The 71,775-nt window shown below is 41.5% G+C and overlaps 4 protein-coding genes across 4 annotated transcripts; 1 reads left to right on the top strand and 3 right to left on the bottom strand.

Moving 5' to 3' along the window:
• Nucleotides 1–20,031: 20,031 nt before the first annotated feature.
• LOC139287994 (granzyme B(G,H)-like) lies at nt 20,032–22,074 on the bottom strand. The gene is made up of 5 exons (XM_070909223.1): nt 22,010–22,074; nt 21,645–21,804; nt 21,277–21,409; nt 20,897–21,124; nt 20,032–20,789 (listed from the first exon to the last, which is right to left on the bottom strand). Exons 1-5 carry the CDS (start codon nt 22,065–22,067, stop codon nt 20,625–20,627), a joined length of 744 nt encoding a protein of 247 aa, XP_070765324.1. The 5' UTR covers nt 22,068–22,074; the 3' UTR covers nt 20,032–20,624.
• Nucleotides 22,075–24,054: 1,980 nt separating this feature from the next.
• LOC139287988 (granzyme B(G,H)-like) lies at nt 24,055–26,288 on the bottom strand. Its single transcript, XM_070909217.1, has 5 exons — nt 26,213–26,288; nt 25,764–25,923; nt 25,405–25,537; nt 24,942–25,169; nt 24,055–24,834 (listed from the first exon to the last, which is right to left on the bottom strand). Exons 1-5 carry the CDS (start codon nt 26,268–26,270, stop codon nt 24,670–24,672), a joined length of 744 nt encoding a protein of 247 aa, XP_070765318.1. The 5' UTR covers nt 26,271–26,288; the 3' UTR covers nt 24,055–24,669.
• An 18,771-nt stretch (nt 26,289–45,059) lies between these two features.
• On the top strand, nt 45,060–46,508 carry LOC139287725 (Rieske domain-containing protein). Its single transcript, XM_070908891.1, has 3 exons — nt 45,060–45,249; nt 45,572–45,687; nt 46,410–46,508. The coding sequence occupies exons 1-3, from the start codon at nt 45,060–45,062 to the stop codon at nt 46,506–46,508; spliced, it is 405 nt and encodes a 134-aa protein (XP_070764992.1).
• A 6,065-nt stretch (nt 46,509–52,573) lies between these two features.
• Nucleotides 52,574–68,500, bottom strand: cilp2 (cartilage intermediate layer protein 2). The gene is made up of 9 exons (XM_070909344.1): nt 68,437–68,500; nt 61,524–61,601; nt 60,116–60,385; nt 59,674–59,856; nt 58,869–59,024; nt 58,464–58,781; nt 57,816–57,924; nt 56,988–57,145; nt 52,574–54,987 (listed from the first exon to the last, which is right to left on the bottom strand). Exons 1-9 carry the CDS (start codon nt 68,498–68,500, stop codon nt 52,574–52,576), a joined length of 3,750 nt encoding a protein of 1,249 aa, XP_070765445.1.
• Between the last annotated feature and the right edge of the window lie 3,275 nt (nt 68,501–71,775).

Genomic DNA, 71,775 nt, shown 5'->3' with positions numbered 1-71,775 from the left:
TTACTTACAATTAATACTTATACTCATCTTATAAATCCCTTTGATTGTTGATCATAACAACCCAATGCCGTGCTTATACAGGCATTGTAAATAGTGACCTAGAGAATATTCTACTCTGCAACCAAATATATTTTCAACATTTGAAAGGATTTATTCTTTTAATTCTAAATCAACATTTAAAAAAATATGTATTTTCAATGTAGTATTAATAGTATTTTTATTATTAAAGAAAGAAAAAAGGTCTTTGGGAAAATATTAGAAAAGCTCTTGCTTGTGTCAGCCAGCTGGAGGGGCGTGTCTGTGTTTGATTGACAGCAGCTGGCAGGTTGCCACAGGACAGAGGCAGAGAGACAAAGTAAACAAACTTGCGCTGTAGCCTACATGTCATGGACAGACGTTGTTAGTGGTATTGAAGAGTAAGAACCACACCAGCATCTAACTGGACCAATGTGACATTTGTAGGTACATTTATTTGCTGTTTAATGTACTTTCAACCAAAGTTAACACGAAGGTGTCACCTAAGCTAACTCCATTGTCGTTGAAAGCTCAGAATCATTAGTAAGTGGACCTTTGAGCGTGATGCTCTTCAACATAGAATATGCATGATTTGTTTAGATGAGAAAGTATGCAGCACATTGCATATAAAAATATTTGATATTTAGTAGATGCATATGTATTTGTTTCACCTTTTTTTTAAATAAACTTTGTGACATTTCTCCGTTTGTTTAAAACCATGATACAGCATTTCAAGGATTCTTCAAATGTTTGTACAGCACTGCCTAGTTCAAAATCTAAAATCTAAATACTCAAAACTTTTAAATAGCAAATAATTCACTGTGGCGATCACGTAAAATGTGAGCTATGGTGCATGATATTTTTTGCATTTGCTATAGTTTCTATAAAGACGGGGACAGGCTGTATACAAAATGACACTGTGGCTTGAAAGTAGACACTGTAACATCATCCGTGTTATTGTTGCTAATTGAACATGTTTGAAGTTACTTGTTGTACATGTGAGAATGCAGTGACCATCTTAGCTGTAAGAGTGTGTGTGTGTTAGTTATACTTTTCATATCTGTGTGTACAATCTGCTGTGCTTTGGCTCACGGTTGTGACAGACAGAAGTGCTTAAAGTTCCTGGCTCGGAGACACTATAATCAAACCAACACCCAAAGCCCACACGAAGCAGAGGGGCCAGCCGCCCACACACACGCATACACTCACGCACACATGATTGCACACATCTTCACCCTGAAACTCATGCAAACACTCTTTCCCTCTTGCTCATACAGGCACACCTACGATCTCACATAGCTCCAAGCACTTACCTACAGCTTTTAATTGTACTTCCTGTGTTCTTATTCCACAAAACTCCAGACTCCCACAGCCCCTCTGCTGCCTACCTTGTTGATAATCCCTTTTTTTCTCCTTTAAGACGCCATGCAGCCGCTTTTTCCTATGACTACGCCTGTGAGTCAACTCATTACATCCGCTTTTGTCTTGGTTTAATTATCTCAATACACAGCGCCCAATCTCCAGCCTGTTTACACTGTATATGGTCAGTTCCATATGGGCGGTCAGGCTAGGATGTGATCCAAGCATTTCTGTATGATTAATACGGGATGACTCATTCGCCACAGCTTTCCGTCATGCACGCACACACACATAGGTGTGCATGCACAGAACATGCACATCATTAAATACATAAAAGGAATATATGTATGTATTCATTCTGAACACCCACACACATTTCAGTACTCATAGAGTTCTTGCCAAATGTCAAATGCTTTTTGTGCATTTAACATGCAAGCTGTGGCTGTTGATGTTCTTATTCAAAGTGACTACACTTGGACTCTGCAGTTGACATTCAGTCCATTCAAAGGCTAGCATCGGGCGCTGAAGCTCCATCACAAGAGTGTCTCCTTTCACAGAGCCTACTCGTATTTTACGGTTTTCTGTCATTTTGGGTGGTTCGGAGCCAGTACAGTAATTCCATATGTGTCAGCAAAGAAGGAATCCAGTGTGGGTGATTGTAAAACATAATTGCTTGAGCATAAAACCTCAACTTTCCCTGAATGTGAATAGTGTGTTAGTGGATGATCTGAAACGTGACGTGCCCCTCCCTTCTCCCCCTCATGTCAATGAGACATAGTTCGGATGGATAGGCATCTGTTTGGATCATTTCGATCTCGTACAGAAGCCAAGTTATGGTTTAAGACACACCCAGACTGTTTTTTTTCTTGGAGGCACAAATGTAATACTAATATTGATATATAGGTCTTGTAGATCTTGATGTAGATCAAGAAAGCACTGATAACATACACATTGCATATTAACAATAGACACTGTTTCCCTTGCGAGGGAGAACATCTGTTAATATTAATATGTATGATCCTGCACGTTTTCAGCTGTTAATAAAAGCATTTGCCTTTGAATATTACCAACCTGTGTGAACATGTACTGTGGGCCAGTGAGGGCCACTTAAAGTATTCTGCCCTGTTGTGTGTGTTTCTCTGCCTCCAGTCCCCTGCACTTTGTCACCAACAGCTCCTCTGGTTACGACCTGGCCCCTCATGGGGGCCTCCGGGGGCCCGCTGCCTAAATGAGTTTCAGCAGAGACCAGGAACCGGAGTGGCAGGCCTCTAACCTCTCTTTGGATTACAGAACTCTAACCCCCCTCTCTGTCAAGGCCTCCCAAGGCCTTTGAAGTTGCTCATGGCTTTTACTTCCTCACGCCACCGACTCCAAATTAATGATCTACACCCACCTCTGCCCTTCATCGACCCTCCCTCGCACTCTAACCCTTTTTTTCTTCTATCTCACCACTCCTCCTCCTCGTCCCTCTCTCCATCTCTGCCCGCAGGGTGAGGCCCCCCTCCTGTTTTTCTCTTTCCCTCGACTTCCTGCACTCCTCTGGCCTCTATGCCTCTTACTTTGGTCCTCATCCCTCCTTTCTTTGTCTCTCCACCCCTAGAGGCTCCTCTCCTGTCATCTCTTGATCCTCCTCATGTCTCCATCTCCATCTTTTTGTCCCATTTCTTCTTCTCCTTTAGCATTTTCACATCCTCCTCTTTTCTCCTCAAAATCTGTTTCCTCTCCCACTCTTTTTCTCAACTTCTCACGTCGTCTTGTGTTTCCTTCTTCTACTCGTCTTCACCTAATTTTCTCTTTACCCACTCTCTTGTTCTCTGTTCCATTTTCCTCCCCCTTCCTTCCTTTCTTCACCCCTCCCTTCCTCCTTTGGACTTTGTCCCCAGGGTTTTTTGTGTGCCTCACACATTCCTTTGCGCTGACTGACTGTGTTTACATTGACATCCTCTATTCTGTGTGTGGACCGCAAACCCAACAGCACAGAAGCACAAACAGATGCACAAAAAACAAGTTCATTAACCATCTTCTCTCTCTCTCTCTCTCTCTCTCTCTCTCTCTCTCTCTCTCTCTCCAAAGAAAATAAATGAAAGTAAGAGTAAATAACATAATGAAAAAAATAGAAAGTTTACAAATGGAAAGTAATGCTTCATTATAACTAACATGCAACACAAATGTGTCATGGTTTATGTCTTTACATCCTAGGACCCCTTGACTTTTCCACCACTAATTACACTTGCACATGGTAGCGTGCTCTCTAAAGGTGGACATTTTTCATCAACATGCTAGGGACGGCAGGATAGTTGGAAGTTCAAATGGAACTCAAACACATTAGAGTACATTATGCCAGCAGAGGTTACGGAGTAAAGTCAAGAGCTGCCAAACTGTAATAGCGCCCTTAATCATATACCACCTGATCCTGCAAAGTGAGAGCAGGGGAGGCTCAGCCCAGATTCATTGAAAAATAAATGCAGCCAAGTGGATCTTTTTATAGCTCCAGCAGCCAGAGGACAGTAGGTAGCCATGTGTTTATTTTATTAAACAGAGTAAGAGAGAGAGAACAAGGTAGCATGGGCGGGAAGGGTGGGGGGGGGTTAGAACAAGACAAAGGACAGCGACAGGGCTGGGGAGTGAGGAAGAGGTAAAGGGGGGAGAGGCCAGGAGGGAGCATTAACAGCTGATCTATCATAAGGTCATCTTTTTCCGCCGCATACACGTCACCTGTGCGTTGCCTACCACAAGGGCAGTCAGCACATTCAAATGTCACTGTCTACTGCGTGTATTGTGTAATGCCACGCTCACACAACCACACACACGCGTGCTTGTGTGTCGTGTAAAAACAGAAATGTAGCGTGAACCTTCCCAGCCCTACCCCAGTCCCTTCCAGGTACTGTGTTGTGCAAGACGCTCCCACCCCATCCTCCTCTTCTCCCGAGCCCATCCATATTAGGATGTTATTTTTCCTCCATGACATACTCTACTGTATGTGTGTCACCGTTTCCTGTCCTGCGCTATGCCTGTATTCACCTGTCAATCCGGCTTAATGAGTCTTATTATTCACCAAAATAATGCTCTATTGTGGACAGGCCTTGGATATTCAATGGGATGACACAGTAACAGTTGGCTTTATCACTAATCTGCTATTGTTTTTAATGCTCATATAGCCAACAATCATGATTTAGCGTAGCTCGACTAAACCCAGTGTTTATGGGTTAAACACAGGCGTGACCAATCCAGGGCTCCTCCTCAGTCTTCCCTGTTTCATCTTGTGTTGCTCCTTCGCTCACTGATAGATCCTGTACTGTATATGTGTGTGCGTGTGTGCTGACACGTCCGTCATGCCAGGTCAAAGTTAATTGCCAGGTGGATTATATGGTGTTGCAAATGGATAAAAACGTTTGTGCTGGAGTGATTCATTTCGACTTTACCAGCACACACGCCTCGACTTCCAGTAAGGATCCATAGCAGCGCGCCCGCCTCTTCCCCAAGCTTCCATGAAAACCGGCACCAGTGCCAATGGCTCTGGAACTGCCCAACAAGGAGTTAACACCTCAGATGGAGAGACATAATGGAGGGGGGAGTGGGAGGAGAAGGAAGAGGATGGTGTGAAGGAGAAAAGGAGTGGCTGGCGGCAGGCGCAAAGGTGGTGAGCTCAGGGCTGTGGAATCAGGAACTGCTCTATGCTCTGTACTCTGCTACACCCCTGCACCACCGCCACCGCAACACCCACACCTCCACCCATGCTCTCTACCAGTACGACCTCTGCTCCGCTCTGGTCTAGCTGGAATGCTGACTTTCACCCACACCCACCCCCTCTACATTTCTCACCCCTCCTTCTCTTACAAAATATGGAGAAATAAAGGGGAAGCAGCAAGCCCTGTTACAAGCTGCAGCTTTGTGTGACCAGAAGACTGCCTGCTAATGTGAATCACGCTTGTATTAAAAGTCGCAGGGAAAACAAAGAAAAAAATGTAAAAATCAGAGAAATTTGCCTCCTGTGCTGTCTTGGTGTACTTGAGCAGAAGTGCCACTGTCTGACTAAAAATATCTCTCTGAGCAGCAGAAGGAAAGTCTGATTCCACACGAGGCTCTATTAAAACCCACAGATTCAGCAGTGCAGACCTCAGTCTGATTCTAGTGAGGATCATTCCTGCCTCTAGAGCTGGAGTTTGTACTGACTGAGACCAGGAAAATATTCACACACAGTCCCATTTGAAGCGGATTCCAGTAAAAGCAATTTGTGTAAATTTGTGTCCAGGGAAAATGGCTTCAGAGTGGGCGTGCTGATCTAAAAACTATTATTTTTTTTGCCTCAAATGAACAAGAGAAGTTATGTCTCTTACATGACAGTCAGTTTGTTGTGATATCTCTGAGTCATACAGGAGGTATCCTCTTTTTGGTTCAGGAAAAAATTATATGCATCTTTTATCTGTCTCCTTTTAGTACCTCAGCCTCTTCCATTAGCCAGGTCAAGTTAACCGTCCCTCTGAGTTTAGACACTTCAGGCATGGCTGGCATGAAGGACTCACCAACGTATTTGTCACTATCTATCTTTGGTGGTAACGGACCATAGACGCTGTCTGTCTCCTGTTCCACAATATGACTCACCACACCATACTGTATGAAAAACAGCCTTGTGTTTCTTGATAGCGGAACAATTCCAGTTGGCTTTTTAAAATGTTAGGTGGCCAATGTTTCTGATAAAGATGTTTATCTGATGGAGCAGCTTATAAAACCATTTCCTTTTAAACATGTTCAAGGCTGTTTGCTGTAGCTAGGTCAACAGCAAGGATAGGGGCTTTAGAGGGAGAAAGAAAGAAAGAAATAGGGCGGTAGCTGGCACATCTGTCATCTATTTGGGGTGGGAAAGGAAGGGATGGCTTTCTGCTTACCTGTGCACCGTCAGCCCGGGAGGGGCGGCGAGGACATTTGTCAAGGAGCCGGGGAGTAAATAGTGAGGAAACAAACCGCCATCTGTCTGGGCCCATTGATTTTCACATGAAAAGCAAATACATCCATTCTGTTTGCGCTGCCTCCCAGCCCTGTCTGCCTGTTGGGCGGGCGCAGAGTTGAAGTTTACCTTTCGACATCATGTTCCTTTGATAATCCTTATATATGACTGAACCTCCAGCCTGATGACTCCCTTTTGTGGGGTGCCACCGGCTGAAAAGAGGAGCAAACATGGAGTGCTTGAGCCCTAGTGTGAGTCACGGTAGGTTACAGAGAGTCGGTGTTGCCACGATGGTGCCAGGTTGGTGAGGTAAGCAGATAGCATGTCTGTTCCTTATAACAATGAACAATACCCAGAGGTAGTGACGTGTATGTGGCTGACCTGAACAGAGGGCAATGACAAAGAAGGTCAGCAATCCAGCCGTGATCCAGCCTCTCACATCCTACACCTTTGTGGCACCTTTGAAAATGCAACATTTTCCTTCACATCTCCTCCAGCCTACACCTCAAAGCGAAGCTGTCCATTTACATCTGCGATATGTCACAAAGGTCTGTGTGTGTGTGTGTGTGTGTTTGTGCGTGTGTGTGTGTGTGTGTGTGTGTGGAGGTAGGCACGGGAAGAAAAGACAGAAAGAGCAAGATGCAGAGACTGATCCCGAGAATAAGAGAGAGGGCTTTAATGTCTTGTGTCACCACCACCTGCCTCCTCTTATGAAATCTCTTCATGTTCCACCCACTGAGTTTCCAATCCTCCTTTCTGCCCTTGAACAGACACTAATTCAACCACCGAATCTAATCCCTAATGTAAAGACCTGATAAATTCCTTTCACTGCCACCATGTAAATGTTTATCATTAAATGGGGGGTATTCACAGAATTATCACTGAGGGGCGTAATGACTTTTTATGAGGTCTGACTAAGGTTTGTGGGTAGATAACCTAACAAAGAGCGCCTAGGTGCTCTCTGTGTGTATCATCCTCCCTATTTGGCTTTGATCGTTCTGGCATTTTGCTGCAGACACTTTAGATATACAGCTGATGCAACCAAAATGTCATCCCTCTTTTTGTACAACCGCTGGAGAGAGGGCCTTTTCATTTAGGGAGAGAATTTGAAACAGCTCTAACCTTTCATCAACAATGCTGCCACTTTACGCTGTGGAATTCCTAATTCAATGAGAGGCGTACCAAGGCACCTGCTTTCATCAGTGCTAAGGTCCTCTGAGAAAGTCTGCGGAAAGAGAGGAAAGGGATGGAGAGAGGCATTCGCAACTTGTTGACAAGACTCCGGCGGCCAAAACAAAACGAAACAAGCACCCAAGGGCTTGTGATGTCATGTGGCACAAACAGGTTTTTACTGTTGGGACCATAACAAAACACATCACACATACACACACACACACTATATTATCTGGATTGTAGTATTGACAGAGACACTGACACGCCACGCCACGTCATTAGATAATTATACATGTTTGTGTGTTTTCACGTGTATGTGCGTGTGTCCATGTGTGTCATTGTTTTGTTCCCATGCCCTCTCTTGTCCATGTCAATCCTCACCTGTTCTGTAAAAGACAGAGCGGAAAACCCTCAACCATGCAGCCCCCACCCCCCTGAAACGGCCTCCTCTGCATCGTGGACCCGCACAATGTGTCATCGCCTGCTTTGTCATTGCATTCCTGCCCCGGCTCTCACATCATCTAATTACCGCACAAACAGTCTGATGAGAAGACCCTGAGTATTATCATGAGGGCCATTTATTATCACTGCATTTCAAAATGTGTTGTACTTTGTGTTCTGTTGTCTTTCCTCATCTTTTCACTTCTTTCTTCATTCGGCTCCCCGTCCCTCCCCTCTCTTTATATCCCCCATCTCTGCCTCTTACAGCCCCCTCTTCCCCTCCCTCTCTCTGCATTCCTTGGTGAGTGGGTGGAAAGTTCAATGGGGATGTGGGATCCCAGAAGGGCAGGGGGTTTGCCTCTTACCAGAGCACACTATGTGTGCAAACCAGGGGCTTCTTATCGGCCGGTCCAATCTGTCAACAGTGGCGGGTGACTTCTTGGGGGTGTGGGGTCCCTCGAGAGGGGTGAAAGGTCCAAAAGGTGTCCTGAATAGTCATATTTAAAAGACTTTGATTCCCAAAATTTAAGAAGAAACTTTGTATGCTGCGATCATGTAAGCCTGTTACATTGTTACAGCTGAAATACTGGACTCCCTGGATTGCTGTGGTTCACCTTCATCACCTATTCACTGCTGTTCCACACGTCAAGATAAGGACAGGCACTAACAACACTTAATGAGAGAAGGACCTCTGCTGGATGTGTCTTGACACTGCAACCCTGCTTGTTATCTTTAAAGAGGAATGCATGTCAGCTTTGTTGTTTGACTAAACTCTCAGTTTGACAGTAAAACAAGGGTACAGTTTTATGTTTATGAATGATAATATTGGACTTTGATCTTGTGACGATAGGATGGTGTTGACAGACAGCTCATCATGAGAAGAACAATCTGTTATCTGCTGTTGCTTTTGTCATTGTAACACTTTACTTTGCTTTACTTGGCAAGAAGAAAATGAAAGGGTTGGGCAGTGTGGGCAAGTAATTTCCAGCAACTTGCATAACCTTCCCGTAGTGACAAACCCATTACTATTTTGTTAGTGGCATTCCTCACCCTTTTGTCGCTGTGTTTACCTTCTGTCTTATCTGTGTCGCACTGCAAGCAAACAAACTGGTTTTAGAAGCAGCTCTGGTCCGTGGGCTGCGAGTGTAGGAGACACACAGGAAGTGGTGGGCGACCAGCAAACTGTATTTCCCCTTCCTGTCTATGTCCTCCCTCCCTGCCTGCCTGCCCTTTGGCTATTAATGTAACTCTGAGCTACCCACCGCACACCCACATGGCCACTGGGAGCTGGTGTGCACTAGAAATCACAGGCGCGCACATGTGCACGGACACACACAAACATGCACAAACATGCATGCAGTCCCAGCAGCAGATGCCAAGTGATATCAGTGTAAATAATTAGTAGCTAAACAAGCAGGCAGCATATTAGGTTGCACAAAGAGCCACGCAAAGTGTCCAGTACAGTATGTGTCCTGGCTTTCATATCAGTCCATTAGCTCTTGCCTCTCCCTCCTACCTTGCTGGTACATAGACAACAGACAGCAGGGTGCAATTAAATAGGTGTCCATCACTCAATCACGATGTCTATCGCAGCCAATGAGAAGGTCATGTACAGTATGCATGCACAGCAGGAATATACCAGCAGCGTGATAACAAGGTTCCCTATTTTTTAAGTAGCTGCACCTGCCCTGCACACAAACAGGCACGTGACCAACACACACACACACACCCTCACAGCCGCAAGCGTTACAGATGTACCATTGCAGTTAATTGTGAAGGAAATTATTGTTCACTTCTGTGTGCTATTTTTTTCCTTCCTCCTTCAAGCAGGCCTGATTTTTCTGAAAGTGGGCTCAAAAGTGGGCTGACAAATTTAGCACTTCAGCTGGGCACTTTCAGTCTCTCCATCTCTCTCTCTCTTTGTTCAATTTACCACTTACACACGTGGCACAGCCTACACACACACACACACACACACACACACACACATAGCCATGATCCATGTTCCCATTGCAGTCCTTATCTTCTCCCCCCGGTCATCCAGCTCATCTGTGAGAACAGAGAGAACACACACAGGCATGAATCACAGTGAATCATGCAGCCCAAATAGCACCCAAAGAGAGGTGTTGCATTTAACCAGGACACGGACTATTTATAATGGCCTGGGCGTGCACATTCTCATTATAGGCCACGGAGGATGCTGACAATGGACAGGCAGATGAGGGGGTAGTGACTCCTTTTAAATGTCACCAGCAATGTATCTTCTTATCTACAGGCTGTTGCGGTGGCAGCCTGAATGCAATATTCAGAGCAGGGTGAATGAACTGGAATGGAGGTGGAGAAAAGATCTTTTATAAGTCACAAAGATTTTGCAGATGAGAGGGCACTTCACCGCCACAAAAGAGTATTGATTTTTCAGATTTAGTCAGTCCTGTAGTAAAGGGTGCAGAATGTTTCACCTGCAAGTCGGCTAATTTGATTAAGATCAACTATACTGAAATAAACACTGACTATAGATTGCTTATCACAGGTGATTGCATTTTGATAAGAAAGAAAACATTCCAGCAACATAGACATGACAACAAAGTGTCTCTCCCATGCAGACCTCTGCCTAATAAGCTTGTTAAAGTCTAATTAGTGTAACAAGTAGCTGGAAAATAAATAAACATAATTATCATATCAAATACATTAGCTGTTTGGGGGATGATAGACCAATTTGTCAAACACTTTGTTCTTCTGTTTTCTTTTGGCGTGTTTTCTCTCCCCACATGCCAATCATGCTCAATGCATCACATCAGGACAGAGTTGGGATGTGCAGGCTCATCAATCCTTGGCAAGCTAACGTTCAAATTACACTGTGTCTGATCCTGAACGCAACAATGCACTGAACCCAACCCCCTAAAATTGCCAACTAGGAGGGTAGAAACCAGGTGAAACAGCTTCGAGAAGCAATCAGCGCCTGAACAATTACCTCTTGTGAATTGATTACATATTGATTGAAGGTAGCCAGACACCTGACCAGAATCTGCAGATCCTCAACACCCACATTATCAACATAGGCCTGTACAACCCAACAACAAAATCCTGAAAACACGGTATGATGGTAGTGAGTGTAGAGGAAACAAAACACTGGAACACTGTGACAGTTAGCCTGTCTGTCTTCTGTTCCAGTGGAAGAGCGAGAGGAGAAGAAAGGAGGGGCGATTTCATTATCAGCCAACATGTAGGCTCATGTCGCACGGCTTTACCCAACCAACCGTTGTCATGGTAGCAACTTGTCATGTCATCTGCGCCTCACCTTGAATGAATGGAGACCTGCGGGACATGAGCCCTCCCCTGGGAGCATGCACGGGGGGCTTTGTGGAAGTGCGTCAGCCCTATGAGAAGCTGGGGACACACCCACGGTAACCTGCATTACTGTTTGTGTGCATGTGTGTGTGTTAATATGTATGCGTCTGCTTTCCTTGGAGTAGACAAGCAAAGCTGGCTTCCTCGGGACCACGTTGTCACCAAAGGGACGACAACAACAGCAACAAAAACAACAACAGCGGCAGCAGCAGCAGGAGCAGTCAACCAGCTGCTCCTCCATCTAAAAACTGCACTTAACTTGGCGGCCTGCTAAGGAGGGTCACTCATGTTTGTCCTCCGATCAAGGATCCATGTCAGTGTTTGGTTAAATGCAGTCATAAGCCTTGGCCTAAAGGGTATCACCACTGAGTTTCAGTTTTTTAAGGTGTATTGATTAGTAGCTGGTATTAGTATATACAGCATCTGAGTGATATGTATTGTGAGATGTTCATCATGAAGAAATGGCTGTCCCATACCGTGACAGAAATGTATGTTTCCATGGGAAAAACCTACCAGTATCTGGCGGCTAAAGACTTCTGTGGCAGCGTTACTGTGCAATGACATCGATCATGTCTCTAGTTTTTGAAAGCATTTAGTTTCTGGCCTGGCAACAACAACAAACAGGCCAAAATCATCTTTATTTGAGCTGGATGTGTTCCATTCAAAAAAGAAAAGTTATCTTGCTTTCCTCATCTACACATCGGCAAATATCAGAAACAACAATCAACAATCTTGATTTGAGCAGTATTCCACATACATTGTATAGGCTTCGTTGTAGAGGTTTGCACTCTTTATCATTTTTGTATCTCCCAGTGTTTCTCTGCATCCTCACTCAGTCTGTCCTCATAAGAGTTGGACATCTTTTTTCGTCGTCTCCTGAGTTTTCATAGAATGGATGTGAAATAGCTTTGTGTGTATGCGTGTGTGTGAACGCACGTGTGTCTACAAGTTTGAGTGTGCTGAGGGGGTGATGAGGGGAGAGGAGGAAAGGCACAGCAGGTTTCCATGACAACAACTTTTTATTTGCGCTTCCTCAATGGCATTGGTGGAGGAGACAGAGATAGATAGACAGATAGATAGATAGATAGATAGATAGATAGATAGATAGATAGATAGATAGATAGATAGATAGATAGACAGAGAGTCTGGCAGAGTTATTAGGATGAGACAGGCTAGTGGGCTGGGATGCATGGGCAGGCGGGGGTGGAAGAAGGCAGCGGAGTTGTATGCCTGCTTGCTTTGTCTAGAACAGAATGTCCTCTTTGTATACACCCCTCTCTTGATGGATGACAAGTAACAAACAACTTGTTTGCAGTCATCCAGAAAGACCTTATGAATATAGTGAGATCTGTGTCTGTGCTGTCTGATAGGAAGCAAGCATGCCTCTCAAAAGCTACTGGAACAATGAGAAACTTGCGTGTGCCTAAACATTTACTGTGGATGGGTGTTTGTGTGCTGACGCGTTTGTGTGTGTTTTCTGCCACTTTATCCACGACTCTCGAAAAAGAGGTCTCAACCTCGAGAGACTATCCTGGCGAGATGGAGTGGAAATAAAAATATGACACACACACACACACACACACGTGGCGTCTAACCAAATGATCTCGTTTCCAGATCAGGAGAACGTCAAAGGCCCTGCTACTGAAACTGTTGACTGCCCTCATTTAGTCTGATGCCGAGACCACATGCATCACTGTGCATCTGCAACATAAACAAATCAACCAGTGACACGCACACAGTTTTGCACACACGATTGATGTAAAGTGTGCAAATATACAATATGACTGAATGCTTAAGAATGAAATGTGTTGCCAGTTTGGCCAGGCCTCTTTCAGTAAAGAGATTCACAGTATTTTCGGTTTGAAAATAGAGGTCACACACGCACGCAATAACTTAACAGAGAACATCAAATAATTCTTTTAGTCTACTGAAACTCCTGTTTGCCCTTGTTTTGTTTAATGCTGAGCCGCGTGAATCTTACGCCCACCTTGGGAATTGGAGTCAGCTGGCCTAAAGACAATAGATACAGTCACTATTCATCTGCAGAATACACAGATTAACCAGAGATACCCACTGTAATCTGCACACAAAATCAAAAACACACAGAGATGCACAATGTATACAGTGGCAATTCATTCTTCATCACTCTATTGCTCGCAGCACTATTTTATTCTCTCGACAACAATTTGGGCAACATACACACGCGCACATGCACACGCACACACACTGATAGACTGTCTATCTGTGTGGGGAATGACTCACCTCCTCCACCTGGAGTAGAGCCAAGCCTTTCTCGCCTCCTCCCCCTTCATCGGTGTGAGCCCTTCACTTCACTCACTCCAGCTCCACTATGGAAGCATTTCAATCATTCAAATTAGCTGTAATCACAGCCAAAGGCATAGAGTGGGAATGGCAGCACGTCACTCTGCATATTCGAGAACACTTAATACATTGATTTTATATTGAGCATGCTGCGTTTCAAAAAGGGGAGCTGGGGAGGAAATAAATAAGCTATCCAGGCCAAGCCTTTTCTGCCACGCATGCTTCCAAGACAAAGGATGGAAGCAGGGATGAGAGGCTGGGTTTATAATGAGCAGTGCAAAGACTCCTTTCAGTCTTCAGACCTGACATGTGAGAAGCAGTGCATCAGTGGCACCAGCTGCAGTCTTCACATAATGACACAAATTATTGGTTCGTTAATGGGCAGCTTAGCCTTGAGTGTTCAGCCCGCAACACCATTCTGGAGAACAGGGGAGACACAGGATCAATCTCTGCCTCCTTGGACGTGCTGTAAAACACAGGATGCATCCAAAGGACATCTCATCCACATCGCGGTGTGTCTCTCGCTCTCTCTCTCTCTCCCTCTCTTTCCAATCCATACTGATCCCTGGAGACTCATATTAGGAGACTCCTACACACACCCCTCCCACACCTTCTCTCTCCCCCCACACACACCACCCTCAGAACCACTATCTGTCCACCTCCACAGTCGGCCTGTGGACAAACCCAGAATAACAATGTGATCTTGCTTCTTAAAGGCACACAGGCAGCTTTCCGAATCATTATCTCTCAGTTCAGGACTGTGTTACTACATTTATGTGATCCTCATAATGCCGATGTTGGGTAGAATGAATTAATAACAGTCCTTCTCATGTGGATATAATGGTTATCTCTGGAAATATATCTGTTGGTATTCAAATCAGTAAAATAAATAATCATCTGAAATAAACAAAGAAGGCATCACAGTCACATTGGACCACAGAGGCATCAAAACATTTCCATGTCTCTGCAAAGCTGCGGCTCAGGAATAGCAATCAGCATCAAACAGGGAGTCAAGTGCAGGACACAGCTCTTGTAGGCTGCAGTCAATGAACCTCTCAGAGGAGGTACTGGTCCACACTCTAACTTGCATGAGCAGGCCTGCAATAGGTTTGCTTAGAGTGCCCCCTTCTGTCATATCAATTAAAGTTACATAAATGACATAGCAAAATCAGAAAAAATAAAAACATTCACAGTTTGGGACACTGAAACAAGAAACAGAGCCTCACAGAACATTATTATTCTGTAACTAATTATCTGATTACTTCATTGACTGATGTCAATTTCGTAGGAAATGGGAATGCTTGATGGGAAAAATCTGACACATTAAATCAACAGATGTGCACCAGAATAACAATTAAAGGCACTACTTTTTCCTCACTTTGCATAAACACAGTTCTTCAATATGTATATATTCTCTTTAAATATCTCAGCAGGCCGGTTTGCAAGTTCTCACCTGACTGAAGTTGTCAGTGAAGCTTGATAGGCCTAAGCCTACCACAATGGAAAACTGTGGTGTTGCACAGGAAGCCATGAGGTGCACTTGTGTGTAGGAGGTGCCGAGGTAGAAAAATGGTAGTTCAGAAGTTAGAGTGCTTACTGGAGCAGTATCTACTTCTATTTTTAACCTGACTGTGGTCATAACTTTCTAATCTCAATTGCTTACACCAAGCGCATTTAGTTTAGATCAAAGTCTCAAAACAGCTTATTGCAAGTATCTCTGATTGTATTTCTGCTCAGCAGCCTGCAGTGTTACTGCGGTCAACAATATATCTGCATCATCTTCCTACTTTACCTTTTTCTTTTCAGTAGCTTCAACCTCTTGACAGTGATGATTATAGCTTGTTTGTCATCCTATTTATTTACACATTTTCCTGCTCTGCCATATTCCCTACTGAACGTCATTGATAGGATAATCTTTGCTGCTCCTGGTTTAGCGCCACTAAATAGGTGAAGTGACTGAACTGTGGAGCAAATTGCATCCAACAGCAAAGGGTACTTTGAGGAAGTTTGTCAAGATTCAGTGCCACCACCTAGTGGAGTGAGCTAGAATAGCATCAGTTTGTTCAAGCCTCTTGATTTACAGTCACCCTTTTTTCCATGGCCTTGAAGATACAGATCTTTGGCAGAGGCCATTTTAGCAGCATTCTTATGCCCACACCAAACCTCAAGTAGACTGGAAAGAAAATGTTCCCTCTCTATTGGGGAATGCCAAAGTATAGTGGACCTACATGCTTTTTGCAGATATTTAAAAACAGTTAACTTACATGGTGCTTAACCAACCACTTAAATATGTGGTGGGTAAAAGCAGCAATACTTCTGTATAAAAAGTCCATTTCATTGCAAAGCCCTGCATTTAAAATATTGCTTTAGCAAAAGTAAATAAGAATTAGCAGACAAATATGTATAGTATCAAAAGTAAAAGTACTCATTATGCAAAATGGCCCCATTCAGAGTGAGTGTGGCAAAATATTAGAAACAGCTTTTTATGTTGTAATGCAGCAGCACTACAAAATACAGCCTCCAAAATGGCCATAAAGTGGAATTGTTCATTCGCACTGACACAGTGTCAACAAATAGGAACATTTAAAGTTTCAAGAGGTCAGTTTAATTTAAGGCAGGTATTGGATTGCATTACATTGTACAGGTGTGGCTAATTGAGAGTAATTTTGTTTATAGCCTGCACAATCAATTTCCCTTGCTTTTAAGTGCATATACAGTATACAGCATCTTAAGAGGCTTATATATCTCTAATATTACTTATTTTAAAAAACTTGCCACGTTTTTCACCTTTCTGTGCCTGCCTTCTTTCATAGGTGCAGCAGATGTGGTGAAAGGTGAGTTCAGAGGGGATAGAGATATGTCGCCAGTGAATAAAGCAGCTTCAAGAGAGGATACAGGAGTGCTGGTGAATAATCTCGAAAAGGTCAATACAGCGATAGCAGGTGAGAACAATATCAGCAGACAGTCCTCTGGTTATACATGATGCTCATGATGCATCCTGTTATGAGGAAGCACACAGGAAGCAATCTTTAGTAATATTTTCAATAAAACTGTCTGTTTTCACTGTCTATTGTTCCTGGTTTCTCCTACATTTCAAGAGTCAGAGATAATATGGAGATCCACTACAGAGCCAGCTAGCGACTGTAGCTATGGTGAGTATCACAGTGATGTAACTAAAGTAGGTTGTTATGTAGTGTTTCCACTGTTAATGTGCAGCTATGCTGAAATATGAAAAGTCCTCATCATGCCTTGTTACGACTGTTTCTGAAAACTCTAAAAGCACTTAACCTCATTTATTAGTATGATAAATGTTCAACATCCCCTTTAATATGTCCATCTACCCATTACAAAATAAAGTAGGATGAGGATTTTGCAGTGTTCATTTTAATTTAGTGGTACAAGATCTAAAATCACCCTTAATAGAGTCAGCAGCATGCTTATATTGCCCTTCAACATAACACTCTATCACTCAAATGAGGAGAAAGATTTGATACAGCTGTGGTATGAAACATTTTGCTTTAAGCTCAAGTGTCTTTTTATACTCAAGTATCAGTATCTTTACTGATATACCAAAGTATATTGTAACGGTGGACCACCTCACGATTATTGCAACTTGAAGCAATATCCTCTCTTTTGCAACCAAGAGTTTGAATTGTTATTTCTGGTAATTCAGAAAGTTGTATCAAACATTTAGATACAACTGTTCTGTTCTTGTTTCAAAACGAAGGCTTAGATGAGGATGACTCTCCCAAGGTTTCTTCAAAGGCACTGATACATTTATAGTACATCCAGCGTCAGACTAGGACAGTCTGCACTCTATGAATCAGGTCATTGTACTAGAGTAGCAACACCGAATACACTCCTGAGTGAAACGCATGAGACAAACAACTACTCTATGAGGATGCAGCACAGCTAGAAATGTTAGGGGCCCTGTCAACAGCTTAACAACAGCTCTGAGGCAATATATCATCCCTATGTCCAGCCCTAGGCCACTGAATTATTCATGGCAGAAATCAGTGGAGCATCTAGTGGCCATTAGAAGAGCTACATCTCAAGATGATTGTAAATTGGCTTCAACATTGAGTCATAGTGGTTGCCTCCTCATTTGAATACATGTATAATTTTAAAATGGCTTTTGAGTATGAGTTATTATGTGTGTAAATATATAAATATATGTATATATATACAGTATGCATGTACATACTGCCTGTACGTGTGTTTAATAATGCAGTGTAGTAAACAGAAACTGCCTGGTGGTGGTGCTAAAGGCAAGCAACAATTCAAAAAGCTTTTTCCTCTCCGAAGGCACAATGCTACTTAAACCGTCATTATTTGAGATATGCTGGTCACAGACAAACAAATGGGCAAATGGGCAGAATTAGCATGGCTTGGTGGACCTATTGTCCTGGCAACAGCCACCTGTCCCATCTGATCCGCACCACTCAGCATTGACAGCAGAGGATTCTTTCTTTAGTGTTTGAGTGTTTTGAGTGTTTGAATTTTGATGTATCACTGGTACAGATGACTAACATCACTAATGACCAACAACAGGCTGATCCTGCCCTTGCATTTGTCTCAGCACAAGTATTACAGTACAGCATGATTTCTGATTTGTTTCTTTATAGCGTTGTTTTAGATTTGTATGGTTTAAGCATGCTCTAATAAAGAACAGTGATTTACTGCCTAAACTTATTGAATGCCAAAACAATCTCAAAAATGGAAACAAAATGTGATTGTGTAATTAGAAAGTGACAGCAGACAGCGTCCACCCTGAGCATTGACCTCTCTGTTTACTAAAAATGTAATCACAGGGTCTGTTAAACATCAGGCAGAGACTTGGTCAGGTTTAGAGCTTCTGTAGATGAGAGGAAAGTTTCAGCTCTGACTTCAAGAAGTGAATAGTGAACATCTTCTTGCTGCATCAATACACTTTCTTCACAAGGAGGCAGTGTTGTCTTTTTAATAGTTTAGTTAATACACACTCCAACAGAGGAGTCAACAGAGGTACTGAGAGAGCGCTGAGTCGCTGAATCGGTGGTTTGATGTCAGTAAAGTCAAAAGCAAATTCTACTGGTTTGTGTTCCCTGGAACGTGCATGTGAAAGGTTCCTGACACCTCACACATAGTTCATCTTGTTTCTCATTTAAGAGAAATATAGATTGATATCATTAACCACATCCTCTGCCTGAGTTGTGAAACTGCTGACTATCAACCTTGGTTATCTCTCTCGTTCTTTGTTTTTTTTTTATGACACATGTTTAGCAGCCAGAATCACTGGATCCCATTCCCCACAGTTTCTTATGAAAGTAATGAATTTGACAATCACTGAACCTTTGGCCCTCTATATCTTTAACTGGAAAGACAGTCAGCACCTTGTTAAGTGGAGCACTGTGGCTCTTGCTCCTAGCTCTCACTCAAAGAAAAGTCAGGATAACATGGAGGATTCCCTGGACAATACACAGCTTATTTCAGCCAGGTAACTCCTGCCCTGACCAGTAAGTGCAAGTTAATATAATTGCAGCATCTGAAGTTAAATGTATGAACCTATGGAAGACAAGACGTGTCTAAAGTTGGGACAGATATTGTGGTAAGTGTGGTAAAATGCAAAACTGCAACTCCTCACTGTCTTTTTGCAATAAAAATGGGACCATTTGAACAAATCATTCACAGTGACTTTCATCTGATGTCATGTGGAAAAAATGATTATATTCGTAGTGTATTTAGACAGTTGTGCATTTGGCATATGAAGCAGGTTTGATTGTGAGATATGAACTTACATCTGATTCACAAGCCACTGTTTCTGTCACGGTAAGGGGCAACACCAGTAACCAATTGAAGTGACATAATGAATAGTTATATTTTTATTTTACTGAGAATCAACAAGTCTGTTCCTTTAAAAGTGGGTGTGGAGCTCCAGAAAGCAAACATTTGAGGGTGCTCACATGCAGCACAAATACCAAATTTGTATCACAAAAAGTGGGAGATACCCCCATTTTAAAATCAAGGCAGAACTACCAAACAAACAAAACGGGCAAGTGCCCTGAGGTCCCTGACCTCCAGGGGCCAACAGAAGCTGTAGATTTACTGTGTGTCTGTTGGTGGTCATTTGAAACCAAGTGACCATGCAAACAGTTATCCTGTTAGAAAAGTTGAGTGTGAGAAACCACTTAACAGCTGTGTGTCAAAGCTGTGAAGCCAGCATTGTAACTATAGGAACCTAAGTGAACCAAAGTGAACTAAAACATTTGTTCACAGTGGTTGCTTCCTCTTCTGGATAGTAATGCAAATTTGATATTTTTGATTTGCAAAGGTTTAGAGCTTCTATAGATGAGAGGAAAGTTTAAGCTCTGACTTCAAGAAGTGAATAGTGAACATCTTCTTGCTGCATCAATACAATTTCTTCACAAGGAGGCAGTGTTGTCTTTTTATTGAGTTAATTCACACTCCAATGGTGGAGTGAACAGAGGTACTGAGAGCAACAGTTGAGAGCAACAGTTTATTGTTTAGAAAGATGGTAAAAAACAAACTTAGAGGATCCTGCGTTCTCATTTGATCGAGTCAAAAAGAAGATGCACAAAGCAGTCATGTATATAATGTCGTATTTAAGAGCAGGATGACATACTGTATCTAATATTACATATAGCACATCTATTAAACAGCATTGGGCCACACTTTTATGATTTTAATCATGATTAGCTTGTTACAGTCTAGTCCCACATGTGCTTGGTTTAAATTTTTATTTTTCTTGGAATAAAAGTTTGTTAACAAAGAAATAGTTTCCCCCTGCAGCCAAAAACAAAACAGCTTTACCATAAAAAGCCAAAGCATGTCACTTAAAAGAACCAAATCACATTCATATATGTTGAGTCTTTTGACTAAACACACCAAACAAAAACTTCATTTGTTTCATTTGAAAACATTAAAGCGTATTTTGATTAAATCTGTCTGCAGCAAGCAAGTCAGACATGGAGCCAACTGTCTCAATTATTATCTCTCCAGTGTCAACCAAGTGTTGGATCTATTAGAGCTTTCCATGATGCTTCATAATTGAATCAATCCAGCTTCTGTAGTCAGGAATCTTAGTATAACAACACATTAACTTGCCACCTGAGCTTGGTATGAAGCCGGCGGACACCACTCCGTAGGCCTTCTCATCTTCACAGATCAATGGACCACCAGAGTCTCCCTGGAGGTACATGCACAGTATGCTGTGATTGCTTCAACAACAGTGGATTCATTATTATAGTTGACCAAAGTTTGTTTGTTCATGTTATGTAAGAGAAATGTACGCACCTTCCCCGGACCAGTCTCTCCCTCAGAGCAGTACAAGTTTTGGTTAGGACACAGCACACTGTCAACGAGTGTTACATTGGCTTCCATGAGTACGTTAGACAAAAGGTCTATGTTCCTGTCTGTTGCTCCCCAGCCGGAGACTATACATGATTTTGGGAGAGAGGCATCATCTGGGCCTGCGAGAGCAACGGGTCTCACATTTTTGCTCAATTTTGCCTTGGAGCTCAACTTGAGGAACAGGGAGAGATAAGAAATATATTTAAAAGAAGTAAACATCAATCTGTACAGTATTTCAGTGCTCCTCTTGATAAATGCATTCAAAAGTGCAAAACCAGCTGTTAAGTGCAAGGATTTTAAATACAATTCTTTATTTCTGTTACCTTAAGAAGCATTATGTCATTTTTGAAATCAGTTGCACTGTAGTCATCATGTGGAAATGTTTGCTCCACACATATTTTCTGTATTTCATTGCTGTTATGGGCATTGTGAACTCCAAGTAAGACTGTGTAGGAACTGAAATGACAAAAAAATGTTTTTCGGTCAGAGTATTATATTCATAAAGTATTAAAATACTTGAATTTACTTTACAATTCATGAAGCCATAATGAAACATATTAGCCAAATAGATATAATTCATTGATGCATTTTAAATTGAAGTTTCAATGCACCAGTCTAGGTTGTTGTTGGGATAAAACTCTATCAGGGGCCCAGAATTCCCAGTAGCTAAACATAAAGGGTGTTAACTGACCTGGCTTGGCAGTGGGCTGCAGTCATCACAAAATCCTGATTCAGAAGGAAACCACCGCAGCATTCTGTCTTACCATTCTGCATGTGCAGCTTCAAAATAACCATATACGGCCTGCTATGTGGTTTAGCCTTGTGGCCTCCAACGATTTCCCCTGCATGAACTGGGGAAAAATATACATGTATATATATCAAATCTAAAGTGACAAAAGAAAAGGATTAAATAAGTTGATCTATCTTCGTGCGCTGTATGTCTCACAATACTGAGAGTGGAATCTTATTCGTCATTTAAAACATTAAACCACATGCTATAATACCCTTTGAGAAACAGCACAAAATATACAGTAGTGCTACAAAAACTAAACTTACCTTGGCCATCAAGAGTCAGCACAAGTATGAGCAGTACCAGTTTACGGTGGATAAACATGGTGAGATTACAGTCCAGCCGAGCTACTGAAAAGCAGTGGCACACATCACTGACTATTCCAGTCTTTAAACGCCTCCTTATATCAGAGAGAGATGAAGTGTTTGTGGTGGTTTGCATATGCAAAAGATGTGGCTTTGAACCACATTGATGAGGAGGACGCCTCGATCACCTCCAGAGCATGACAACAGTTAGATTTTCATAGTACAAATTTTAAGTTTTTAGACAATGTGTAATTATGTAGATATGGCGTATGTGTGTTACATACTTTTTATTGATGCCTCGGTGGTAACACACACAGCCTTGGCGATCTCTATTGGCATTTTGTTCTCAATGCTGTGGGTCTCTCAGAGGTCACACAGCCCCAAAGGAAACATTATTCTAATTGTAAGAAAGTCCCTCATTATAAATGCACATATGTCAAGGCTGCTGAACCTCAGCCCTGTAACACAGTCCTCTGATTTCAAGGCTCTGATGCAGTTACATGATGCATGTGAAATTCAGATCAGGAGCCTGGAGTCACTGAGTAGCACAGACACTTAGGGAAATCTGCTGTACCCAATACTGCTGCAGATGATTCCAGGTGATATGGCTGTTGACTACAGCCAACAGATGAGAGAATACGATGAATGAAAAGCACTTTACCAATGACAAGGTGCTACACACAGAAAGAAAGCCAGTCTATTCGCAAGCCATGTAAGTCACATTCCTCCAGGGAATTCAAATTAAAGAAGCCAAACGAGGTATCTGCAGCCACACTATCCTCAGCTAGCCAGAGGACACAAACTGTTTATTTTGTGAGAGTGCTGCACACAAGCCTAAGAGATTTCCAGACTACAAGTGTGTTGTGACAGTGTATTCATTAATTTGCTTACATATTTTGTGACAAATGACTCTACACTAACTAACCTGAGGGTCCTGTCTTGCCCCACAGTGTTTATTTTTTGCTTTATGATAGATTTATCTATTTATTTATTGTAATTCTTAACGTGTCCCCTTTCTTTGGCCCGCATAAGCCTTAAGCCCTCCATTTTTGGTACTATTTACTCAAAGTCTCTTCCATTTTAATTCCTTGTAAATTAAATCTTTATTTTTGGTACAGCAGTCTCTAATGTCAGTTTTCTCTCTGTCTTGTGCATCTGGGCCACATCCGTTTGAAATTCTCTTGCACCGTTTATCTTGTTTGTAATTGACAGGAAGTACAGATTAATATCATAAACCATTTCCTCTGGCTGAGTTGTGAAACAGCCGTATATGACCCCCTTGTTATCTCTCATTCCTTGAGGTCTTATTTTCAATTATATACATGACCGGGGGTCAGAGTGGATCCCATGCCTGTCACTATTGAAATGGCAAGTAAGGCAGAGATGAATGAATTATGCATGATGAATGAATAAGCATGCTTTAGCTTGCATGTTTAAAATATAATGACTTTGCAAATGTTCGTGCCAGTTTTTGTTCATACACCTCATGTAGTGTGTCATTCTTTACCCGCAATATTATTCTAAGCTATAAAACAACATTTCAGTTACAGCACAGTGTCACTCTTGTCCCTCCGTAAGGTACGACTTTGAAGTTTTTCTAGTCTTGTAGTTAGTTATTAGGATATCAAATGACATGTAACATAAAGCAGCTGCCTGGTCATTTGGGGAGGTAATAAAGACAGGTGGCCTTATTTAATGCCTAAACTATCTCAAAATTCTCATTTTACAGTTTGGAAACAGAATGTGATGTATAATTGGAGAGTGATGGCAGACGCTGTCGGTGTCCACCCTGAGCATCGACCTCTCCGTCTGATATTGCTAAACATCAGGCAGAGACTTGGTCAGGTTTAGAGCTTCTATAGATGAGAGGGAAGTTTAAGCTCTGACTTCAAGAAGTGAATAGTGAACCTCTTCTTGCTGCATCAATACTCTTTCTTCACAAGGAGGCAGTGTTGTGTTTTTATTGAGTTAATTCACACTCCAAAGGTAGGTACTGAGAGAACATGGTGAGAGCAACAGTTTATTGTTTAGAAAGATGGAACAAAACAAACTTAGAGGATCCTGTGTTCTCATTTGATCGAGTCAAAAAGAAGATGCACAAAGCAGTCATGTATTTAATCTATATAATGTCATATTTATGAGCAGGATGACATACTGTATCTAATATTACATATAGCACATCTATTAAACAGCATTGAGCCACACTTTTATAATTTTAAGCCATACTTCATTTGTGTGCCATGATTAGCTTGTTCCAGTCTAGTCCCACATGTGCTTGGTTTGAATTTTTATTTTGCTTGGAATATTCGGTTTCGGTTGTTTGTTTGTTAACAAAGAAATAGTTTCCCCCTGCAGCCAAAAAAAAACAGCTTTACCATAAAAAGCCAAAGCATGTCACTTAAAAGAACCAAATCACATTCATATATGTTGAGTCTTTTGACTAAACACACCAAACAAAAACTTCATTTGTTCCGTTTGAAAACATTTAAGCGTATTTTGATTAAATCTGTCTGCAGCAAGCAAGTCAGACATGGAGCCAACTGTCTCAATTATTATCTCTCCAGTGTCGTATAAACAGTAAATTATTGTGATTTGATCAATTCAATCAAGTGTTGGATCTATTAGAGCTTTCCATGATGCTTCATCATCAAATCAATCCAGCTTCTGTCGTCAGGAATCTTAGTATATGCATGGATTAACTTGCCACCTGAGCTTGGTGTGTAGGTGAAGGACACCACTCCGTAGGCCTTCTCATCTTCACAGATCAATGGACCACCAGAGTCTCCCTGGAGGTACATACACAGTATGCTGTGATTGCTTCAACAACAGTGGATTCATTATTATAGTTGACCAAAGTTTGTTTGTCCATGTTATGTTAGAAAAATGTACGCACCTTCCCTGGACCAGTCTCTCCCTCAGAGCAGTACAAGTTATCATTACGACACCACACATTGTCAATGAGTGTTACATTGGCTTCCATGAGTACGCGAGACATATAATTGTTGATCCTGTCTGTTGCTCCCCAGCCGGAGAGTATACAGGATTTTGGGAGAGAGGCATCATCTTTGCCTGCGAGAGCAACAGGTCTCACATTTTTGCCGAATTTTGCCTTGGAGCTCAACTTGAGGAACAGGGAGAGATAAAAATACAAATATGAAGCTGAGATATCAAGTCAAATTACTCCAGTGCTCACATCTGCCTGTTGTCTAATACATTTCCTGCTTGATTATTGTTCAGTGATATGCATGCTTGCAGTATTTCAGGACTCCTTTTGATTAATGTAATCAATAGAGCATTAGCAAATAACATAATAAGAAATGACAAAAATATTTTTTTTTCCGCAAGGATCCTCTTACCTTAAGTAGCATTATGTCATTTTTCAAAGTATTTGCTTTGTAGTCTTTATGAGGAAATGTTTGTTTCACAGCTAGATCCTGTCTTTCACTCCTGTTTTTGACATCGTGAACTCCCAGTAAGACTGTGAAAGACCTGAAAGACAAAATTAAATGCAAAAAAACCTATCTAATTATAAAATTATTTGTTTTTCTGTGAAAGCATTGTATATATAAAATAGATACAATTTATTGGTGCATTTTGAATTGAAGTCTCAATGCATGAGTCTAGGTTGTTGTTGGGATGAGAAATTCTATCAGGGGCCCCAGAACTCATAGCACCATCCCCGTCCATAGGTTAACATAAAAGGTGTTAAACTGACCTGGCTTGGCAGTGGGCTGCCGTCATCACAAACTCCTCATTCAGAAGGAAGCCATCGCAGAACAGTTTTTTACCATTCTGCATGTGCCGCTCCAAAATGACCATATATGGCCTGCTATGTGGTTTAGCCTCGTGGCCTCCATTGATTTTCCCTGTATGAACTGGGGAAAAATGTATATATATATATATATATATACATAGATATATAGATATATGAACTCACAAAACTAAACTGACCATCGATGACCATTGATTAATGCCCTTAATAGATGTGCCTAAAATGAACAAAGACTAAATAAACATGTTCCCCATGTGCTGTAGTCTAAAGCACATTTCACAACAACCTGGATGCAAAAGTATATAAAGAGCCATAAAACGTAAACCACATGCTATAATACCCTTTGTGAAACAATACAGAATATACAGTGGTGCTACAAAAACTTAACTTACCTTGGCCATAAAGAGTCAGCACAAGTATGAGCAGTACCAGTTTACAGTGGATAAACATGGTGAGATCACAGTCCAGCTGAGCTACTGAAGGGCAGTGGCAATTTCAGTCTTTAAACGCTTCCTTATATCAGGGAGGGAAGGAGGTGTTTGTGTAGTTTGCATTATGCAAAAGATGTGGCTTTGAACCACATTGATGAGGAGGACACCTCGATCACCTCCAGCATGACAACAGTTAGAAGTCTAAAGTTTTTAGACAATGTGTAATTAAGACGATATGATGTATGTGTGCTAGATACACAATATGTAATGTAACATTATATTTGAGCTGGGATGAAAATATGAGGTATGAAAATACTGTGGTAAGGATGTTCAGCCACTTATATTTTGCTGATTTTTCAAGTCAAGGCTGAGGTCACCAGGTAAGTAATCCTCTTCAGTGAAGACTCTGTTTTCACAAATATCTGGCCTGAATTCCAATTTCCATAAATTTACATCTCATGAAAAGCCACCGCTTAATTATGTCTGTGACCATAAGTTAACTTGAAATTGAAAACTTGCGCATAAATCAGACCATTGTAGTGATCTGTGATATGATTGGTCGTAATTTCTCCACTGATGCCTCTGTGGTAACACTCACAACCTTGAAGATCTCTACTGGCATTTCATGTTCAAAGCCATGGCTTTCTCAGAGGAGCCTTTATGTCTGTCACACAGCCCCAAAGGTAACATTAGTCTGATGTTATCACGTCATAAGACAGAGCATAAAAATAGTATTTGTTGGAAAGTGTGGTTCGTGAAACTTAAAGTGAAATGTGACCCCCGAGCTACCAGAGGAATGAAGAAGCCATTAGGATTGTGTTGGAGGGAAAAGGAGATCAGTCAGCAGACTGTATTTCTATAAACTAGCATTATAATAAAATAATATTTCAGTCAGTCTTTTTCTTTTAAGCAAGGAGACACTATAATAATTTCTTTACAGGAAAAATGTATGTTTAACATAAATCAAATACAATTTATAATGTCTGTTCGTAGCTTGTGGGCTCTGCAGACCTATTTGTTTCAGGTCGGCAAAAATAAAGGAAAATACACTTGTGAGTTACTGACTGCTGTATTGCAGGCTATGGCTGTATTTCAGAACAATGACTATGGATCAAACATGAATGGAGCTCTGCAAAAAAAACAAAGAAAAGATAAGAAGAGATTTGCAACCCCGAAAATAGTGGTGGCTGTAACCTGTTCCCTTTTTTTTCACAGTGTAGTCGAGCCCAAAAGTATGCAGCTTACTGACCACAGAGTACAGACATGTCTGTTACATCACCTCCTCAGTCTAGACTCAAGTATGTCCCCCTTATATCTTAGTCACAAATTTTATTGTGATACACAATAGAGTTTGTGTGTGTTGAAGAAGTGTGTGTGTGGGGGGGGGGGGGGGGGGGGGGGGGCAGGTTTTTGGGATGTGAGCTCCTGGAGTCCAGGGCAGTAATGGGAATCACAGAGGAGATGCAGAGAGGAACTTGTTTGGTAGAACAGGGCCTTAACAGTTAACCCGTCACTTTTATGGGGACCACGGGGCTGAGAGGACTGGCTGGTTTAGCCATTGGACACAGCAACAAGGAAAGGGGGAATGTAATAACAGCCATGAAAAACCATCAATCACAGGGCAAATTACATGTTTATTAAGAAGAAAGGAAAATGGCAACAATAAAAGCCAACAGACAGAGAAACAGACATTCCTAAAACAGTCATGATAGATCAGTCCGTGGCTTTAACGAAATCACATATGGTAACAGAGGTTTATGGCTGACTGTGTTCAACAGTTGTCCTGATATTAGCTGACTCATGTCTATGCTCTTATATATTATATATGGGTCTCACATGTGTACGTGTGTGAGTATTTCCAATAAGCATGCATGGCTTATACGCTTTCTCACGGCAGGATGAAGGCTTACTGGGGTCTGTCGAGGCCCCGCATTCTGGAGGTGGGAGCCGCCAAACAGAAGCACTTCCTGTCCACAAGGAAGGACAGGACAAGTCTGGATTCCAAGGCTGTAGCTCAGCCTCTGCGATGGGAAGACGTCACCACTGTCAGGAGAAATAAGATTGTTCCCAGACAAAAGTAAGACAGCACCCCCTACCCCAAAATCAGATCTCATCTGTTTATTGACACCGTTGCTCTTCAGTTCATTTGATGCCAACAGAACACTGATGATCATCTTGTACTTTTATCAGTTTCGTTATTGCACCATAACCCAAGTTGTTGTTCACAAAGCTGAGTTTCATTTGGAAAAAAAAATGTAATTTAATCATATTTTTAGTTTTAGGTACAGAATCCAGGCGCTCCATTCGTTTTCCTGACGTTAGACGGGGTATTTTTGACCACTTTTACTGTTTTCCTGACAACCACTGCGCTTAGGTGAAAGACAAAATCTGGCACATGCATTCAATAATAAAAAAAATGTTAATACTTTGTCATCAAAACAACACATTTAGAGGACTGTGCAGAGGTATGTGCTCTCTGAGTACTTTTAGTTCTATTGTTTTAGTACTGTATATACTGTACTGAATGAACATGATTTTTCCACTACAAATTATTGTGACTAAAATCAGATCAAAGAATCGAAACAGCACTAACAATCTGCAGCCACCCACTGAAGTAATTGTCAGCTACTAGATAGCTTCCGATATTTGATGCTACAGACATAATTCAGGCCGTTTTGAGGCTTGATAACCTAATTGAACATTTATTTCTTAAACTTCATCCAAAAATTGCTTGTGCAATTTTCCACAGGACCTCATCTGCACCGCGACTTAGACCACGTTACACTGCTATCTTTATTGCTATCTTGATGTTGACAGTCATTTACTCTCCACTGAACAGGAAGCTACAGTACAAATGCATGTGTGGTTAAAATTTCTCAAGATGAAGAGTTTGAAAGTATAACTGAATTTTCTCTGTTTGTTGATGCATAAGCAAGACTTTGTACATCCTTTATTAGAAGGATATTGTTAAATTTTCTGCTTAATAAGATATGAAACTAATTATGTTTTATATCATTAAAATACTCATTGCAGTATGAGTATTGCAGTAATAGAGTAGCTGGTGAGAATGTCTCCTTAAGGTATGTTAGCAGACCTTCAGCCACTTGTTTTAAGCCTGCATAAATAATAATTCATGTATTCATTTCCCAAGTTTTCTAAGCAGTATTTTCACAGCTGGAAAGGTAATGCTACACCGATAGACAGAGCCTGGAGAGTCTATACGAAGAGAGAGAATAGGAAGCATTCTCGGGTGCACCTGTGATTTCAATAAAATATTTTTCTTCCAAGTCAGGCTTTGACTGTTTATACTCATTTAAAGTTAGATATGTGCTGTTCATATTAACTTTGACAGACATTGTATAATGAAAACATCCAGCTAACTGGAAGATGATGTAGTTATTTTTGATTTCCAGGAGCTTTATTGACCCGACATACTGTCAGTGAGTGTGTTTTTATGTGTAGTGCAGCTTTTACCTGACTGACATAGTTTAAGAGCCTCAAAGCCACATTTCACTCTCCAATTTCCTTTTAATGTGGCCGTACTGTGCTGTGATTTGTTTCATTCAAAATACCTATTCTTGACCCTCAAAAATGCCAAGAAATATAATAGTCACTATTTTAAAAAACAAATTGCCCACTGCGTATGAGACACAGTAGTAACGAAAGCTCTGAAAATGAGTAATATCCTGCATTGCATTTGACTTAAATGGCACATTGTAAGAGAAAGTGATAGTGAACATTTCAATTTGGAATAAATGAAACACAGGAAAATTTGTTTTTCTTATCAAAGTGTATATGTGTATTATGTGTACAACCTTTGAAACAAAATCATATGTGTATGTGTGCTGGACACATTAGAGGAAGAAAAGGAATTTTAGAAAGTTCACTTTCCCACTACAGACTCACATTTCTCTGAAAGGACTTCTGATGCAAACTTTGGCATCTCATCTGACCGCACTGACCGAAGCTCTAGGAGATCAGATGTTATGATTCAAATCTATATGATCGTATGTTGATTCATCTTGCTTCTGCTTGTTTGACAGCTTTCTGCAAAGAATGTGCGGTTATTCTCAAGCAGCACATCTGCAGCACCTGACCTGGTTCTCTGCCTCACCACTATGAGGCCATGCTCTGTTTGTTGCTATCTCATACATTGAGGCCTCTTGTGGGTCTCAACTTGAAACAAACTGCATCATCACACTACATCCTTCATTTCCTGTCTGCAGTTTTGTGCACATGTCACAGCTGGCCAATGTGGTTGTGTAAGCACCCAGTCACAATATTGACCCAAACAATGAATGGGCAGAAAGTTAATGACTGTATGTAATTACCTAAGAAAACCACGGGTGACTTCTCGCCAAAATCGAGCCTCTACTCAAGTAACATGGAGGAGAGAGAAAAGAGGCAAATCATTTGAGTGAGCCTTGAACGACATAAATTATGTCAGCTCTATGGGTGTTTTTCTGTTCTGCTTGAACCATTTAAATCCAAAAAACATATGGCGTCTATCCGCTTTAGACATGGGATTCATATTTAGATGTATCAAATTTAAACCAGTATAATAAGAGGATGGGAATTTTCCTCTGTTACCCCCTTTTCATTTTGTTGAAGAATGAAGCTTTCCCAACAAAACAGTTAGGCCTCATTTTTTGCGAGAAAAGTGATACCAGTCTAAAAGGTTTCGTGTCTTAAGCTGTGCCATTCATCGGGCCTTTGAAGAGGACCTGTCAGAAATGAGGAAATGGTATAAACCCACTCTTGATTACTAAAGTAAACAGCGTGTTCTCATAAGACCTGAGTGTTGGCCTTTTTAGTCTAGTCACAGGCTCTTGAGTAAGAATATAGAGATGAAGAAGTGAAGATCTACTCTCCCCTCTCTACAAGATAATTGACTTTCTCAAAGCCCTGCTCCCCAATAGTTACTGTTGCTATGCCTAGCACGCTTTCCATTTCACATGGCACAAATGCAGTATACAGTGATAACAAATTTATCACATGAAATTCTTAGTAATTTTTGAGACAATGGGTCAATTTTTGGTTTTGCAGAAGGGTTCAAAGTTAGGTAGGTAAAAAAGAAATCCCCCAACCATCATTTTTGTCAACACTTCCACATGCCGATAAATCCAAACCTCGATAGACTTACGGTGGTCAGCTACAACTGGAAAATCTCGGTTCAGGGGAAGAGTTTAGCAAACCGTCAGTTATTCATTTTAAACAGTTGCTGTAGCTCTAATTCCTCATCAATGAAGACACACACATATAAAGGGTCTTTTTTACAGTATGTTAAGCCTGACTGAGACATACACAGCCTCAGGGAATCAAGAGATATAACAGAAGGTGACAGCCCCTATCTCCCATACACACACACACAGATATGCATACACACATGCATACACAGAATATCCTTGCAGTGTGCAGAGTTTCCTCATCAGTCTGTCTGAGCACACAGATCCAGTGTTCTGACCACAGAGAGCGCCTTCTGAAAGAAAAACGTGTCGGTCAAACAGTGTGGAAACAAAAACAGACCTTTGAAAGGGTGCTGTATAGGTTTTCACTGTGGTGCAGAAGAGGTCTGTAAATAGGCAACATAAGACTAATACATCAGCCCTTTTCATGGAGGACAAACCAGGGGTCAGATAGGAATGGTAAGCTGATATTTAGACGTTCCCGTTAGCCTCCGGTATAGCTGAGGGAAGTGATCGAAGTGCCAGATGTGGAAGTTAGAACTAGTTTGGTCTGACAATGTCAAATATGGGGTCATGGTATCCACCATATAGCCTGTTCAGCTCAGGATCCATGTCTATTTCTGTGAAGCAGACTTTTTATAAATCTTCTCTAGTGGGTTTTTTTTTTCAGTACCTAGCAGTGAAGTGAGAAAGGTAGAATTGGAAAAGTCATCATTACTGTAAGAAGGACAGATTCCCAGAGGAAAAGGGTGACGGGCAGCCTCTTAGATTTTTAGCTTCATCCTCTAAGCCATAACTCTCCCTGTCTTCTCTGCTCTGGGGGGCTAAAGTGAATTTCACAAGACGTCATTTTGCATCTGTTTGGTGTGAGTGTTAAATTTGAGATTAGAAAACTTCCCACCATATTAGAGCTGTTGTTTTTATTTCTTTGTAAAAGAGATACGAATCAGACCACACTCTTGAACTTCCCCTGCTTACTGCAATGAGATATTTACAACTTGTGAAAAATATCTACCATTATCTGTTTGTGCACAGCAGGAATATCTGCAGTGCAGTGTGGATGCCTTTTATTGGGGCCAAGCTTCTCAATTCCCCAGAGCTCACTTTTACACAGGAAACCTTGAATAGATTGGTCCCACCAGATGGAAAAGGACACTGGTATTCTGGGTATTTGGCAGTCAGTGGGGGAAGAAAAGGCAGGTATTTGGAGGTATTTGGATACATAGTGGACAGACAGGAGGTGGATAAAGAGGATGAGAGTGAGAACAATAGAGTGTGTATCTTTAGAGTGGCCTGCCTCGGGGTGGAAGAAGAGTCAGACAGTCTGTGTTTGTCATTAAAGGAGGTTTTTCAATGGAGAAAACAGATGAGCACTTCTTATCTGATGATTCCTGACAGCTGTGATCAGACAGGAGGGGGGATCAGTGTGTTTGTGTGTGCACGCATTTGTGCCTATACCACATGAGTCTGTGTGGGTGCATGCTTTGCGTGTCCTTTTATGTATTGTTTTTGTAGTGAGAATGGGACATGGCTCATTTTCTCCCAAAGACCACCCGTGCTATCACAAACATGCTCTGTGAGTTCTCCTGTTTGACTGAAGGTGGAATAACAGTCTTTTATAATCCACCGCTGAAACTTTAATTTAATAGCTGAGCTGCGATTAATTTTTCTGGCCAAATGCCAGGATGGTTTTAATTCTTTGTTCGGCTTTGTTGTTGCTTTTATACACCAAACCCAACGTGGCCTTTTTCGGTTTGATTTAGTGGTTGAGTACCATGACATCAACAGTTCAGTCATTTTCTTAATAGCTGCTATTTTTCACTGTCACACCTGCTGTTTACTGACCTCGCTCTGACTCCATTTGGCTGGCTAAAATTTCTTCAAAAGGAAATAAGGAAAGACACTGAGGAATAAACAGGATGGAGCATGAAGAGATGGTGAAGAAGAATCTCGAGCTGATGGAGATGCAGATGAAGGGATGATATATTTCAGGATTGCTGTTCCAGTAGATATCTAATTCCCATTATTCCCAAGTTGAGGAGGCTATTTGTGTTCTCTCACAGCATGTATCACTTCTCTTTGGAGTGAACTTGTGGCCTCTGTCCGTTCAATTTCTCTCTCTAAAATCTACACACATTACGCAACGTAAAGACCAGTTCTAAATTACATTTTCCTGCAGTCAGTGATTGTGGAGATTGCTGAGAGTCTGGAGATAAATGCATTCGCCGTGGACTGTCTGCAAGTTATCTTGTAGACTGTAAAAGTTAGTCTCTACTGATATTTGGCTTAACTGATGTTGTAAGTTTCCCTTTAAGGTGAATTTGGGGCCCTAGTGTTCATGACCTTGTCTTTTTTTCACCTTTATTGGATAGCTGAGAGTATAGAGGCAACAAGTGGCAGGAAACGAGGGGAGAGAAGAAGCTTATATGGTATGTGCCTTAACCATTTGGCTATCTCATTCATGACCCCTATTAAAGGATGAACACTAACCTGTTTCGCCACAGTGATTCATGTCTCAAACATCTGGCCTTCAGCAGAAGTCCCAGTATGATATTCCTTTCAAGGTCTCTGAGTTTTCATATCACAGGCCACTCGTGATCTGGGAAAACAAATAGTGAAGCAGGATATCGCTTAAGAATCCTTAACAATAGTGAATATATCATATATATTAATGTATCCTCTCCTTTTAGAAATTTTGAAGTGGAGATCACTATGAGAGGTTATTATTGTACCAGCTCACACACACAACTGCAACACTACAATGTTTAATAACTGTAGGATGTTTGTGACTCACGAAGTTCTGCCATATTATGCAAAAAAATAACGAGGTCAAAATGTTGACTGAAGAAGTGAACTTCCTACCGCTTCTGCAGAAGTGTTTTAGCTGCACGAGCAGTATAACCTGTGGAAAAAGAAGAGTAAGCAGTCAGGATTGAGGGGTGGTATTTGGAGCAAAAGAGACGGCTTGAATTCACCTCTTTAAAAAATATTCACAACTGCAATTTCTGCAACGACTGTGTGCAGTAAGTACAGATTCAGCAAACCCATACAATCATTTTTAACTTGGAGGAAGTGGAAATTTCATATTATCCCCATTTGTTGAAGTCATTTTGGTGTTTTGCTCATTTGCTCTTCTTTTCCATTCTTCCACATTTTTCCCTCCCTGCCCCTTCAGACAAGTAAAACAAAAAGTAAAAAGAATGAGTATGTATGAGGCCATGTAAAGTGTCAGAGCAACTGCTGTGCAATTATCTATGATTTGATCTGAGACCTTAGCAACAACAGAAACTAAGTCATAAAAACCCAAGTCTGTGACCTCTTTGAAATTATATTGCATCTACTTTGAAGTTTACAAGAAGTATAGATTATTATAATTAAACACATCCTTGTGAAGCAGCAGAATATCACATCTTGGTTATCTCTCTTTATTCGAAGGATTTCAATGACATATATTCAGAGGCCAGAATAACTGGATATCATTCCCTTCAGTTTCTCATGGAGGTATTGAATTGGACAATCGCTCCAGATCTTCGACTGGAAAGACACTCAGCACCTCATTAAGTATTCCACTGTGACTATAATGCTGCTAGCTCACACAGAGAGGAAAGTCAGGAAGACATGGAGGATTCCCCGGGCAATACGCAGGTTATTCCAACCAGGTAGCTCCTGCCCTGACCTAGTTTTTAGCAAGTGCAACTTATTATATTTGATCTGACAGATCTGAAGTGAAATATAGGAACATGTGGAAGACAAGAGGTGTCTGAGGTTGAGGCAGATTTTGCCCCAGATGTTAGTGAAGTGCGGTAAAACAAAACTGCATCTCCTCACTGGTTCACCAGCTTTTTTTATGCAATGAATGATGGGCCATTTGAACACGCCATTCAGAAGTGATCATTTGATGTCACATTCTGAACGATCAATTGTATTCACGGTGTAATTAGACGGTGGTGCATTGGGGATCAGATTCAGGTTTGTTTTCTGTGAGCAAGAATTATATTCTTATGTTTTTTCGCACTGAAACCAGTGTGTTACAAAAGGAGGTGTGTTACAAAAGGAGGAAGATACTTTAAAACTAATGCAGGATTACCAATGAGGCGAAGCTGCTTCTAGTTGGTTTGTGGTTAATCAGGGGGCCCACAGCTCATTTGCCCCGGGACCCCCTCTAGTCGGTTAATCCAGCTATGTTAGGGTAAAAATAGTATACCCTTAGTACTTAATGAACTTAATGAACAGAGTGAGGATTTGTTGTCAGTTTTCTGGTGCAACTTTCTTTCTCAGTGGCACCCTACGGTTGCTTTCGATGCATGTCTGTGATCTTTGCAGTAGCACACTGGTCTCATTTCAACGTGACCACACCAAGATGTGGGCGATAGACACTTTAGAAAGTAGACTAGGGATGTGTGCATTTTGTAATGCGAACAGATTTCAGTTTGAAGAGTTGCAGATGCATTTTGTGATGACACAATAACGCTATAACAGTGCTATAAGAATACTGTGAATGAAAGAATACTATTGTTTTCTATGTAGGCCATGTTCACACTAATGCGGAAATATTTTACAACAAACTTCCATCAACACTAAGATTTTGTTTTCCACCCCCCTAAAAATGTTACATTTGTACAAACACTCAACACTCAAGATAGCTGATCACACAATACACATGCTGTCATTTACATTGATTATGTCAGATGAATAAGCACTTATAAAATACTAATTTAATCAAAGGCAACAACGCCGCAGTTAGCCTTGATTAGAAGGTGGCAATTATTTCTATCACCCTTGAAAAATCACTGTTTAACGTTTATGCAGATGTCTGACAGCAAAAACAGAACATCAGTGGCAACACCTGCACTGCATGTGTTAGCCATTACTGAAAAATAAATAAGTCGTCACAAAGGGAGGTTTAAAACAGACTACCGACATGACTGCAACAAGGGCGTAGGTTTAGTTTCAGAAGTGTGTGTGTGTGTGTGCATAAATTCACATAAATTGCTGCATTATAATGCAGTGACCTCACCTATAATTCCCTTGATAGAGACCTGATACTCTTTGATAGATATTATTATTATGTTTTATAAAATGTTTGACAAAATAATCAAATTACCATTCCAATGTTGGCCATGAACCTTTAAACTCTAAAAACTCTAAAACACTAAAATAAATAGTGCTCTTTGTAGTAAAGTTAGACATAAAACATTGTCTTTTACTGCATTATCTTTGATGATTTGTTCTAGTGACAAAGGTTTAGTGTTTTTTAGCAAATGAGTCAAGCTGAAACTTTTAAAGTGAAAATTACACCCTTGCATTGATCAGTTTTTGCCAACTGAATGGCAGATTAGTGGGAACCGTTTTGGTGTACCTCTTGAGCAGAAATCTTTTACAAAACAATCTTTAACCCTAGTGTGGATGGAATCGCTTTCACTAGACAAATTTTTTTTTCCCATGTATGTATCCCATTTGTGCAAAGATTGCATGAGTCTCCCTAAAGATGGCAAAAAAAAACAGCTAACATGCTGAGTTTCACTCCACGAGACCTTCGTTTCTGAATGATCACTTTCCCAGATGGACGGGTCCCCCCTTACAAATCGATCCCTCCTCCATGAGTCCCATGTGCTCACATCCCCACTGAGGCAGCCTGGCTGGAGAGGCTGTTTGACCGAGTGCTGTGATGTGGTTACAAGCTGCTGGCCAACGCGGATTTCATCTTTCCTTTCATGGTCTATCAAATGGCCTTTTATAGAGCTGAGCTTTCTTTTCTTAAATCCTTACATTCAATGTGACCGGCTTGAACCTAAGATTGATAGACACATCCAGTTTGGTGTTGTTTTAGTGATCTTTTACATCTCCTCTGACCATTACACCATCCTCTCTGATGGAAACTGGGGAACATGTTAGATCTGTTGATGCTGGAATGTAACTAAGTCCAAATTTATTCTGAATCGCTTCTGTTGATCTCTCGAGCAAAATAACTTTGGAGATGTATATGTCACACAAGTTAACAGCCTGGTATCTCTTGCAAAATGGACAGTTTTATAATATGTTTCTTATAAAAACAACGGAGACACACACATGAATTCAATTTTTGTTTACTTTGTGAGGAAGCCATCGGCCTCCATTATCCAGTCTGTGATCTTGTTCCAGACTGTAATATTCTTTCATAAAATGTGCTCCAGGAAGCACAGTATGTCCCTTAAGAGTGCTGTTATGGGACACATACGGATCAGTGAGGCTTGAAGTATCCATGAGAGGAAAAGACTTAGTTTGAACGGAATCTGCAGCAGCTGCAGCAGCAGCGGCAGTCAGTCCTGCTGATGGCAACAGAGGGGAACAGGCTTAACATTTCTCCATGGGTCACTTTCAAATAAATGTTCCAACAACAGTTTTTCTCTTCTCATGGGGCCCTAGCTGCCAATACTTTTTGTCCATATTTGATCCAAATGTGTTTTTTGTAACCTGAAACCATGCATCGTGTAAAAAGAGTCACCTCCTGTACTATCTGCTATCTCTGGTAAGATTGCAGTAGATTCATGTTTCCTGTATCAGATGTTTTCCGTGCAAACAAAGACACGCACATTGTGGTCAAATTTTGTTTTTTTCATCAGGCCTCATACAGTAGTTCACAAGCTGTAACAAATTTGCGGGTTGTCGGCCTCACGGAGCCAAAATTATTGTTTAAGTAGCTGGTCTCTGTGCACGTGTGTGTGTGTGTGTGTGTGTGTGTGTGTGTGAAAATTCAAAATTCTCTATCTCTCAGTTCAGTTCAAAGCAATTAACAAATGTAAATCAGGTGAAATAAGGAAAAGAACAAACATCTGTTCATGTTCTCTCTCTCTCGATGATGTTGTTCACTGTAATCACCCAAATGAAACTATGAAATTTTATGCAGACAATCGTGATCCCAGAAGATTAATTTTGATGACTTTGGTGAACCCCTGACTTTTCTTTTAGCTCTACCATGAGCTTGACATTTATGCTTTTGAGTGAAATATCTCCACAATAATTTGCTAGATATCCAAGAAATGTGGTACAGATATCCACGATGCCCAGAGAATGAATACTAATAACTTTGGTGATCATCTAGAATGACCAACTGGTCCATTTCTTTTGCTCATGACCAAATACCTGCAAAACTATAGACATTCCCATCAGCTGTACTTTCTGTTTACTGCTAATTAGCAAATGCATGTTTAAAAAAAAGCTCAACTAAAATGGTGAGCAGCAACATCAGCATGTTAGCCTTGTCATACACTACACATGCTAACATGCTGGCAATGACAAGACTATGCATTTAGGTGTAAGCAACTATGTGCCTAAGGACAGCCTCACAGCGCTAGTTCAGAAGCAGAAGTGTCAGTTTTATGAAGTAATGCAGTGACACGTGCTTGCCAGATGTTGCCATAATGATAATTTCTACATTGTATAAACACTATATATAGTGACATATACATGAAATGGCAGCAATGTATGCAGAGGCCTTATAACCTCAACACTATTGCTGCAGTTACTTAAAATCACAATGTATCATGTAGTATAGTTGTGTATTACGCCCATTTAGCCACATACCATGAACTGATTAATCCAAGCTCCCTGAAAACTACACAGCGCATCACCAACAGTACGTACCTGATCCTGTTTCATCCAATCAACACAATATATCAACACAATCCAACATAAACCACATGGCACACCGCAAAAGCATCATCATGGAGGCACGTCCTGACAACCACACGTCTGCATTTTGAGATGGAGACCTCCTGCCTCCTCCTTGCTCTTCAAACGCTACCTCCCCCAACAGCTCGTCTGTTAAGCTGGGAACCTTGAAGAACAAGACGTATTGTGTCTGGATATAATCAGGACTGAGGACATGAAGGAAGGAATGTAGCATAGTCTGATCTCTCCTGCAGACATGTATGCAGTGGAGGTGGGGGGGGGGGGTTTACAGAGAGTGACTCAGCGGCTCGATGTCATGCCCTTTCTGTCTCATGGGCACAATTAAAGGATGTCTTTCCTATACAAATTGCTTGGAGAAAAACATTCTAAGGTTTAAGATGGTTGTAGGTCAAATAAGGCGCACTTTACAGAGCAATGCCTTTTGGAAAATTGGCCTGAATCTTGCTCTCTGTCCCCCCCATGTTGTCAGTGTGCTGCTTTGTAGTACACCAAAGGAAAATGATGTTGTACAACATAACTTCAGATCACATTTATCCTGTCAGATTACATCTCAAGGAAAACAGCATGCTGTATCTAAATGTCAGCACTAACCTTTATACGTGAGAAATAACATTGTTAAGGAACGTTAAGGATGTCAAAGTAAGTTTGCAGAGAGACGTATGTCGACAAGCTGAGAAAGTAGGCCGTGAAAATGTGGACAGGGAGGAGAGTAGGAGGTGTCTGCGTTCACTTACGTTTCAGCGCCATCGATCACGCTAATACAATTGTCCAAAGTCCAATCTCAAGAGAAGAAAACAAGACCATTAATCAACATTTCAAACTCGGTGTTCTGTTTGAATTTGGATCCACACAAATAATCTTGAGGTAGGACATGAGCACATAAGAAATGACTAACCTTGAAGTAGCTAAGTCATTATAATAAATCAGGCTGCACAGATTTCACTTATGACATTGATTGCCATTTAGCAGCAAGAGGTCTACTCATTGTCCTGTTTAGTGCAAGTTTCCATAATTCAGAGCAAAATTTGCTCTGATGAGTCATTTCGCTTTTCACCCTTTTTCCTTCACTCAGTCAGCTTTATGTTTGGAAAAAGCCAAAGGATGCCTTCAGTCTGCACTGACTGCTGCCAACAGTTTAATACTGTAATGGTGTGAGCAGCCATGGCGTGTCATTAGATCTGATTATTGCTCTGCATGGTCATATAACAGCCAAAGAATGAGACTATTTTACAGGTCCAGGTGGTGCAAACACTGTTCTCTAAGCATGATCCTGTTTTCCAGGATCCTGATGTGCCCATAAACACTCCTAAACAAATCAAAGAGTGGTCTCATGAACACTATTAAGATCCTTCCTGGGCCTCACCACTAACCAGATTTAAACATCATTGAACCTTTATGAGATCGGGAGCAGTGAGAGTAGAGTCCCATCATCCCTCACTGGACTGAAGGATTTCCTTCTTGACAAATGATCCAATATCCCACTGCACTTATTTCAGGATTTGCATGGCTTCCTTCACAAGAGAGTTCAGGCTGGTTTCTTATTATTTGGTATTTTTATTGTATTGTCCACCCCCTGGACTTAAGACTTGGTATGGACTGTGGTTGACCTTAATCAGTGTTCTCTCTCTTAGGATCTGATATTATTTTTGGGGGGAGGGAGTCCTGCTGCAGTACAAGAGGCCCAGTTCAAATGTCAACCAGTCCAAGTCCAAAGCACTGAAACTTTTCAAACTTTGATTAACGGAATATTTAAAGAAATATTAGTTTTCTTGACAAGGGTTAAATGAGAAGATAGATACCACTCTCTGTTCAGAATTACCCTGTTCTGTGTCACGTTCACTCACCTCCATGTTTGTTTGTTGCCTTCGTGCAAATTTCCTGCCTGCATCTGTGCCATGCGGAAGGACACAAAGCATTGTCCAAATGACAAAAAATAATGCCGTAAAGAGAGTGATTTCCAACACACCGAAATAAACTATATATATGATCATAATATGTAACAAAAGATGTTTTTTCTATCTTCACATGATATACATCATCATATCACACAGCCCTACTCTCAAGTCAGTATGGTAAATATGAAGCTACCACCAGCAGCCGATTAGCTTAGCTTAGCACAAAGACTGGAAACAGGGGGAAACAGCTAGCCTCGCTCTGTGTGACGGTAACAAAATCTGCCTATGAGCACGTCTAAAGCGCACTAACACGTTACTGTATATCTTGTTTGTTTAATTATCATTATTATTATTCACATGTAGTTTATTTAAAGGGAGTGTGTGTTGCTCACTTTCCGATCTAATAATAGTAATGTAGTTATTAGCAATGTTGTTTAATCAGATCAGATGAATACAAATCAACAGAATTCGTGATGATGTTGGACTTCTTGTTATTCTCATTTGTAACATTAGAACGCTATGAATTGTGGGTAATTCCCTTAAGCAAAGTCAGCAGAGTTGCAGGCTTATATAAAGTGTGCATAAAGAGCTTAAACATTTATGAAAGGGCCCTCAACCACTTATCGTTTTCACAGTGGGACAGCGCAGAGCCTCGGGGCTTATTGGGAATGCAGGTCTGTGAGGGCAGACATTGGGACTGGGCCGAGGACTCAGTTGTGGGTTCAGTTTCCTGTCCACTAAACATCAAAGCCTGGAGTCTGGATTTGCATTTGAAGTGACATAACGACATTATGGCTATTCGTGGTCCACAGTTCCAGAGGACATCGAGGTTCAAGTAAACAATAGTGTTATCCTTATATTAAAACATTAAACATTAAACAACGAGCACTTGAATGATGAGATCTATTAGAACAAGGAGCAAAGCAAGCAGGTAGGGGTGTTTTGTGCTTGGCTAAAGCATTTGCTTAAACCGCATTGGCTGGAGAGTCTGGTCTTCCATCCATCCATGGCAGATGAGTTAGGAGGCTTTTGAGGGTGGTTGCTGGGTTGTAGACAAGACGAGGCTAATGATGGATGAGTTTGGGCTCCATTCACAGTCTAATATCTCTTCTGAGCCAGACTTTCTGTGCACCAAATTTTGCCTCATGCAAATAGCTACACTGTCCAGTGGTCGGAGTGCTGCAACGAGAAGTCGAAGAAATTTATGGCCAGCACTATCCTCCCGTGATCATTTTGGCCTGATTCTCACTGTCTGCACCTTTTGTTTATTAATCCCATCCAGCCTACTGATTCAAATTTTCCACAATACATCATTTTGATTTCTGCAACTTTTTTTTTCTCTCTCAAAAAACTCACATAGTTTGGAGCTCATTTAATTTGATTCACAGCGTGTGCCTCGCAGTTTTCTCACCTCAGCATGCCAAAGCAGAGCTGCTGGTAATGACTGTCAGTTTGTCAGTGCCACCTCAAACCTGCAGACTGTCCACTTCACTGTACAGCTTTTTGGCTGAAGTCCTCTAGGGCCTATTTCCTAACCTCAGAACCGCACCCTTTAATAAGTAATACTTGGCAGCATTGTTGAAAATAAACACCTTTGGGGATTTTCCAATCAAACCCTGCTGTATGAGTGGAGGCTGCATGAGTCAAGCCTACCTGTGCTGATCAGCATGCCAAAATATTTCCAGCTGTGTTTAAACCCTTGCTGAAGTTAACTGACAGTCAGGAATTATTTAATTTTACAGTTTCAATAGTTGTCATTTGTCAATCACTAATAATAAATCATGCTAAGCTAATTTGGTTCTCTACCAGTCTGAACATTACTATTTGGTTAGTACATTTTAGTAGTAGTAGATTTTTTTTATTTCCTAACGGCAGATGTTTTGGGATAATACACACTGAAAGCATACTGTATATGGAAGTAATGACTTAGAAAATTATTACGAAGTGATGCTGAGTATTGGCCAAGGCAGAACCAGTGTCCTAGCAGTGATGATGACAATGGTAAATCTCTGCAAAAACAACACAAATACGAAGCTCAGCGTATGTTCAATCTTTATGCCTCATTCATCACATCCCTCTCTCTCTCTGCCTGTTTCTCTCATCAGCTGATTATGGCCATTTACTCTCTCACTTATCCAGATTTTGCAATCATATTGCTGCTGTCAAACTTTAAATCTCTTCTCCTCTTGCTGCAACTCTCATCCACCCCAATCGTCTCCAGTTCATCACATCCAGTGTGCGGCTTGAGCTCATCAGAAGTCCACTGTCAGAAGTCCACTGTCCAAATATGATGCTGACACGATGGGGTCTAATCGCCAGACTCTTCACATTTCTCATGAAATACTATTACAAGACATGCTAGTCCATGACATTTATATTTAAATCCAAACTGTTGCCATGTACAAGTATTTTGTGGCTCCAGCATCCACACTTAATACATCTACATATCAACCTTTTATAGGTCACAGATGGAGATGCATGTAGACTGAGTTATAATGATAACCTTCCTGTCAGTCTGCTAAGGCTGTCAGCTTAGCCCACAACATATTTGAGAATTCGGTCACTCACTGATTTTACTTCACATCTACTTTCGCTGAGATCCAACTTCTGACAAGACGCAGTACGCATTCTTTCTTCCTGCCCATGACACGTTTTCACAGCATTACTGCTCTCCCCTGCGCTTATGCGGCAGCCTTTACATGAGTCAGTTTCTAAAAAGTCAGGAATCCGAACAAGTGGCCTCTGTTATGCATCACTCCAGTCTAGACAGTAACTCACATTACTTGTAGGCTAAACTGCCAGCAGGATTATTGCTGGCACAATAAAGCAATGGAGACAAAGTGAATAAAAGTTGAAGAAATACAGATCATCATTTATGTTTTTTTGTTTTTCGCAATTTGCCAATTGGACAAATTTGTAGGTGGCACAAATCTCAACTTCAATTCTACTGGAAAGGTCAGTTTTATATACTGGTGATAATTATGAATCATTAATCTTTGATCATACACAGATGGCCGACTTCATTGCAAATATAAAAGGTCTTATTGAGATTAATCTGACAGAAGTTGAACATCCTGTTTTAAGATGTATCTTTCCAAGGTTATGTTTTACCCGCTCTATCAACTTTTATTTGATAAAGCACAGCTGACTAAAATGGACTTTGTTTTGCAGTGAGAGACAACATCACGCAGTTGACACGAAAGCTCAACAACTAAAAGGAGACACAGAGTTTGCAAACAATTTGTAATAATGCTAAGAAACTGCACTGTGGAAAAACCTGAAGAAATCTGCCAAATACCTGTCTGGAGCACAGTGCAACACGGAGTCTGCCATGAAAGAACAATAACACGCTTTAGAACTGATAATTGAGAAATGGTTTTGAACTATTTGCACAGTACATAAAAAGTAATGTTCCACATTGACCAAACTGTTTGGGAACAAGTCCAATACTCTGTATTTTTAAGTGTTCTCAATAAAGTCAACAGGGCCACAGAGGACGCCTAGAGAATGGGTATATTTGCAGAATTGCATTGTTTGAGCATAAATGTCACAGACTGACCCTAATCAAAGAACAGGAAAGGTTTGTCTGGGTCCCCTCATAATGAAGCTTGTACTTGAGCAGCAGTCCCCACATTAAGCTATGGTTTAACATGTAAAGGCCATTGTTTGCAGGCTTGTTCTGCTGCTTGAGCTTTATTTTTAGAGCAGCTGTGTATTTGAAAGTGATAAACCAGCAGCATAATTGAATGTGTGGCTTTGTGAATGCCTGCGCTGCTCATTTTATCATCTGTGACAAACACTCATTCACGTGCAGCTCATATGAAATGCGGCCGTGCTGGAGCACACCGCGTGCCTCCGTGTGACGGTGTCCCGGCTGGCCGGCTGCAGCCCGGATGGAGGCAGCTGAGTCCGCACGGCTGACCGTCGCACCAGCCGGCCTGGTGGTTAATATGGACTATTTCCACAGAGCGAACTGCCAAACCCTTTTAGCACCGGCGGGAAATAGGAGCTGTGTAGTAGTGTAAATTAGAAAAGCAGTTCATTTCGCCGGTCTTTATGGCTTCTGGCTCCGGAGATGAAGAGGGAAACACGGACGGCGTTTCATGGAGACTCATAGGCCCGGCCTCGGGGCTTTCCAGCAAGCGCTGCCGTCTCATGTACTCCTCCCTCGGCTACGACTCTGATGTCTGCCTCTTCTACGTGAAAGGGGAGTTTTTCGCTATGGATGCTCGCTGTGCACATTCCGGTAAAGCCGCAACATCCAAATTCACACTCGCGTACATTAACCCTTTATCTATCACTAAAGGCAGACTTACGCACATTATCCCATTTAGAATATAATAATAATAAGTGTTTTCAGCGCAATATGGAGAATGTACTACATACACAGACTTTAGCTGTAGCTACAACAAAACATGAGGATCTGGTTCATTTATCCAGGCAGGTTTATCAGTTTCACGCCATGTTATGCAAGCCTCACAGTCACATTTTCCTAGAAGGGAGACATGCACAAGTCATTTGTTTTTGAGAGGGAGAATATGTGATTAACTGTTTCCTGTGTCTCCCAGGCGGTCCCCTGTGTGAGGGGGACATCGAGGAGGCTGATGGAGTCCTGCAGGTCTTCTGCCCCTGGCACGACTATGACTTTGACCTCAGGACTGGGAAGTCAGGGACCTCCTTACAGGTCAGTGATGAAATGTGTCCTTCCTGTTTCAGCAGCGAAAGGTCTTCTTGTCCTCAGTGGGCAAATAATTAATACAAGTTGTAACATATAGTAGTGAAAAACATTAACAAGACCTACAAATGACTCCTCAAAAGATGCCCAATATATCATCATTAAACATGTGTCACTCCTCCAGATACATCATATGGAAGCTTCACTATCTGACTGCACCTGGGAGGTGACATTAACAGTTACAGAGATATGTAGACAAATCATCCACTTCTATTAGATGTAAGGAATTCCACTGATTGACACGGCACGAGAAATCAAAGCTCACCATTCAGAGTTAAAACTTTTTGCTCTGTCAAACATCTTTTCTTCCCTTGTTCTGTTGTTTGGATGCACGCGTCAACGGTCCAAATAAGAGCTTCACTTTCCATAAACATCTCGTCCTCTTTTCCATTAATCATTTTCATAAACTGTTGTTCCGCTTGTACATCACTGTGATGTCAACTAACAAGCAATAGAAGAAACATAACAACAAATATTCTGATGTCACTTAAGCCATAGTTTTCATAGGTTTTTCTAATTTTTAACTTGTGAAAAGTGACATTAAATTCACTGTAAGGTCACTTGTACTTTGGCACATTAAGGTGCTGTGTGACTTCTTCTTCACAGTAGCTCATGATGGTGTGTTTCTTCCAGATCTAATGTCTTTGTATCCTTTGTTTTGATTTCTACAGCAACAAGTGTATGAAGTCAAGCTGGAGGACGGCAACGTGTACGTGAAACACGCCGGCCGTCTCTCCTTACAGCCTTTTCCTGCAGATCAGAAGAGTTGAACAACCTCAAAGTGCGACTGCTTCCTCCCTCAGCGCTTCGTGGGACCGCCGTAGCGGACTTGTTCCACAAACCCAAGCCATCTGAAACATTCCTAAGCCTTATCTGTCATTTTCACAGACCGTCTCTGCTTTGACTGCTGCGAACTCAGGATGATATCAAGAGGATTGTCTGAAGAGGACATGACCTCATTAAATAGTTTCAGGGTTTTTCTTGCATTCCAGGTAGAGACTCATCACAGACACTGAACGTGGAGAGCTGTAAGCTCACTGCTGACCTTAATAACGCACAAGACAGTAGCAAATATGCAATATATAATAACAAAATGTTGCTTTCCTCAGCAGATGGTATAGGACTAACCAGCATAGTTGATTACTGCAGTATAAAAGCGATTGGACTATTGATCATTTTATAGATTCTTGAAGTAGATATTATTATTTCTGATGGAAATATTACAGAGTGAAATAATGATACAACATCTTAATTTGCAAACTATAATTGTAATGAGGGGATGAATTCACATGCAGCCAGAAACAAATCCTTTGTGTTTTGGAGTCATACAGTATATGCAAAATGCAGTGCTAATCTAGTGATTTCTAATTGTAATTCAAATGGTCAACATACACAAAGTTAATAGTACAAATTAGTGAAAAGTGAAGACTATCATCATGATTCTAATTATCACTTGTGGTATGTTTATACTTTTGAGGTCCCAACTGATGGTGTATTGGACACAGCAATACAGGACACCTTTTATGAGTATAAAGCTTCCACTCATTTCCAGTGAAAGAATTTTGTAATCATGTAAAAGTGGATGTGTGTTGAGAGTTTCTTTCAGCAGCTAATATCATAAATGGTCTCGTATTCATTACTACCAATAATCCTCTTCCATGTCTCTTAACAAGCGTTACTGTAAAACTCAGTCACACTTGTTGTGAGTTGTGGCCTTTGGATACATATAGACACTTATTCCAGTGATGTCATGCAACAGAAACTCCCTTTCACAATTTGTACCCCCCCCCCTTTTTTTTTTAACCCAAATAGAGTTCCAGCAAGTAGAACACACATGAAGGGCACAGCAATTACAATTGGTGGCAGTCCCGGCATTAAGACGTCTCCATCAGCATTTCTCTCCACTCCTGGCCTGCGCACAGACAGGTTCGTCTGTTACTGACGCAATGGGACTAAAAAGAAACGGTTAGTAAGGCGCCAGAGGAAGGTTCACGACCTAAAATGCACCATTGACTCAAGAAAAATGTGTTTTTCTAGCTTTGTGTGTGTGTGTGTGTGTGTTTTCTTTATTCCTTAGCGGTGAGAGCAGTCACTCACTATATTTTCTGTCAGCTCCATTTTCTGGCAGACGCACAGAGCCCAGTCATGAATGTGTCAGTGACAGTGTGGCTCAACACTCTCATTTTCCTCCCTGATGTGCTCCCTGTTGTGCGACTTTATTACAATAATAATTCCGCTGGCTAAAAATGTCTGTGGTGTGCACCAGAGGTCTTGCTGTGTGCGTTTATAACTCATCACCTGGAGGGTAATGGGCAGACACGGTGGAGATGCAGCTATTTTGTGTCGGTAGAAAAGTCAAAGTAAACATTGTTCAGGATTCTGCACAGGTCAGGAGTGGTTTCTTACTTATTTATATCTCGACATGCCCAGATACGTTTAATGCATTCTGTTTTTTATGTGAATTATGTATCTGGCCTATATGTTGAAAATATCTGCATACACTGTAACTTCAGGCACATTTCATTTCAACTATCAATTGTAAGCTGCCAATGTTTTGTTTTTTGTAAAGTGTATTTATTGTTGTGACTTATGCAAAGCTGAAAATTGTACCTGTATTGTTTAATTCACAAATTAAATTATTGTATGTTAACAAGACATGAGAAATGTGGAATTGTAGAGCTTTATGATTTTTCAGTGTGTCCTTAATACATAACACACAAGAATGTGAATGAAAAAGTTTACACAAAATCATTTATTTACAGTTTCTTGTTCGTACAATTATAGTGGATTTCATACAATACACAATTTACACATCAAAACTTAATTCAGAGAGAAACAAGAGATTGGCATCACCATGCAATAGTTAAGCGTTTACAGTACAGAGTATTATCAGGAGTTCATTAGTGTAATTTTTTTTACTGGAGCACACTGGCAAGTACACAACTCTTCATTTACTCCAGAAAGTGGTGGAAAGGTTCAAGGATGACCTCCTGTATAAATTACGAGCTCCTTAAGACCAGCTGGACTGTTCAGAAGAGAAAATGGATGAATCTGTTAAATTCTTGGTGGTTTCTGGTGGACTGAGAGTCTTGTGCTTTTCTTCACAAAAGTGGAATGCCACAAAGTTAAACAGTGCCAGTTAGCATTACATGCACCCACTGAAGTTCTGTGACAAAGAGGCAAAATTGTAATTGTTACAAAAACATTTTCAGGGGTATTTTCATCCCATTGAAAACACCAATTGTCAATCACTCAAGATTTCAGTATGGCTACGACTCTAACAATAGGATAAAGTATTCCTTAAAGGATTAGTTTGACATTTTTGGAAATGTGTATTTGTTGTCTTGCCGAGAGTTAGATGAGAAGATCGATACCACTCTGATGTTTGCACAGTAAATATGAAGCAACAGCAGGAGTCAGTTAGTTTAGCTTCATAAACACAGCTTAAAACAGTTCGCCTGACTCTGTCCAAAGGTAACAAAGTGTGTCTACCAGCACCTTTAAAGCACATGTTTTATCTTGTATGTTTTATCTGTAAGGACACGGAAGTTTATGAAACGACAAGTTGTGGTTTTGTGGTGGGGGGCATGTGACAGATTAGTATTATTATTATTTCTTGGCTTGGCACGGTAACTTCCTGGAGTCATGATGTTACCATGAAGTTGCCATGCTACTAGTGGGGTTTGCAAGAGACCAAGGCAAGCTGTTTCCCGTTTCCAGTCTTTATGCTAAGCTAAGCTAACAGATTGCAGCCTCATATTTAATGGACAGAAATGTCAAACTATTCCTTTAAAGTTGTAAAACAAAAATACATAAATCTCCATTAAGCAATATTTGTGATATTAACATTGAATCCCCGTAAAATGAAAAGATTGCTACAACTTCTGCTATTCCCACTGAGATAAACATTTTCTTTGCTGTGTGTTTTATCTGTTGGATTCAGGCTTAAACTCCCTTTATTTGATTCTAAAGACTTTGGAAACTTTTTCTTAAGTCATTAAACCAAACATTGCTGAGGTTCTTTAATCTCCTTTGAAGTTCCCCAGAGGACAAAGTAACTGTTTGGAGAACCCAGCTTACTTTCCCATGCAGAGCCTTACATAATGGTTTACTCAGCCTATTATTGTTACCTTGTCCTTCAAACTCCCCTGATAACTTCTCCTTGTGAATAAGCCAATTCTCCTGTCAAAGCATTCTCTTCCAAAAACCTACATTCTTCCATGTGCAACCACTTTTGAAGCCTGATATTCTGTAAGTGATGGACTGTGAGGCCAAAGACCACTAATATTTTCCCTTCCTTTTTTTCCATTTACCAAACAGTACCCCAAAATGATTAAATCCATCACTAGATAATCTTGCTCCTCTTTCGCTTGATGTCTTTGGTCTAACATTTCCTCCAGTTGCTCTACAGCTGTTGGGCCTCCTCAGCTAACCTCACACACCATTGCATTTTTATAGGACTTATCTCTTCCCACACCTGGATTCAATCATCATCTTTTTTACAGGGTGGATGCTACATCTGCTGCAGGGAGATGTTTGTTTTGATCTGGAGATCTGAACTGTTCAGTTGCGGACAGCCCACAGGCCTGTGATTAGAGAGGTCAGTGATAATGGTGGAGGTACCATGTGTTATTTCCCTATATTACTCTGTTTTGAGTGTTTTCCTGGAGTGTGCTGCTCATGGTGCATAATAGAAAGAGATTGTTGTTCGAAGTGGGGCCAAGTAGGGTGTAGGGTTACAATATATACTTTGGCTCCTTTTAGCACACATTAAACTATAAATCTGTTGCACATTAGGAATAAAAATGTAATCAAACTTAAATGGGCCAAGCTGAAAACTTCAAGAGTCAACTGTACAGTGGGCAGGGTGCCATTTTGATGGTAAATATGTTTGACCATAATCCTCTTGGGCCGTCTTGTTGATTACTTAACTTTATCCTTTGTATTCTGGAAATTAACTTGTTTGGCTGTTGTGCAAGTCAGGGTCAAGCTGTTTTAATAGTTCTCAAGAGAATATGTAATTTATTTTCTAATTTACAGAAGGCTCGTATTGCTTGTCAGCCTCTCCTAGTTTCTCCATGCCCCCCTTTATGTGGTTTTGGATTAGTTCAGCTTGAAGAGCTTCTCCCAAGTGCCCATTTTGCAGATAAACAAGTTTGGAGCTTTTATCACCAAGTGACACTTCTTCCTATTACCAGCCTTTACTAAAATTGATTTATGAAAATGTATCTTAGTCTGTCTGAATATCTATTAAGATGTGTACTTTAAATTGATTTAAATTGTCACACATACTGTCACAATGGCAGGATTTCCGAGAACTTGGCCAGTAAATTTGTATGTCTGCCACTTTTTAATTATCACTCCCATGTGTAAAAATCATGCAGTGGGTTTTGTTAATGAAGAGAAGGCTCCACTGAGAGTTTTAACTCCCACTAACAAGATTGCTCTCTGAAGTTGAAAGGATTACTGTAGTGTACAAATTGTAAAATCCACTGAGTCATGCAGCAAAGTATGAGAAGGTTAATAGATTCTACGCAGTTCAGAGAGTTGAAAAATGATTACATAACATAGCAGTTAAATTATTTGCTTAAAGTCACTGAAAATGAGTCCTGTGCAAGATCTCGTACTAACACCTTGACCGCACTACCTGCCACACGTACCGAAGGAGTTGTTGCTTCATTCACCAGCAGCACTTTTTATGTGCTGTAATAGTTTGTTACATGCTGATCTTTAAGAATTCTTAAGTTAAATTATATAGTTATTGCACTTCAAGATACAAAGGCACATTACCCAACAATAAAAACAAAGTCAATTTAGACCCTTAATGAGTCTCTATAATGGTTTCTGAGAAAGTGAGATATTTGAGAATATATAGTTCTGAGTGACATTTTGTTTGGTGATGCTAATTTGGAATGTGCAGAGGACAGAAAATTATTTCATACCTCACAATCAACTATTCTCATTTTAGACTGCCTGCCACTAGTGAGATCCATTGCTTGTCTTGGCGAAGATCTTATTCTTGCACATTCTAAGTAGGTGTGAAAGGACGTTTGGCTGAATCACAGTTGGCAATGTGGCATGCTAATGAAAATAGTTAAGAAGCATGAGTGAAACCATCCTCTGTTCCCTGGGTGGCATGCCTCACCTCACTGCACCCAACATGTCTCTTTAGAGTGTACCTTCCCTTGGTGGAGAGAGTTTCCCAGTTTGTAGAAAAAGGGCTCAGTGTCTGTTGCAGACAACGAGGGCCTCAAGTTGGTTTCTTTCTGATCTTGAAGAGAAGTTCAGTGGAAAGCAACAGCCAATTATGAAGTGTTTGGGGCCTGGCATAGTATTTACAGTTTTTGAAGGTTTGGTTTCAACTCAAGCTTTGAGAGACATCAGCAAAAACAACCACATTGGGGAAAGTGGAATGCCACAAGTTATAAAAGTTACATTCTCAAACTTCAATTTAGTCTATTCATACATAAAATTAGACCAAAGTTAATTAAATAAATGCCAGTCACTGCGTTACATATAGACAAATGATGCATGTCTTTTAGGAGGGAAGGAAGAAATTTATATACCAAACCCTTCAAGTAAGTCTAAGGAATATCTTCAATCACACTCTGATTTTGCTGAATTGCTGTCCGCCTTGGTTTTGTGGTTTCCATAGTCAGGAGGGAGTTCATACTCATCAACAGACAGGCAACTTCTACTTCCTCTTCTTGATGCCATCATATCAGTCTTGACCAAAGAACTAGAAATCAAAAGCAAAGAACATTTAAATAATTCTGATATTACTGTCAATGTAAAGACACTTCAAATTATCTTATTTTAACCTACCTTGGCACATTTATTGACGTTGCTCTGTGCGCATGGACATTCTCCTCCTGGTTGTAGAGCTCACTCTGCGACTCTGGGTCCTGCCCTGCTGCTCTGAAGGATAGGCTGCAATCTGGCTGGATAATCTCTGCACCTGCATACCCTGTGACTCTCTCATGTCCCTTGCCATCTGAGACAAAGTCTGACCTGGGTTGGTCTGCAGACGTTGGAAAAGGCTTTCTCTGTTAATTTTCCTCTCTGGACAGCTGAAGGTCAGCGCCACTCCAGAGTCTGTCTTCATCTCCCTTGAGAAACCATCTGAGGTGCCATCAAAGCAGCGCCCGATAGCAATCTCCTTGGCCACCCTGGGATTCTGGTCTGTGACTGTGTAGATGCCATAGTTGTGTCCCAAAGGATCAACAGGGGCTAGCATGGTGAATGCATGGGACTCGTTGTTTTGAGCAACTGGTGGATGTTTGATGAGATACTCTTGTAGAAGGCTGTTGGTGCCAATCCTGCGACAGTTCCCCTGAGGAAGGATTGATATGAGGGATCTGTCCACCTCAGCTTGATCAAACAACATGCCGCTGCATTTGAACTCTACACAGGCTGCTGAGGTGTTGGCCTCTCGCATGTCCCGGGTGCTGCGAATGTCTCTTATGCCATAAAATGTGCCTTTTGTTTTTTGGTGTGTTCCTCCCAGATTCCTCGACCTGACCATCACTTCCTTCTGTCCATGGATCTTAACCTTAATGAAGCATGCTCTGAACTCCTGGGGATTAGGCCACCAGGAGAGGTAGTCTCCCGTCCAGGTCGTCAAATCATTTTCCTCAAAAGGAACAACATTGTATTCATACTTGTCCTTTTCCACTCTGAAGAATCTGAAATGATTTGCATCAACAGGGGCATTTTCACAACCTATTAAACTCTGATACGGATATATTGGCCCATTGGTCTCATCAAGATTATTTTGGTTAGGCTTTGCCAAGTTGATTCTGAAGGCTGTTTTCTTCAGAGCTGGATCCTCATGGTCTGAGCGCTGGTAGTCTATTTTATCCAGATATGGCTGAGACACTCCAATGATGTTAGGATTCATCTTGGGGGAGGAGGGAGCTGCCTCCAGTTCTTCCCCACCCATCATTGCTGTGACATAAGCTGTGTAAGCATCGGGCCTTTGGGCATCACAGAAAGCTGGTAAACAGGCCCCATTGGGTCCAGTTATGACACTGTCAAAGCGCCCCCATGCCCTAGGATTAGAGGAATAACCAGGTTTGGGTTCCAGGTTTATCAAACTGATCACAACACCCTCCAGTTGTTCAGTAGGCAGGAACTTGTCACTCATGTAGGCACGGACTTTGACGTAGCAGCGTCTGTTTTCAGGCACGTCTAAATTGAAGAGCCTACGTTCTCTGATCTCCATGTTGCCTATGAGGAATGTGCGCTCCTCTCGTTTGCTCCTCCCATGACCACCAGTAGTTGTGGTGTAGGAGAAGTCACTCTCCTCTTCCCAGACTCCTGTGTCTGGGTTTAAAGACCACAGTTTCATTTTGGGAATGTGCTCTTGCATTTTGACATGCTGAGTGTCAAGAAGGACTTGAACAGCTCCGGCTCCAAGTATCTCCTTGTTTGTCTCATCTCTGAAGTCCACAGAGAACATGCCATAGGTCCTCAAAGGGAGCATGTCACCCTCATCGTCCACAAAGTTGAGATCGCCAGGAGCCGCAGCCGCCGTGGTGATATTTCTTGGGTCAATGAATGTGACGCTGGCTTTCACAGTTCCCTCATAGATTTCTCCATTGTCCTTGTGGAAGGAGTTGGGAGGAATAACCAACTGACCGATGGGGTCTTCCCCTTTAATTTCCCCTAGGTTAATAGAATTGGTCTCTCCTGCATTTATATCAATTGGTGTCTGCTTTCTCATCACCTTCACATCATGGTAAATGGACCCACCTTTCTTATCAAAGATGAACACCTTTGGAGTGTCAAGAAACTTCTGAGTGGGGTCAACAAAATTTACCACTAATCTCTGTGTATCAGGAGTAATTTGTAATGTGAAACTTCCTTGGTATCCAGTGGTGCCCACCCTCTCTTTACCAATGTAGATGTGCCCAAAACGCAGTGGCTCATCATTGTCAGCTGTGACCACTCTGCCACGAACCAGCACAGTCGGCTGCAAACACTTCTGACAGCTGCACTGTGTCACAGCCCGGATAGGGAGGCTGTAGCTCCCACAGTCAATGATTCGACTTTCCATATTTTGGACCCCACAGCAGAACCCAGCTCCATCTCTGCAGCGCATATCGAAGTCTAAGGAACCAGCACATTTGTTGTGAGTGCAGCGGCCTGCGTTGTAGTACATGGAGTCAGTCCCGGGTTGAACACAGTCCATTGGCAGTCTGATGAGGTGCTTCTCAGGGGTGGAATTGCATGCTGGTGTTCCTTTTGCTGTGAATTAGACAATAAATTACATTACGCTAGTGTTAACATGACACATATAAAAGATAAATGAGTCACCTGCTGTACATGAAACATGAAAGTCTCTGTCAGTGAAAAAAAGAATTGTACAAACGATTGTTGTGACGTGTTATTTTGACACTGCTTTGGTTTTTAAAATGAACAACTTGCTATGACTTGCTATATTGAAGACATGACTGTTGAAGTTCTACTTTCAGACACCCGACCTGCTCTTGAAAGCCTGTCAAATCTATTAGATTTTGATTGAAAACTGTCAGGTACTGGGTGATTGTATATCACTGCATGAATGGAATTGGACAAGTATGTAGTGAATAAATTGGAACGTGCAAGTGGAGTATTTAAAATATATTATTTCTGCCTTTCTTTTTCACACATGGATGCACACACACACACACAATGTCTGCATGGCCTGAAAGTACCTGTGAGTGGCCAAGTTGGACGATGAAATGTGCACGAATGGGTAATTAGACATTAAGTTGAAGAGAACATTTATTTACCAACCATCCAGATGGGAGTTGGAAAGAAAGAATTATTGTTCACCCAGACATTGGCAGAATAGTTAAAGTGCATGATATCATGGTTGAGCTTATAGTCAAGTGTCCTTGTTAAGCTCCCCATCTCCTAAGTAAGTCGATAATTGCAGACACATGGAGCAGTGCGATGCATATGAAATATCATTACTGTAGTGCAGATGGCTTTACCAACAGGGCTTTGAGTTTCCTTTGATAATAAATTATGTAACTTCTAGTCATATTTATGACCTGTGGTTAACACAGTTAATGGGAAATCAAATTAAATTTCTGCATAATTTAAAATGTGAGAAGAAAGAGTAAGTCAATTTTGGGGTGCAGGTGTTGTCCTGCACACATACAGTGTCTCCTGCCATAATTACTTTTGGACTGCAGGGATTTGTCTGTGGCCTGGGATAGATTGCTTTAGCACTCTTCCATGAAAACCCTGTCTGTTAATTTGTGTCTTAGCTAACAAGCACCTGAAGGATATAAGCAATGTGTAGTTCTCCCACGCGGAAGTGGAAACGCATTCCTGTCTGACTCCGAGAGAGAAAAGAAACAGGATTTATTGACAAGCTTGGATTTCAGCTCAACGCTGGGTGTTCTGGAGAAATTGGGTTTGAGGTTTTACAGTGTCCAGAGCCATCTCACACAATAAAGAATCCCAGTTTAGAAAGCTGTAGCTTCAACCAAAGTAAACATAATAAAAACTTACTGCTCCAAGCGCAGCCAGATTGTGCGAGCCATAATATTTTTATTTTCCTATATTCTTTTCATGTAATAGTTTTTTTCCAATGACAGATAGTCTGTTAACAGACTTTTCCCTCTGCCTCGGTTGTTGGACACTGCGGTTTTGTTTGAATCCTCTTAATGCATGCACATGGCTCATGGATGACTTGGTTGGAGCTTAGCGCTGACATTCCTCTTAAAGTGTGTATTCAATCTCTGAGGCAGCTGCTGTTTATACAGTAAAATGAATTGTGGTTGTTTGCTTTTTGTCAGTGGTTTTACTTAAACCTGTGTAGAACGTTGACTGAATATGTCATTGTCAAATGCACTGGGATAGCAGCCATCCCAGGCTATAATCCCTGTGTGCCTTTTGCTATGATCATAGTAAATTATGTTCTCTCCACACTGATGATGATGAATTACAGTTCACATTACATCACTGTGTCATTGACTCGAAGGCAGTTTTCGTGTCTTTTTGACTGTGAGAACAAACTTGGACCAAATAGAAAATGATTTATTTTTTCTGTTTTTCTCCACAACTTTTGAGCGTTTAAAAGTGTTCTACTATTAGTGTGTGTCATCAAAGCTGCTGCCACACCAGCAGATTAATGTTGTAAATAGTGTTGTCCAGATAGCCTTTTTAAATATGTGACTGGGTTTATGCGAAAGTTGAAACATCCTAAACTGATGTTGAGTTTCAACTGCTTTCAGTAAGAGATCCATACATACCAATCACAGAGAGGAAGGCTGGAGAGGACTTGATGCTGCCTGCAGGGCTGCTGGTTTTGCAGTAGTACTGCCCTGACTGCTCTGGCTTCAGGCCCCGCAATACAAGGTCCTCTTCATACTTGTACACCTTCCTGTCCAGCAGAGTCCCATTGTGGTACCTTGGAAAATAGTTATAGAGATAGGAATATAAATAGATTTGATCAAATGTATAATGTGTGTAAAAATATAAATAGTAGTATATTTATAATTATGTGATTTATTCTAAAAATGAGTTTTGCTGTTTAAAGCTGCACTAATCAATAATTTATAATAACAATGGACCAAAATGTGTAATGTGAAATAGGTTGCTTGTAGTGATGAAACATCTAAGGAGTGATTTAGTGTCTTTCAGCTCATTGTTTTGGTTTTCCAGCCCTCAACTTTATTGTTTTGGTTCAGTCCTATTGCTGTCATTGTTTTTGAGCCACAGCAGGCAGATGTTCTCAGCAAAAAGGCCTCTGATAAACCCACTGTATGATTAACCCACTGTATGCTACCTGCCCAGCACCAAACAGCAGAGGGGAGTAAGGTACTAACGGGTGAACATAGTGGAGTATTTAGCAGCTAAAGATATTTTTTCTCAGGACTGGTTGGAGACCAAAACAGTTACAAGTGACTGATTAATAATAATAAAAAATGCTGCTTCCATAAGTAACTTAATATAAGTGAAATTTAATTTTTAAGGGCCTCCAAATATCATTTTCACAATATGTAAAAGCACTTTGGTGCTAGCAGTTTCTGTGTGTTATAATGTGATTAATAATGCTCCAGCCCGAGTATCAGTCTCACCAGTAGTATTTGTCAGGTGCTGGAGATCCTGTTGCCTTGCAGCAGAACAGCACCCGTCCTCCCTCATGACGCACTTTGTCCTCTGGGTGCTTCACAATGTACGGCTTCTCTGTGGAAAGCAGAAAGGAGCAAACCCTCAAGACCTTCCTCTGACCGTTGTGAATGGTGCCGCAGAGTTTTGAGACCTCATAAAACTCATTCAAACATTACACTTTATTCTCACATTGGTCTCTGTGCCTATAAAAAATGAGTGTTGAGGGAATTGCTCTTTCAAAAGCAGCACAGGCCTATTTTTATTTGGTTTCCATGCAACCAAATAAGTAAGTGCTCCAGACAATATGAAGTCTTACAATAGGCCAGACTGTTCATGTTGTAGTTTGTCGATTTCCAACTTTCTACAGTCTGAGAATATGATTAGAGGATTTACTGGCTCTGTGGATTGATAATAATGAGAATCAGGAAACTTTTACTTATGGAACTAGTTCTTTTAAGAAATAACCAACGATATCTTCAATTAATACTAAATTATACCATGAACTTGCTTTGTGTTTAGTTCCATTGAAAGCAACAGACACTTTAACTTCACAGTTATATTTCTTTTTTAACACAAAATATAATTTTTTACTAATCTTTTGTATTAGCACTCACCAGCTGATTTGAGGGCAGCCTGTACCCAGGACAACCCTGTGGTGTTACTGGAGGTAGAGACAGCGATCGGGGCAAACTTCTCCTTCCTGATGGAGATCAAGGTTGAGCTGGAGGAGCAGACTCCTGCAAGCCTGAACTGGCCTTTGGCATCTGTGCGCGCACGGATCACCTTAGGATGGCTGGCCAGCGCCACCCAGGCTCCTGCCACGGGGACACCAGTCACACTGTGAACTTCTCCATGCAGCACGTGGCTGTCACACACACACCAGCTGCAGTCCTCGCTGGGACGGCCCTCCTTGCACATGCGCTGACATTTGGCTGTTGGTAGAACAACACAGAGACGTGAAATAAAGACGCCAATATAAAGAAAGGTATTACCACTTTTACAGCGCTGACTCAGCATACCTGGACATGGACTCTTCCCACACTTCTGTATTTCAACAGGTCGTCCAGTACACTGAACTGTCACGGAGGTCCTCACACAGGTCCTCCTCCTAATCCTGCGCCCTCCACCACAGGTTACCGAACACGTCCCCCACCGACCCCACGGACTCCACTTGGCTGATCACGCAGAGAGACAAGAATGATGTGGGTTTGGAATTCAAGCATATCACTATTTTCTGTTAACTTTGTAATCAATGTTTTAATTAATTCTGTTCATCAAACCTTATACAGAGTGGTCTAATGAGAGTTGTTACCTCTCTTGTGCATGGGCACATGGGTACACAGGACAATGACATATTAAATGGTGCAACTGTAAAGTATTGTGGGCATAGAAAGAAAGCTGATTAAATAGCTGCAATTGAAAGATCACTGATTACAAGTAGCTCAATCAAAGATGCTTGAATTAATGGTTACAAAGTTCTGTTTAGAAGAAGTTCTGCGCTGGAAGGGTGTTGCCTAAAACCACACAGCACGTAGGCATTTTGAATGTCAGAATCAATCCCAAAACGAACGTTTTTGATAGAACAATCTCAGCTGTAACAATGATAGACAGGAAAATGTGATGCCAGTTTAAATTTCATCTCTGCATGTCACAGTTGTACGGATACAGCATGCTATTTGTACACTGAACCTTTGTCCTGTGTTTGAAGGCCACCTTACCCACTATTGCACCCAACTGTTTTATTATTTTGCGTGCAATCCCATCACATTGTATAACTTAAGGTACTGGCGCAAGTTAGGTGCCGGTAAATCTTACGATTCTCACCTGTACATGGGGGCGTGGAGCACTCCCTCCTTTCTGAATGGTGCCCCTGACACGCTGGTACCAACAGGAGAGGCATGGGCTGGGTGTTGACACATTTCCTCTGGCGGACCTGAATGCCTACGTCGTCACAAACCGTGGTTGAACAGGGACCCCACTCACTCCAGTCAGTCCAGTAGCTCTGCACTAAACACACACATTGAGGACCAGAGTGACCAAAGCTGGCAATATGTGCTGCTGTTGGCAAGCAGGAACAGGAAACAACAAACACATTCTTTAACATGGCAGACAGTAAACAGCTAAGAGCATTTATGATGGATGATTCCTTCCTGTAGCCAGTGCTCCCATGCATGTGAAAATGTGTATTCATGCATGTGTTTGGCTGAATGTTCATATCTGTGTAATGACAGGTTGTACAGCCCTGAGCTGCCGTCATCAGAGCTACCTGGGGGACACTGAAAGCGGACATGGTAGTTGGAGCAGATGCGGCCTTGGGGCTGTTCCTTGTTGATACACCAGAAGCCCTTTTCCAGACTGGAGTGGACCACTTCCCCGGTGTCTGCCGCTGCCACCCAGTCGGTAGTGCGAGCCTCCATGGCCATGGGCCGCGCACAAACTCTCTCTCTGTAGTAAAAACGGATGGCTTCCAGGCGCTCGTAATCTCCATTGCCTCCAGGATGGTCGATGTTAAACCAAGACGTCCACTCTGTCACGCCTGGAGGCGCATCATGGAGGAGAGACATGGATGAAAGAAAGAAAGAAAACAATTCCAGAAATAAGGCAGGGGGAGTGGGGGTCTTACATGGAGGGGAGACATGGGTCAGAACCAAGAAAAAGCAAGACAGAGGAAATCAGTAGGGAGGGGTTACAAACTTTAAGAGGTCTGCTACTGCCATTTGAAACTGACTTCATACACCCCAGAGAGCTTTGCGTCGTCCAGGTTCTTTCCAAGCCCCCTGACTTGACTGATGAGGCATTTTGTGTAGTTTTTTAGTCTGCTACATGTTCTGAAATCTGAGCGTTTCCTCAGGAGAAATATGATGGATTAAAAACAAAAGAATGCATTAGCAAACTGATTGCATCTTTCCTTCACAAAGTAATGAATTGCTCTAATGAACAAAGTTCTTTGGTTGACTGCAGGGTGCACTGAGGTGACGTGTGCTGCAAACAATCTGGATACTGGTGCTCTTTTGTGCAATTAAAAAATGGATGTCAAGTCATCCAAACTTCAGCTTTTCAACTCGACAAGACACTCAATTCTAATTTCCTTTGTCTGTTGCATCACAGCACACCGGATGCAGCCAGACACAAGATCTCTTCCCAGCTAGATAAAATGTTTCTGTGTCACTACTATCTGGCCTTGTGATACCGTACAATCTCAAAGTTAGTATGGTAAAAAATAAATAAATAAAACATCTCAGCCTTGTGTCTCTGGTACAGGAAGGTCTTAGTTATGTTGTCAGCTACTGTATCTATCATCTGACACTGTAGGTCTGCAGTTATAAGGAGCAAGTTTATTCTATGATCTCTAAGTATGTTTACTGATACTTTGGGAAGTGTACGTCACGCTGAATCTATAAATGTGTGTAACATGTCTGTGTGTTTAGATTTGACTGATTTTTTTTCACAGTTTCTTTGAGTCACAGCTGCTGCTGCTGCTGACTGTGTTGACAAGCGGGACAAATCAGCGAGTCAAACTACGATAACTAACTTCCTGTTGGTTTTAGAACATCTGTATAGACCCGTCCCTTTTCATCTCACACAGTGTATCTTTGCCTCAGCGCCTCCCCTTCAACTCTCAAACCCCCTGCCATGCAATCAGCTCTGAATATCACTGCAGATAGAGTCAGTACCTGTTGTCTGTGCGTCAGTGAACGTGTTGAGGGCCACTCTCCTGCTCCCGTCTGACAGACTCCTGGTCCTCACAGATCCTGCAAACAGGAAGAAAAACATCTGGATATAAGGCAACAAGGCCACAGTGCTACGACTGTTATACTTTTATACTTAAGTGTATGCATTTCCTTATTCCCATAAAGCCTAATTTTAGAGTTTCAGTTCAACTGATATAATATGTGATGCTAGTATAATATATGTCAGGTGTGTATGTGAGTGAGGCTTTTGTCAGCACCAAAACCTGATTTACACACACTCACACACTGATGCAGTCTGTGCACGTTTTGCTCTTTTTTCAACTGAAGGCTCTTCTAATTACTCTCCTTCCCTCTGCCCTTTACTCTTTCTGCTCTCCATTTTTTCACTGTGCTCATTTTAGCCACAGGCCTTCTGCCCTTTTTATGTGCTGAAACAGCGACGAGGCTTCTGGGGCTACTAAAAAAGGACATTGTGAACTTCTTTCATCTATCTGATTTCTCTGCCTCCATCTCCTCGTCCTTCTACTTCCCCTCTCCTCCTCTATCTGCTCCTTTTCCATCTCTCCCTGTGGATGCTTCTCACTGCTGCTCCTCCTGCTCTTCCTCCCCCGGTCCTCCCTTCTCCTCTTGATCCATCAACAAGCAGCTGCTGTTGAGGATGCTAATCAAGCTCCAGCTGTGACAAATCAGAGCATGTGGAGTCATCTGTTAACCAGCGGCCGAGCCAGAAGACTTCACTTTAACCTGCTCCATCACCTCTGACAGAGCACACACACACACACACACACATATTTTTGTACATTTTCTTAGCCGATTTCTTTTTTGATCTTAATGATATATGATTATATTGTAAACACATACCATGCACACACATACAGCATGCCTGTATCACTGAGTCATTCTTACATCACCATTGTTTTTCACGCTTGTGCTCGCACACACAACAGCACAACAGTGAGGATACGATGAAACCAAACAGCGCCTCATTAGAAAGAGAAAGTTATTAAATCTGGCACTCATTGTAAAATGTGGCGCTTTGATTTATTAAACACGCACCGTGGCATGTTTCCCCTCGTGCTTTGAAGTTTAACGGCTCATTTTTCCTACAGAACTAAATTTTTCAAAAACAGCCAGTTGTTTGCTTGACATTTCAACTCCGACTTTCAATTTGGGCTGTGCGGAAAAAAATAAATGTCATGGTCCGTGACAGAAACAAAAAGTAGCTTATGCAACCTCAGTGTGTGTGTGTGTGTGTGTGTGTGTGTGTGTGTGTGTGTGCAAGCACTTAGTACTTTGGGAGAGACACTGCTGAGTTTATGAGCAGAGACTCTCAGCACAAAGGCCAGTATCGATCCTGGTCCCCACTGGTTTTTTACGGCTCACTTCAAGTCTTTATTGTCATGCCAGCACATTTCTTTTCAACCCTCAACATTTTTTGATAGATTTAGCAAAGAAGGATAGCAGCTCAACAGAACAAAGATTGACTGTCCAGAAATGTATTACATAAGTTTTAGGGTAACATAGACAGTCAGCTGACATTCATGGTTGGTGTTTTTTCTTTTTTTTTATGCCCCTGGCTTTAAAAGACATTGATAGGTTTCCACATCGGCTTTATCTCTCTGACACACTGGAATCGCTGGATAAACAGAAGCAAATGCTTTCACACTGATCTGCCGGGCAGATGCGGCTCCGCTCGCAGGTTTAGTTCAGTAAATCAAATCAAATAGTTTTTCCAACCCTTCTCCTTTTTGTCTCCTGAATTCTGTGTCTGTCCTGATTACATTTTAAAAGCAATTAAAAGACAGTTTTTCTTCCACTGGGCAGAATATCTCTGTCCGTGTTTACAATCCGCATGCTCTAACATTCACTCTGAAAGCATATGGTGAGGGGACACAAACAACCCTTTTATTTAACTTAATTAACTTTGATTTCCAAACTTGTGGCTAATTACCCTCCCCACTCTCTCAAGTGCACCCATTTATTTCCAAGAAATTATAAAGCTGTTTTCCTGCTCTTGTTACATAACATTTCTCGCTGGCTCACACCAAAACAAAGGGAATTCACAGCAGTAATCATCTGGCTCCTGATTATCATTTCAAGATGTTTGATAATGAAAACGAAACGGCAAACGATTCTCAGAGTTTTTACGAGGTGGCTAATGGTTTTACAAAGTTAAAAGAGGAAACCCAGATTAGCTCCAGCAGAAGGCGAGTGTTGGGGTGGTGACCTCAGTTGTGGCAGGTATGAACTGGCCCGGGTCCCGTGGCAGACTCACAGAGCTTATTGTGCTTTTGAGTGGCATGTTAACACTTTATGAATTTTAAAAGCCGGGAGATTTTATTGGGGCACTGCTTCATACGGCTGGTATGTGAGAGAATTTACCTCATCAAGAGGCGAGTAACACCAGAGGGAGCAAGGTTAGAACTTATGATTTCCTCTGTAGTGCTAAATAAAATCCACCCTAAAGTACAGTACAATATATCTTGTTTGTCGTGTGCTCTCTGTGGGTTTGAGTTTTTGCTTTGCTGACTCAAATCTCTTTGCAATTTTGACTTCTCACAGCGAATGTTCTAGCACCAACAAGTCCTCGAAATGAAACAACAAAATAGTTTGTCCATGCCGTGTGGAACTACACATAAAGATGTATTCAACATCGTTTGTCTGTTTTATGATGTGACGACACTATGGTTAAGGTTTGGTTAGGTTTAGGCACAAAAATGAATTTAGTTATGTTTAGGGAAAAATCAGGGTTTGAATTGAAATAAGTACATAACCAGAGTGTTGTGACATCATAAAATGTATTTATCCATGATTGAGGGTTTTGGAAGGAACAAGAAATGATGTTGTCCTGTCGATAGGGGCATCAGATCAGAAAACCTTTCTATGTGTCGTTCTAAAGGGCATGGACAAACAAAGTATTTTGTTGTTTAATCTAACCTTAACAAAGTGACTACTTTGTCAAGGTTAGGGGACCTTAGTCGTCACGGTTACAATAACAAATGCGTTGTTAAGGTTATGAAACGATCGGGGTCAAAACAATATTGACCATCTTTTAGAAACGGGAAACAAACAGCTGAAGTTTGGTGTTCAGTCGGCCCATCCACCCAACCAGACCTCAGACTTTGTGACTCTACGTCACATGACTTCCTCCTTTTCTCCCGTCGTAATTCTTACGGCCACTAGAGGGCTTTGTCAACTTAAACAGAAACTTTGAAACTTCCTGAAACGACCAATGTTGTTTTTCTTCATTGAAGGACAGTCTCGCCTTTGTGCATATGATTTTGACTTTTTCGCAGCTAATGTAGAGGAGTGCATATAAGGATGTATCACTTTTCTCCTGCAGTTGCACCTTTGACATGAACCCTGCCACGTGACAGTTATTATAAACCTCTGCCAGCCTCACCGTGACCCTCGTAAACCCTCGACAAGGTAACGAGATACATTATAGTGGCACCAATATATTAGAGAAGTGCTGCAACTGTGGGCTGGTTAGCATCTCAGTTCCACATATAGCCACATGCCAAGCACCTGAATGCCAGACTATGTCAGCAACATGTCAAACATAGCTACTGGATTAGTTTTTATCCAACATTGCAGTCATTGTCATCTTGAGTCCGTTGTGACAACTGCAATTCTTATTTTAGAGGACGATTTACGTCACAGTGGTTCATTCTGAAATACAGCCGGTGTTCTTACAGCCAGGCTCCACAAAGGCAAAACCTCTATTAATAATCACCAGTGGCTTTGCAAAAGGACAGCCTCTCTCTGCTTCGCTTTCTGAGTGGGCGCTTTCTGCCTTTGCCAGAATCTAATAAAAACGCTGCTGAAGAGAGGAAGACGGGGGGAAAATGCTGGACTTTACGAAGTTGCACCCAGAATGGTTTCAGTCAGATTAGAGAGGTATGGTTGTGCCAGATGTATGTTGGCAGAGAGACAGGGCTTAAATAGAAGGTCTGGATCCTGTTTATAATATTCCAGATCCTTACAAGAAGGAGAAGACGTGAAAACACCCCGCCCCGCGTTATGTAACCTATTGGACAAAGTTAAGCTCGCTAAGAGAACGAGGTTGTACAGTGTTTCTCGATGAAGGCTAGTCCTGTTTGAATTAGAGGTATGAATTCAGTGATGTGAGTGCATGTGTGTGTGTGGGCCTGTGTATGTGATGATCTGTTTGCCATGTCATATGGAAGCTGTTTATGTGTTTGGCTAGCGTCTTAGCTGAAGTGTGTGTGGTTTCAGAGCAGTCTGCTTTTTGTCTCTGCGTCTATCTCTCTCCTTTGCCCGATGTTCCTCCCTCTCAAAAATCCACGTCTGATTCTTAAAACATCTGCAGCTCATTAAAATGCTCAACAATTATGTCCCTGACATTAACTAATGATACAAACCAACCACATGATTTTAGGATTTTCAAAGGCAAAACGAAAGGCTTTGTGTTCTCAGGCATTTTCTCCCTGATACTATTAAAAACACAATTGGGCGAGGTTGAATTTCATGAACCTCTGCACCTGTACAGGTACAGAGCCAGGAGCGGGAAATAGCTCAATTGAAAGCAGCTGATTAGTCCTGCAATAAGTAATATCTTGGCGCATCCACAAATGCATGTACACAGAAGAAAAGAAAGATGGGACATGGCTCGGAGGTTGTCATTAATGGGAATTTGCGCCTTTTCCTTTGATGCATTGTAATGCCTGTCTCAGGCATTAAAGTCAGCTGGCCAGACGGCTCTGTGTTTGGAGCAGACAGTGGTCAGCATCTGGAGAACTAGCCCCTGTGTCTGACTCACAAACGGCCCTCCAGCTGCTCACACACACCCTCTGGCTTTGACAATCATGCAAGAAGAGAAGAGAAGAGAAGAGAAGAGAAGAGTGGAAGTCCTCTGGTATGGTTAAATAGATTACAGTCACTTAAAAAAAAGCCTTGGAGCTGAAAGCAAGACTTCTGCTAAGAGGTGGTAATGCCACAGTGTTCCCCACAGTGTTACAGCGGACATTCAGCAGCAGCTGCCACCTTCAAATAGGAAAACACCTCGTAAATCTGTAAGCTCCAAGGTGTATGGAGAGAGTGACAGAGAACAAGGCGAGGGGAGAGCGTTTGATGGAGTAGGGCAGAGAGGAATAGGTGGAGAAAGGCGAAGGAGGGAGTGTGATGGAGTTAGGGAGAGACAGAGGGGAGAAAGGTGGGGAAAGTATTTGCGAAGAAATACCTGAGGGAGACGCATTAGAAATGAAAGGCGAACAGATGAAGACAAATGGACAGAAAGAGACATACAGTCGTTACTTTAGTGGTGGACTCAGTGCAACGAGGAGGGGGGCTGAGACGACCATCAAAAAGGGGAAAGGGAAAGAGTGATATGCTGGCCAATTTGACAGGGGAAAAGAGGACGGTAAAGTCATTTTACCTGTGTTCTTTATCCCTCCTTTTATTCCATTCTCTCATTTAGCCGAGCACAAACCCAGCAGGTGGGAAAGTGGGTCACTTTGGTTTGTGATTATTGCTTCTTGTTTCCAAGGTGACTGGGTTTATATCTTTAGGGACTGCTGGCACTGCGTTCGAGGGTGAAATGAGGACACAAATGCCCCACCTTACAGCAACATGTGGATGTACTGCAAAAGGAGCGTGGCACAGAATGTAAAATTTTACAATCCATTTTAAGGTCGGCATTCACTCGCGGCTGCAACACAGTGTTCAGTCCAGTGAGAGTCGATCTGAATCACCGTTTATACATTTACCTTCTTCCCTCCCCAAACTGTCTTGGATATACTCATCAGGAAGCCTCTGCAAGACATTTACGACGCTGAGGCCTCCAAGTCCAACAAGATACGGAGACTATTAAGGTGTATTTACAGCCGCTTGCTTTTATGAACTGCCAGGTCCCGTTAATGGGGAGCAGCTGTAAGGCGGACAGAAAGTGACAGCTTTGGAAAAAGCGCTGCTACTGGTGTCAGTCAAGAAGAGTGGTGAGCTTCCAAAGCATGATAAGAGTGAGACTTTTCGGGGGGAAAACATGTAATCTGGAAGAGGCAGAGCATCATATGGCCCTCATGTAGCTGACGGTAAAAACAGTGAATTGAATTGAGAAGCTAGTGTTAAAAAAGTGAGCTTGAATTGCCTCTTTGTGAGATCATGAAAGTCAGTGGAGCACTGTGGCTGCGATGCATTTTTCTCAAAAGCAGGCCTTCTGCTCGCTGATCATGGCAGCTACTGTGCTGCAGTTTGTCATTATGAATACAAACGTGTGCGCCACCAGAAGCTTTTGTGTCACCAGAAGCACTTTTACAGTCATCAACAGAGCTATTTCTATGATTAGACTAGTCCACAGGGACACAGAGTGAAGAGTTTTCACTGTATACGACCTCCTCCTCTCAAGCTCCTCTTCTATCACCACGTGTTGTTGATTAGCCTTGTGGTGAGACGTGCTGGTGACTTAACATTAGAGATTAAGAACTACTGAGGTGGTCAATGAAATAACACACACACACACACACACACACACACAAACACACACACACACACACACACACACACACACACAGCCTTAAACACACCCTTATCATATGAGCTCACCACCAGACATTTCACCAGAGTCCTCCTGCTCTGACATCCTCAGGGAAATGCCGTCAACTTAGAAAAACTCTGCGATTGTGTCAGTTGTAGTGCACATGTGTGAGCAGTCATACACTGGCCCTCTGCTCCTACAGTATGTGATTACTAACGACAACAAGGGAGATGAAAAACAGCTCAACTGAAAACCAGATTTATCTTTAAATCATCTGTCTTTCAGGTATCATTTTGCGGGAAACTCTACATTTACAGTAATTTCCTGTGAGTGTGTTGTTCTGGCATCCATTTTGGAAAACAGCAATAAAAACAAGTTTAATTTTCAGCCTTCACTTACCTTGGCCCAGAGCCAGTGAAGCCAGGAAAGACAGCAGGAGTGCCACCTTATTTAATTCCAACATGGTACCACAACTTCGGTTACAGATGATTTGTTTTTGTTTTTCTCTGATCGTCTACAGAATTGACATAGACTTAAGTAAGAAAAAAAAGAAAAGTTGATTCTTCAGCTTGCAGACGCAGCTGAGAGCTTCAGTCTCTCAGGTGTGAGTGATGCTGCTGCTGGTCGAGCAGAGCTGCTCTTTCTCATGTGAGTTGACTTGCTGAGTTGGAGACAGGAGCTCAGGCGTTTTTAAAAAGAAGGGGCATTGGGAGTGCACACCAATCCAGCCCCTCTCTGCTCACCATTGGCCAGTGAAATGTAACATCTGGGTCCCCCATATCATCTTCCAAAAAAAAGGTGAGGGGTATGGTGGGGGTAGAGAGAGAGAGACTCTCACAGAAAGAAAGACAGAGGGAGGTAGAGAGAGAGAGAGAGAGAGAGTGTGTGTGTGTGTGTGTGTGGGGGGGGTTGCTGTTAATGAAAATAATAAGGTGTTTTCTTGTTCGTCCAACCAAAATCTCATAAGTTCTAATTGTTTTGCAACAATATTTTCATGTTTCTTTGATTTATAATCCTCTTTTGCTCCAGTGGAGTTGTCTTTATCCACAGAGCAGGTGTGTGCGTGCAAGTACAGAAGAGCATATTTTGGATGCTTGAAAAACCAATTTTTTACCATTTTTTATTATATTTTATTTTATTATATTTAGAAGGAAACTTTTTTTCATGACAACAACTTAAGGCATTGTTTACTGTTTATTCTGTGTTGATTCAGAGAAGCAGTTCTTCTCTGTAAAATGTCATGTCCCCCTTCTGTCTTTCTTTGTCTCACTCTTGTCTCAACCTTTTTATCTGTCTCTCCACCAGACACCGGACAGTGCCAGATGCTGCTCTGCCTCTGGTTCGACTTCTGGTTCAGTTTTGTAACTTTTTAACAGTCGCTGATTGCGGGGCAGCGCACTGCCAAAGAGTGGAAGTGGCGTCATATGGCATGCCATTGAGGAAAAACTCCTCACAACGCAGACACTAGACGTGCTTATGAGGTGCAATGTACTCTGGCTCATTTGCCGCACGTGAATTGTTGCAATTCACTAACGACGCTTGTAAAATAAAAATCCATGGAAATTAAAAACGTTACGTACATTCAACTTTCTACAAATCCCTCTTGCTTGAGCATAAAAAAAGGTGTTAAACAACAACTTTGGAAAGAATGTCTTCAAAATAAATGCCCCTCTTGAAAAAAATGTTCACGTATTTACATACATTTACATAAGTCACACACTGAGTGACCGTCTCCATGTTGATAAAGGTTGGTGGGACAAGGATGGAAGTAGTCTAGGATGTTATTCACGATTCAGTGGTGAAAGGTAACTTTAGTATATTTACTAAAGTACTTAAGTACAGTTTTGAAGTACTTAATTGAGCACATTTCATGTTACACTTTACTTCTACTCCACATGTGGAGGCAAATATTGTAATGTTTACTCGTTACTTATTGGGGATTTTACATACTGTAAAAAATGTTTAAAAAGAAAATGAATTAATCATCTCAGATTCATCTTATGACTAAACAACCTAACTAAAAAATTAGCTCTGCCTTGAGCAGCTACAACAGTGAAATACTACTTACACATTAATGCATCAGTATTATATCTCATAATGTCATATATAATACTATATCAGTCACAGGGGACATTTTACTGCAGAAAACGTACTTTTACTTTTGATACTACAAGTACATTTTAAGCACAGGCTTTTGGATGCATGATTTTTACTTGTAATAAAGTATTCTAAAGTATTGGTACTTAAGAGAGAAGAATATTCTTCCACCGCTGTCACAATTCATAATAAGTTTTGATCATGTCATTAAGTTTGTTAATAATATCCATAAATTCCTACATAACCAGGCTCCTATGAGATGCTCAGTGACGAGGTCCACTTATGAGGAATTTTAATCTCTTTCCTAAAACCTTCTTTGGACAGACGTCTTTCTCTCCTCAGGGGATTAATATGGAGACCCACAGAACTCAAAATTGATTAGAAATAGGATCATTTTAAACTCATGTTGAAACAGTTTTTAGAGAGACATGTCATTCTGTGATCACCCATTCATGATGTTTTCACTTCATTAATGTTTGTGTTTTGTGTTTTCCTGTAGAGTTGTTCCTGTTTAGGCCCACAGGTAGGCTATTAGGATGGTCAATGAAAATAAACATCAAATCAATGTATAAATTCTAATGATGAAATGATAACAGTAGTTGCAAAAGCCAGATCTTAAGTATGGACTAACCCTTAACGTTTTACAAAACATTTCTCGAATATGAAACATGCAATGATTGTTTGTTTTTAAAACCGATATTGATCACAATGAAAAATAACTGGCACCCTTTTAGTTACACTGAGAAAAGCCTCTATAAGTTGTTAAAATTTGAGCTTTTGCTTGTTGTACAGTGTAAGCACTAGGAAATCTTTCTGCCTCCGTTTCTGACTTCTCTAAATCCTTTGACTGCATTTCTTCTCTGTGTAAAACTATCTCTCGCTGCATAACACAACAAGTGCCGCTGTCAGTTATGATTGTTCAATTCTCCGGGCCACCGACGACTCCAAAGCTCATTACTCAACGGCTCTCATGTAAAGCACAAACGACAGAGTGGTGACAAGCCGTTGTTTCCTGACAGGGATTGGACAGGCATGAAAGACAGGACCGCTGAGCGCTCAGACATATTTCTACAACCCTCGTCAGTTCGCCCCTGACAGATTTAATACCACCGAGCGAAGAAACGGATCGACATTCCTTTTCACTGACTTTCTCCACCCACTCACACATGTGCACACACACCGGGCATTAGAGCATTAGTATTCAGAAGAAGCTCCTGTGCTTTGTATAAATACACATTACCTCATCCATAAACAGCACAGCAGCCTCGCTTCGTCATTCTCATTGAAGCCCGCAGCCCTGAGCTCAATAATGAGAGGCCTTCCTCTACAGCTGATTATAGCCCGATCACACCTGTTTATGGCTTTCATTACCAAATCAAATCCAGTTGGGAACCAATAAACAGGAGTAACAGTGTGTGCTCTAAGAAGAATGCTGAATGTGATGTGCATGTACAACGGCTAGGTGGCCTGGTGATTAGTGACCGTCACTTAACAGAACGGGCTGTGTTCAAGGCCTGTGTTAGCGAGCAGCTACCCTGCTGAATGTCCTTGAGCAAGACACCCAAGGACACCACCAAGAAGCCATGTATGGTAGTATGCACGAGATCAGCTAAAATAATGTGAGAGAAATGTCTTTGTTGT

This window comes from Enoplosus armatus, chromosome 7 (genome assembly GCF_043641665.1).
Source record: "Enoplosus armatus isolate fEnoArm2 chromosome 7, fEnoArm2.hap1, whole genome shotgun sequence".
Classification (NCBI taxonomy): Eukaryota; Metazoa; Chordata; class Actinopteri; order Centrarchiformes; family Enoplosidae; genus Enoplosus; species Enoplosus armatus.
Note: the sequence above shows the minus strand (reverse complement) of the source record. Positions and strands in the feature narration are given on the sequence as shown.

Excerpts from the sequence above, each read along its gene's own strand:
- cilp2 (XM_070909344.1), bottom strand. The coding sequence starts at position 68,500 with ATGTTGGAATTAAATAAGGTGGCACTCCTGCTGTCTTTCCTGGCTTCA. Across the intron at positions 59,025-59,673 it reads CTCCACGCCCCCATGTACAG|CCAAGTGGAGTCCGTGGGGT; the intron begins GTGAGAATCGTA and ends CTGCGTGATCAG. Across the intron at positions 57,925-58,463 it reads GGCTGCCCTCAAATCAGCTG|AGAAGCCGTACATTGTGAAG; the intron begins GTGAGTGCTAAT and ends TGCTTTCCACAG.
- LOC139287725 (XM_070908891.1), top strand. The coding sequence starts at position 45,060 with ATGGCTTCTGGCTCCGGAGATGAAGAGGGAAACACGGACGGCGTTTCA. Across the intron at positions 45,250-45,571 it reads TGCTCGCTGTGCACATTCCG|GCGGTCCCCTGTGTGAGGGG; the intron begins GTAAAGCCGCAA and ends TGTGTCTCCCAG. Across the intron at positions 45,688-46,409 it reads AGTCAGGGACCTCCTTACAG|CAACAAGTGTATGAAGTCAA; the intron begins GTCAGTGATGAA and ends TGATTTCTACAG.
- LOC139287988 (XM_070909217.1), bottom strand. The coding sequence starts at position 26,270 with ATGTTTATCCACTGTAAACTGGTACTGCTCATACTTGTGCTGACTCTT. Across the intron at positions 25,170-25,404 it reads ATGACATAATGCTACTTAAG|TTGAGCTCCAAGGCAAAATT; the intron begins GTAAGAGGATCC and ends CTGTTCCTCAAG. Across the intron at positions 24,835-24,941 it reads GAGAGACTGGTCCAGGGAAG|GGAGACTCTGGTGGTCCATT; the intron begins GTGCGTACATTT and ends ATGTACCTCCAG.
- LOC139287994 (XM_070909223.1), bottom strand. The coding sequence starts at position 22,067 with ATGTTTATCCACCGTAAACTGGTACTGCTCATACTTGTGCTGACTCTT. Across the intron at positions 21,805-22,009 it reads GCTGACTCTTGATGGCCAAG|TTCATGCAGGGGAAATCGTT; the intron begins GTAAGTTTAGTT and ends ATTTTTCCCCAG. Across the intron at positions 20,790-20,896 it reads GAGAGACTGGTCCGGGGAAG|GGAGACTCTGGTGGTCCATT; the intron begins GTGCGTACATTT and ends ATGTACCTCCAG.